Source organism: Petromyzon marinus, chromosome 15 (assembly GCF_048934315.1).
Source record: "Petromyzon marinus isolate PM22_M1 ecotype Great Lakes invasive population chromosome 15, UKy_Petmar_22M1.pri1.0, whole genome shotgun sequence".
Lineage (NCBI taxonomy): Eukaryota > Metazoa > Chordata > Hyperoartia > Petromyzontiformes > Petromyzontidae > Petromyzon > Petromyzon marinus.
This window is the reverse complement of record NC_133681.1, coordinates 3,282,579-3,354,667: the sequence shown is the minus strand read 5'-3', so window position 1 is coordinate 3,354,667 and position 72,089 is coordinate 3,282,579. Positions and strand designations below refer to the sequence as shown.

The 72,089-nt window shown below is 42.7% G+C and overlaps 1 protein-coding gene across 1 annotated transcript; it reads right to left on the bottom strand.

Moving 5' to 3' along the window:
- Positions 1-27,344: 27,344 nt before the first annotated feature.
- On the bottom strand, positions 27,345-59,573 carry LOC116942587 (tyrosine-protein kinase Src42A-like). Its single transcript, XM_032954668.2, has 8 exons — positions 58,620-59,573; positions 47,707-47,828; positions 44,389-44,555; positions 42,857-43,025; positions 41,931-42,089; positions 38,045-38,226; positions 36,017-36,173; positions 27,345-32,535 (listed from the first exon to the last, which is right to left on the bottom strand). The coding sequence occupies exons 1-8, from the start codon at positions 58,988-58,990 to the stop codon at positions 32,324-32,326; spliced, it is 1,539 nt and encodes a 512-aa protein (XP_032810559.2). The 5' UTR covers positions 58,991-59,573; the 3' UTR covers positions 27,345-32,323.
- Positions 59,574-72,089: the final 12,516 nt, after the last annotated feature.

The following is a 72,089-nucleotide window of genomic DNA, read 5'->3' as shown; positions in this document are numbered from 1 at the left end:
GCTCAACACCGTCACACTGACGTTGGGCTCAAGTCAATTATGAAGCAAACGTTTGTGTTTTCTAGGCTTTAAATTCACAATGTGATTCCCCGTAGTTTCAGAGTGCTGCAACATTAACAATTCACTCCACAAACCCTAACAACTGGCGTTAACCAAGGGATTATCCACGCGCGCAGTTTCTGTGCGCGTGTTCTTGTGGGTGTGAAAAAAGAGTGGGCCAACAACTGGCGTTAACCAAGGGATTATCCACGCGCGCAGTTTCTGTGCGCGTGTTCTTGTGGGTGTGAAAAAAGAGTGAGCCAACTGAGGAATTGTACCTGTACAGTACTTGGATTATACATCACTTGGGGCTACCAAATTGAACTCTCAAAAAGGAACTTCTGAGAGTGCATCGGAAGGTCACAAGAAGCGCTTTCTCGCAAGTTGTAACGAAAATAAAAAAAACGTCGTGAAGACATGTCGAGATTGATCATTGCGCCGCAAAGATCGCAGTTGTACAAACGCAAACAAATGAAAAAAAATGCAGCTGTGCGGAAAGGCACGAATCGTATGGGACGTTTCTCCCTCGACTCTTAGGATCGTCGATAAGTTGCTTTCAGTTCGTCTGTTCGTGACTTTGACATTATCCAGTAAATGTTTTGAATCTTAAAAATAACACACACACACACGGCCTCTTGTGACCTGGGCAATTTATAGCAATGCTTCTTAATGCACGTCTGTATTTCGATTTAAAGCTTTCGTGACTGCAGGGATTCATCTTCTTGGTTCTTTCGGTAAAGTCACGTAGAATGGAAATAAAATAATACGTAACAAAATTCAATTCTCACGACGTTTCGGCCACAACACAAGTAGCCTTCTTCAGGTGAAGAAACAGGACCGTCCAGATGACAGCGCTTGAGTGAACACTGCCAAGCATGGTCCGCGTCTTTTAAGCTGTGTGGGCGGAATTAACATATTAATTAGCATGTTACCCAGCACCACCACCGGAGCGGATGAGGGGACGGCTGGGCACACAGAAAAATAAAAAAGCAGAACAGCCAAGGTGCGCTGCTCTGTCCTGTGTTGCGTTATAACTATGCTATAAACTGGACTACTATACAATACAATATTATACCTTCCTATCTGAACTACATGGTATAATATCATATCCATAGACAAATTCCACCTTTGAATTATACAATGCGTTACTATACACCACCCTATACTTTAGACTATGACATATTGGACTTGTAATATGACACTATGTCTTATTCTATCAACCCTACTGTATACCACACTGCTGTATATTCACTGTGCAATTACGATACTATATATTGCCTTCTGAATTATGTTAAACATTACAATGTTATACCATTTATTATTATACCGGGGTTGCTTCTCGATGACGAGGATCGTTGGGCCCGGGTGGTCCCCTTAACAGAAGCAGCTAGTGCCACCGAGCCCCCCCCCCCTGAGAGAGAGAAAGGGACACCACGGCTCCACATCTCTCTCTCTCTGCCTGCAATGTGTACAATGCCTGTGAAGACACTTCATTGGACCGGTTCGTCGTGGTTATTACGTTACGTGTGTCTATGCACTCTCGTCCGCCGGCTCTGCGCATGGCAAAGCTCTTCACCTTTTCTTTCGTTATTGCGTGAAATGGGAGCTTCTGAAGTTTTACACGAAGGCTTTCGCGAACAATATTATTCATAACAAAGCTTTTGGGTTAGAATGCCTAAGAACAGTGATGACGTCGTCCGGCTGCTCTGTATAAGACCGTAAGCAGTGGATTGCTTCACTATTCCGGCAAATCGCCAGATTACGCTGGATGTAATTACCGGCGAAACGTCGTACTACTCAACTTGTACATGTTGTGAATTTACTCTCCGACACACCGGTAGGCTGAAGCAGTAATAATTGGCGTTTTGTTTACGTGACAAATCCCTAACTAATTGGCTGTCGGGTGGTGGAGGGTTACGACGCATTTATGCATACGCGATCTAACCCAAAAACCTTTATTATGGGAGCTTAAAACAATTGTGATTTTTTCGCAACAACAAAAAATATATTTGCTCGTGATTTGAATCTCCAGTTTCACCACAATTACTGCTATGCTGACAATAGCTAGCCATGCCGTTCAGAGTAAGTATCTCATAGAATTAAAGATTTAAAAAAATGTTCCACGCTCGTAAGCATAACAGAACTGAACATTGCAAGCCTCAGAATGTAATTGTTCCACATACAGTGAGGGAAAAAAGTTTTTGATCCCCTGCTGATTTTGTACGTTTGCCCACTGACAAAGAAATGATCAGTCTATAATTTTAATGGTAGGTTTATTTGAACAGTGAGAAACAGAATAACAACAAAAAAATCCAGATAAACGCATGTCAAAAATGTTATAAATTGATTTGCATTTTAATGGGGGAAATAGGTTTTTGACCCCCTCTCAATCAGAAAGATTTCTGGCTCCCAGGTGTCTTTTATACAGGTAACGAGCTGAGATAAGGAGCACATTCTTAAAGGGAGTGCTCCTAAGCTCAGCTTGTTACCTATATAAAAGACACCTGTCCACAGAAGCAATCAATCAATCAGATTCCAAACTCTCCACCATGGCCAAGACCAAAGAGCTCTCCAAGGATGTCAGGGACAAGATTGTAGACCTACACAAGGCTGGAATGGGCTACAAGACCATTGCCAAGCAGCTTGGTGAGAAGGTGACAACAGTTGGTGCGATTATTCGCAAATGGAAGAAACACAAAATAACTGTGAACTCCACCTCGTGGAGTTGCAATGATCATGAGAACGGTGAGGAATCAGCCCAGAACTACACGGGAGGATCTTGTCAATGATCTCAAGGCAGCTGGGACCATAGTCACCAAGAAAACAATTGGTAACACACTACGCCGTGAAGGACTGAAATCCTGCAGCACCCGCAAGGTCCTCCTGCTCAAGAAAGCACATATACATGCCCGTCTGAAGTTTGCCAATGAACATCTGAATAATTCAGAGGACAACTGGGTGAAAGTGTTGTGGTCAGATGAGACCAACATGTAGCTCTTTGGCATCAACTCAACTCGCCGTGTTTGGAGGAGGAGGAATGCTGCCTATGACCCCAAGAACACCATCCCCACCGTCAAACATGGAGATGGAAACATTATGCTTTGGGGGTGTTTTTCTGCTAAAGGGAGAGGACAACTTCACCGCATCAAAGGGACGATGGACGGGGCCATGTACCGTCAAATCTTGGGTGAGAACCTCCTTCCCTCAGCCAGGGCATTGGAAATGGGTCGTGGATGGGTATTCCAGCATGATAATGACCCAAAACACACGGCCAAGGCAACAAAGGAGTGGCTCAGGAAGAAGCACATTAAGGTCCTGGAGTGGCCTAGCCCATAGAAAATCTGTGGAGGGAGCTGAAGGTTCGAGTTGCCAAACGTCAGCCTCGAAACCTTAATGACTTGGAGAAGATCTGCAAAGAGGAGTGGGACAAAATCCCTCTTGAGATGTGTGCAAACCTGGTGGCCAACTACAAGAAACGTCTGACCTCTGTGATTGCCAACAAGGGTTTTGCCACCAAGTATTAAGTCATGTTTTGCAGAGGGGTCAAATACTTATTTCCCTCATTAAAATGCAAATGAATTTATAACATTTTTGACATGCGTTTTTATTTTTGTTGTTATTCTGTCTCTCACTGTTCAAATAAACCCACCATTAAAATTATAGTCTGATCATTTCTTTGTCAGTGGGCAAACGTACAAAATCAGCAGGGGATCAAATACTGTTTTCCCTCACTGTAGCAGCAATGCGGCTTTCTTCAGGAAACGATGTTCTATGGTCCCCACACTATGGCACAAATACTGAGCCTATAAAAAGGTAAATCAGCCGCCAATCACATTTATCTGTCAGGAATCGCTCCACCCTGATACCAATTTGATATACATTTGAGGGAAGGCTAACAGCCCATTGGTTGGTACCACCTGGAGTGGCATAGCCTACCAGTACGGCATTCACCGCGTGCAGCAAGCTTGGAAATATGTTGTCCGTTCCATATACACACTGAATATTTATAGCCATATACAGGAGAGGCTTAAAAAAATAAAATCAGCATTTTTTCTTCTCCACAAAATTACATTTTTTAAAAATCTAAAATACAATGGTATCAAGTCGTTTAAAAAATATCTAGTAAAAAAAAATCTCCCACGGTGACCTTATATGTCTTTGTGATCTAGAGATGAAATGGTTAAAGAAAATAATTGAGAGCATTTGCCACCCTTGCTGGTATTGACAATTCATTTTTGAGCCGATGTCTGAAGAACGACCACACGGGACTGGAAAAGAAGTCATCATCAGAGATCGTTCTCTTGGGTTTATCTTCACTGTATGTCAAACTGATACGAGGGCAGAGGCATTTATGCGAGATCTATGCGATTGGCTACCGATGCCTTTATCGGCAGGAGCAGTATGTGCGTGTGTTGTATAAACCCAGAATTCGTCCCCCGATGATGGCTGCAAATTGCTGCTGCTGTGTGAAGCAGCAACGACTGGAGGGTGTCAGGCGGAGACAGCTTGAAGTCAGATGGATTGGAAATTTACACGCACTTTGTAGTTAAGCAAAGCTAAAGATTACTTAGTTTAACACGGAGTCTTTCGCGACCAATATTATTCGTAATAAATGTTTTGGGTTAGATCGCAGGAGTATGCGTCGTAACCCTCACCACCCGACACAGCCAATTAGTTAGGGATTTGTCACGTAAACAAAACGCCATTTAGTTACTACTTCAGCCCACCGATGTGTTGGAGAGTAAATCCACAACATTTACAATTTGAATACGACGTTTCGCCGGTAATTACATCCAGCATCATTGGGCGATTTGCCAGAATAGTGAAGTAATCCACCTGCTTCCGGTCTTAAATAGAGCAGCAGGGAGACGTCATCACTAGAGATTACTAAAATAATAATAGTGAATTCCAGCCCTTTGTAAATCGCCTCCTTGATAGCGGCCTCGCCACACCGTGTTAGTCGTCGGGGTTGTTTGACCATACTTCACCATGCCGGTTCGTGCAGATTGAAGGGGACAAGGCCCAGGACGGGTTCCCGACATCACTCACCGCTGATGTTACCTGTGAATCAGCTCACCGGGTTTAGAGAACACGTCAGGCTCTAGTACCGGTAGAGTGCATTGCGCTTTGATGCCTCGGATGTTAAACGCTACTACACTGTAACACGAGGCATTCGAGTCTATCAAACCCAACGTGGGTAAACACTCGGCTGCAACATAATTCGCAAGTAATAACCTACTCAGGCGCAAGTCAGATGCACTTTCTCTAATAATTGACACGGCTCTCAGTGCTATTTTAAGTGCATTCTTTTATTTTTTGTGTCCCCCAGAAGAAAAAAAAAATAACACCGCTGTATGTGATGCATGCGATGCTTTCCCTACTTTCCTGCAATGTCATAACTTCACCCGACCCACCGGCACTCGCGGCAACCGACCAGCACATCATCGTCTTCCGGCTCTTGAACATACATATGCTGCCTTCGCTGCGAGGTCGATTAAGAGAAGTGCAATCTGATGTTTTACGGCACTTGTCAATTCGCTGATGGATGAAGGCCGCCCCTTATCTTTCATTGCATAGCGGCTGTTTGGCTCTACTTCACCATACTGGTAAGCACTGGTTAGTGAAGGTTGGGGCGGGGGGGGGCGAGCAGGAGGAGTCTGCAACGGTTCGGATATCACTCGCCACTGATGTAAGCCGTGGCCTGGAATAGAACCCGGGTCACCAGGTTCTTAATGCAGTGCGCAATCCACGATGCCACTGCTCCACCCCGTTGCTTGATGACAAGCAACTCAATGTGAGTTATTCTATCAAGGAGTAGAGCAGTGAATCAGCACTGGGCTTCAGATGTCACTCGCCACTGATGTTAGCCACGGCGAGGAATCGAGGTCAGGAGCATTAGATTTATACTTACAATGAGCTAAGCACCGCGCCTCAACTTTAACCCCACCATCTGGTTTTGTACATACTAAGAAACTAAATTTAATACACGTAGATTTTCTTTTTGAACCAGACGTACAGTAATCACCCTGCAGTTTCCCCACCTCCCAAAAGAGCACTCTCAACAGATGTAATTCAGCCAATTTAACACATGACCAACGCATATGGAAGTACCATTTTTTTACGTATTTCTTAAAATATATATCATTGTAATACTATTTCAGATTTGTTTTTCTTTCCTGGCAGTGACACGCATACCATTTATATTGCTGTGCGCATCAGGGAGGGAATCGGGTTATTGGAGTGAGACTGAATGTGGTAATAACTTTGCTTTCATGAGCAATGCTGCCCAGCTCGGCGAAAAATTATTTGTCTTTTTAATATTACCACCTTCTCGAAAAGAAGACTCGACTGAAGTTAAAACCAATTAAGTACGGTGGCGATTGAGAACGGAAAGTGGGAAGGCATGGAGGCGTTTTAAAAGTGTTGGATAAGAAGACGCTTTTATATTCTTAGTTTTTTCGGTAAAGTCACGTTGAAGGGAAACAACAAAATAATAAAATATATATTTTATACAAATATATATTTTATTATATTTTTTATTATTTTATTATTTTATTATTTTGTTGTTTCCCTTCAACGTGACTTTACCGAAAAAACTAAGAATATGAATTACTGCAGTCACGAAAGCTTTAAATCAAAATTTAAGACGCTTTTACTTAATGCAGTACACACCTACCGAATGCATTTTAAGTGCAGGCCATGTCTGCATTGTGCTGTGCATCACGCAGCGTTTTTTCTTTTCTTCATCGGTTACAAAAGCAATGTGCGGTGTGCTTATTAGATAAAGGATTTTGTGCCAAATAAAAACAGCACCTACAATGAGCAAATGAGTGGAGCGGCAGCACCGAGGTTTAGTAAGGGGCCGTCCGTAAATGACGTCACGCGATTTTGAACGATCTTTGACCCCCCCCCTCGTCACACGGCGTCACAAAAAGTCAGACCCCCCCCCCCTAAAATATGACGTCACAAAGCTCTGCCCCCCCCCCCAAAAAAAAAACATATTTCCATTTTGAAAATAAAACATGCTTCAAATCGCTTTAAACTATTGCCATTGTAGTGCGTATTTAATGTGGCGCTGCACTCTGATGTTGTAGGAGTGTTGTTATAAAAAATTATATTCATTAAAAGTTACGCATTTTGATGTGACGTCACATTTCTCAAACCCCCCCCCCCCCTCATCGTCACACATCGTCACAAATGTCTGACACCCCCCCCCCCCTAGGCGCGTGACGTCATTTATGGACGGCCCCTAACGATGCGCTACGAACCTGGCCACCCGAGTAAAATTCCCCCTGCCACGGCTAACATCATTGGCGCACAATACCTGGAACTCTCCCTGGGAAACCAACCGACCTGAATCACAAAGCGGCAATGACCAGCGTGGTTGAAGAATGATTAAGCAACCACCGTGAACCACCAGGGCATGGAGAGGAATTTGAATCGCATGTGATGATGTGATTGATATGATTGACGTTTTTTAAATCATTATTTTGGATGGAATTTGTCTGTTACTGTGTTACATTAATAAATATCTATTTTTTTTTTAATCATGCCAATGTAGCACGTCACTCACGATTTGCCTACACCCATCTGGACACTTCCCATCACATTCCCCTCATTCCCTGCCCACCTACGGAAAAATCCACCCCCGTCCACGTGTCCACACATGTCAGCACATTAACATTTCCCTAAACAAAGACAAAGACTCTGTAAAGGCTGAACAAACTGTTGGGCCAAGTGCTGTTAGCGAGCACCTATGAAGGCCGGCACGGCACACGAGGGGGTGGGTGGCCCACACCACGCCGGGCCGCCTTTGTCTCCCCAGTGGCGATGTTTACAAACCACACCAGGTACTCATTTGAGGCCGAGTCGACCTAGGGGAGGCCCATGATCGTCACTGGTGTTGTCCTTGAGTGGGTATCGAACTCGGGCCGCGGGTTCGTAGCGCAGAGCGCAAACCGTTGCACCTCCGCTCCCCACGAACATTTCCCTATCCACACACACAAACACTCTCTCTCTCTCTTTGATACACGTTTTCACACGTCTCCATTGTTGGAAACACTCTCGTTCACCTATTGATCCTGCATCATTAATGGTCGTCACCAGCTTGCCGATAATGCGTTTTGTCCCTTCACAAGGGCTGCCCGCCAGTTTGCCCCAGAAATCACATCTTGAACAAAAACAAGAAGGGAAAAAAAGACCGCTTCATTAGATTGACACCTAAAGGATATTCTTCGTCTTTGGTTCTTTCGGTAAAGTCACGTAGAGAGAAATAAAATAATAATAGAATACGACGTTTCGAATGCAACACAAGCAACCATCATCAGGTACAAATGAATGTAAAAAACAAACCTAGTGAACTTAGAAATATAATGCAATACAACACAGAGAGTCGGCCAACACAACAGTCAACACCCTACCTGGTTGATTACATTCTTCCAAAGATTGCTAAATTTGAGAGAGAGAGACAAAACATAGACACGGAGACACAGAGAGACACACAAGCAGAGAGAGACTCACACAGAGATAAACAGAGAGAGACACACACATAGGCACACAGAAAGATAACGTCTCTGTGTCGAGGCCTTAAATATAATGTAATCAACCAGGTGGAGTGTTGACTGTTGTGTTGGCCGACTCTCTGTGTTGCATTGCATTATATTTCCAAGCAAAATAAGGGGCAGACCAGTGGCATGGCGATTCACATATTGTGTTATAAACATGGCGACCTGAGATAATTATAAATTAAAAGTTCCACCAACATGTTTGTATTTTATATTGACCATTTAGCATTATACATATTTAAAAATCAAAAGCATGCACCACACCATTTTTTTTGTAAACATGTTGTGGTATGTGCGGTCTATAAATCATCTGCTAATGCTACCCACCCCAACTATCGTTATATCCGTGCAATGAATCATTGTTAAGTCAGGAAGTTTTCATTAATAAGCCTCATATATAGGCATATTGAAATATCTATTATGTAAGGGTCAGTGCACTTAAAATATGTAACCTTTATTATTGAGGTTATGATGTCACATAAATCAATTCAATTAAATAAAAGGTCCTCTTCTGGCTGATCATAGGCCATTGCAAAATTGGACATTGTCTTGATTAAGCGCCTATTAAAACTGAATACACACGTAACATACAGTTGAATGAATTTCATCTAATTTCGGCCAAAATACAGGATTACGTAGATGCGATAAAAACAAAATTGCACACATCTTTGCAATTTAGCTGCATTCATTACATTCAGCAGACATGTCATGGTCAGATACGCACTTTGCGCACAAAGCTATAATATGACCATGTCACAGACGGTGGTTGATTAAATGTCTGACCAGGACCGTGAGCAATTCACTTCCATCGTATGATGCATTAGGACCTTTATCAAGAGCTGCATGCACCGTGAATATGATCCAGCCATAAGAGGTGTCACATCAGCCAGTTTGTGTCTACCTCTCTGGGTCGAGTTTTTTTTTTTGGAACTGAAGATTTGTGGAGCTGTCTGTCACTTTACGAAGATTAAGTGTTAGATCAAGCAAACGCTTCCCAATTGGCATTGATATGGCCCGTGTGCTGGATTTTTCTCCACCTTTTATCACTTTTAGCTGCCACGCAAGATGTGTTAAACAATCACATGCAGTTGTCTATGTGCAAACATGTATGTCAAGTCATCAGTGTGCATTTTTTACGCAATGGAAATTAACAAACCCACCGTGAATGCCGCTCTGCTGCACCTTGCTGGAAATACAATAACATTCTTATTATCCAAACTCAAATTATTCCCATTATCCACAAATATCCTCAGTTTTTCCAGCCATGCATTGCAGAATGGCTTCCTCGTCTACATGTGTTTTTCACGGATAAGTGGCTTTCATGGGCAAATGTCATCTCAAAATTCACAAATGTCCACAAATTATTGTACACGTTCGGGCATCGCGGATAATAGGATGTGCAATGTTGGTCTCCCAGATCACCGCGCATAAGAGGAGTTCCGGTGTTGATTGTTTTCGCCCATTTCAAGATTGCAAGGTGAAGTGGAGTCGCTCTGAATGAATGGGGGGGATAAGAAGCGATGGAAACTTATCAACGTCATACAAACCAAAGTACCTTACAAACATACGCTTGCATTTTTTTTTACATTTTTAGAGTCAGCCAGCTTCATACATTTATTTCACTCGCGCGGAACGTCCATATCCTGAAAAGGCATGCCGACAACACGACTACGCAAATGTACCGCACGGTATATGTAACAGTACACTGTGTAGATATTTTATTTAAAAAAAAACACCAGTGTGAGAAGAGAAAGAGGAGAATATGGAATCACACAAAAACAGTGCAGCAGCATTTGATGTCCGTGAATCGAGCACGCACACGGTGTGAGCCATGGCAAGCAATTCCACTTCTCTTCACGGAATACTGCGTCTGACATTTTTTGTGGGAGACGTTCCTTTTTTGTCCGCGTGCATTTGTAACCAAACACGTGGCGACTCTGTATCGTTTTGAAGCTGGCCGACGACACACTCGGTTGTTATAATCCGCAATGTTAAAACTAAGGCGGCGAGAGGATGGGGTGATGGCAAAAGGATGAGAGCGATTGCTTTTCACGAGCGCCGTGGAGGGTGACATTTTTGTGCAAAAAACTAAAACAGAACTTTGAGCAATATTGCCGTAACAGTGCAGTATGTATAAAGATACAGTACATTTTTATATTACACACTAGCTTATGGAATAAAATAAAATACTTAAAGACAGGTTTTGAAAACCAATGTATAGAATTTACAAACAACAAAAAATAACTCCATAATAAAGGTATTATGAATAATATTGGTCGCAAAAGCATACGTGTAAAAAAAACTGGATTAAATTGCAGCCCTTCTGCCAATTCAATGCTGCATCAAGGCCTTACCCTCCCACCACACCGTTTTGGCCATGGGGGTCGAGCATACTTCACCCATTTTGGTCAGCGTGGGGTTATGTTGTTGGAAGGGGGAGGGGGGGTCCCATTAACCCGTTAAGACATCACTTACTGATATCCATTGCTCGAAATCAACACTGAACTTACCAGACACATGAAGTATAATAAAGCGTGTATATAAAATCACGGGATGCTGCTACAGTGTAATAATCGTTTGCCCATTAAGTGCAAAGAACCCAGGGTCGTATTCGTATGACATAAGCTTGTTTGTTGCCGGCCTCTGCAGTTCACCCAGTAAAAAAAAAAAGTTTACAAAAAAAATCGTGTTTGCAATTTAAAACACCGAAATGTATTATTCACCATCAAAGCACAGTGATCTTCAACAGGTCCCAGAGTACCAAAACGTTATTTCACAGGACTGGTGACACGTAATAAGACGGTGAACGCAAAATAAAGTAATGGAGTTCAAACAAAGACATTCACAAAGCGTTGCGTGACATCTAATTTAACCAACACGAATGTACCGAGTGACATGTTAAATAAAACCAGTCAAAACGAGGAATTTAAACAGAAACACGTGCGCAAGTGCTGTCATAGTTGTCTTTACCTTCACGTCATATTTATTGAAACATTTTTTGTTAATCTTCTCAATGTATTCATCAGTGCGGGTTTAAAAGACATGCAATTGTTCCAGCACCCTTGAATATCTACTGTACGGTACTGTGTTGCTCCATCATTCTAGGGATGATGATGATGATGATGAAACTGTGGTCGAGTGGTTCACACACTGTGCTACAGTGAGGGAAAAAAGTATTTGATCCCCTGCTGATTTTGTACGTTTGCCCACTGACAAAGAAATGATCAGTCTATAATTTAATGGTAGGTTTATTTGAACAGTGAGAGACAGAATAACAACAACAAAATCCAGAAAAACGCATGTCAAAAATGTTATAAATTGATTTGCATTTTAATGAGGGAAATAAGTATTTGACCCCTCTGCAAAACATGACTTAGTACTTGGTGGCAAAACCCTTGTTGGCAATTACAGAGGTCAGACGTTTCTTGTAGTTGGCCACCAGGTTTGCACACATCTCAGGAGGGATTATGTCCCACTCCTCTTTGCAGATATTCTCCAAGTCATTAAGGTTTCAAGGCTGACGTTTGGCAACTCGAACCTTCAGCTCCCTCCACAGATGTTCTATGGGCTTAAGGTCTGGAGACTGGCTAGGCCACTCCAGGACCTTAATGTGCTTCTTCTTGAGCCACTCCTTTGTTGCCTTGGCCGTGTGTTTTGGGTCATTGTCATGCTGGAAAACCCATCCACGACCCATTTTCAATGCCCTGGCTGAGCGAAGGAGGTTCTCACCCAAGATTTGACGGTACATGGCCCCGTCCATCGTCCCTTTGATGCGTGAAGTTGTCCTGTCCCCTTAGCAGAAAAACACCCCAAAGCATAATGTTTCCACCTCCATGTTTGACGGTGGGGATGGTGTTCTTGGGGTCATAGGCAGCATTCCTCCTCCTCCAAACACGGCGAGTTGAGTTGATGCCAAAGAACTCCATTTTGGTCTCATCTGACCACAACACTTTCACCCAGTTGTCCTCTGAATCATTCAGATGTTAATTGGCAAACTTCAGACGGGCGTGTATATGTGCTTTCTTGAGCAGGGGGACCTTGCGGGCGCTGCAGGATTTCAGTCCTTCACGGCGTAGTGTGTTACCAATTGTTTACTTGGTGATTATGGTCCCAGCTGCCTTGAGATCATTGACAAGATCCTCCCGTGTAGTTCTGGGCTGATTCCTCACCGTTCTCATCATTGCAACTCCACGAGGTGAGATCTTGCATGGAGCCCCAGGCCAAGGGAGATTGACAGTTCTTTTGTGTTTCTTCCATTTGCGAATAATTGCACCAACTGTTGTCACCTTCTCACCAAGCTGCTTGGCAATGGTCTTGTAGCCCATTCCAGCCTTGTGTAGGTCTACAATCTTGTCCCTGACATCCTTGGAGAGCTCTTTGGTCTTGGCCATGGTGAGAGTTTGGAATCTGATTGATTGCTTCTGTGGACAGGTGTCTTTTATACAGGTAACAAGCTGAGATTACGAGCACTCCTTTTAAGAGTGTGCTCCTAATCTCAGCTCGTTACCTGTATAAAAGACACCTGGGAGCCAGAAATCTTTCTGATTGAGAGGGGGTCAAATACTTATTTCCCTCATTAAAATGCAAATCAATTTATAACATTTTTGATATGCGTTTTTTTCTGGATTTTGTTGTTTTTATTGTCTCTCACTGTTCAAATAAACCTAGCATTAAAATTATAGACTGATAATTTCTTTGTCGGTGGGCAAACGTACAAAATCAGCAGGGGCTCAAATACTGTTTTCCCTCACTGTATTAACTCAGCTACCACAGTTAGATTCTCGTCCATGGCTAACATACATGACAAGTGAAATTGCAATTGGTTTTGCAATTCCCCCCCCCATTCTTCACCAACCCACACACATACCCATGACCGATGTCACTAAAGAAGGCCATCATCCATTGATGAAATGAGAATGGCTGGAATTGACGTATTATTCATTAACACATTCCATAACATTGTGATCGTGGACTAACCTGCAATGTTTTTTTTCCCGTACAAAAAACATTTTTCACAATATACAGTCAGAATTATATAAAAGAGAATGAGATTTTCCTTTCACACATTTAAATGAAATGATGTGCTTTCTAAAACACTATACAGGTTTAACTTCTGTATGCATCATAAGGTGTCAGTGGGCATAATTAGATCATATGCGAAGTGTCCTTAATGTAGTCCCTGTTCATTCCAATCTGAAAATATATAATTACATTATGTATATAGTGTACATGCAGGTCATTTGCCATATACATGCTAAATGACATCTATATAAATTCATGACTTTGCCATTTGAAGTTATATTTTTTGATTTGGGCCAGTGATGTTCTTGATTACGTTCCGTATGGTAATAAGCAACACAAGACACAGGACTGTATACTTCAACGCTATAGAATTACGACATTCTGCAGAGTGCAAAGCATGATTGCCTCGGAACCAGTTTTTATGGGGTCAAGAGTTCAATTTCAGTAATGCTGTGGGGAGTCGCTAAACTTCGACGTCTGATGTAGACATTAAGAAACCCTTTATCATCACTCTCAACAGGAGGCCATTATGTGCCAGCTTATTTTCCCACGTCTCACCTACAAATAGCGCATCTTGATGGTAATTACTGCTAGTACATGTGGTATATGCGCAATTGTCATAGACCAATGCTCTCGCAAAAGCGCTTTGGTTTTGACGGCAGAATCTGGTCTGCCAGTGTGGGGCGATGTTGTTAGACGGTTTCAATCGATTAACCGGAGCTCCGGGGATCGGCGACCTGCGGCTCGGCTCTTTAAGGGGCTGCCACGTGACGCTGTTTATTAAGGATCGCCGTCTCGCAGTCACGTGCATTGTGGCCCTTGAAATATTGAGGGGGCGGGGGGGGGGGTTTGTTTACCGAATTCGAAATATATAAAAATACTGCTCGTCATTTTTGGCTGCAGACCCTTGCTGTGGCCAATCGAGTCGTCCGCGGCGAAATTTCAAATTTTGCCAAACGTGATGGGCTCACCCGTGAACTAACATGGCGAAATGAACGGGCAGATGCAATAGGCGAAATATGGATGTCGGTATCAGATTGAGAAGCACGCTGCATCAGATGCCAGAGTATGAAACTGTGAGAATAGTTATCTCGCGTTGAGGTAGCATGTGTTCTGCATTTGACTGCCGATGGGAGGTACATCAGCAGTGCAACGACCTGGGCTGTTTTTCATTACAGGGCTAACTTAATCAGACTCGGCAAACTCGTCTAAGTCAACAAAGGGATGTTTATACTATTGCAAAAAAACGTTTTTGAGGCTGTGTCGTGCAGCTCCGATGTGTTCTCGGGGTTGAACCGCTTGTTGTCCTGAATGATATCTGACGCGTCGTTCCAGTTCCTGCAGAAGCTCCCAGCACGTGGAACGAAATGTCAAACGGTACAACACGAAAACACAACGGTAGCGTCAAATTGAGGACTGGCTAAATATTCCGTTGGAAACGTCACGATTGCAATTAGCTACGTTCAAATGTGTACGGCAACACGGAAGCAGCAGAACCGTTCTTTCTGCGCAAACCCTATAAACAATAATAGTGAACACCGCAACAAATCGCCCACACGTGTGGTTTCATAATGGATGATGAAACGAACGCAGGAATGAGTGATTTACTAGTTTTACTGCCGTGCTGTTTTTGTTGTTGTTGGAGTGACTGTATTCATGTAATGGAATGTTCTTTTCATTAAATAAATGGTCGGCTCGTAACATATTGCGTTTTCTTTTTTTCTTAGCAGGTATATATCCTCAATAAGGGGCATCGTGGAGATTACATTTCAGAATAAAATATGATCGTAACAAACCACTGAATAAAACGTCAAATTGCGTCTTGTCCATGGATGGACAATTGACTGCAATACAGGGTGTTTTAAAAAGATGGGCCCAATTTCAAAGCAGTATATTTCACGATGGCAACACGTTACAATTACACAAAAAGTTACAAACGGTTCAATGAGTTATCAAGTTTTTACGAACCATTTTATAAATGCTCTATGTGCCCTCCACCTGCTGTACGCACAACATCGAGACGATAGTTGAATTCGTCCCAAACGCCTCTCAAAGTGTCTTCTTCCACTGAAGTCACCGCTGCCGTGATTCTGTCTTTGAGGTCATCCAGATTAGTCGCTAATGGTGGCACAAAAACACCATGGTCTTTTGTGCCACCATGCTCTTTGACATTGGCGGATCAATGCCAAAATGCCGTTGAAACGCATGCTGCACCGCAATTACGGATTCAGTCTTGCTGAACTGCAGAACGCAAAACGCCCCTTGTGTTGCGGGGTCACCGTCTTGCCAATGACTGAGGCTAGGGGCTGTTTGTGCGCTGGGAGAGGCGTCTCGCGGTAATCATTTGAAACTCTATGCCCCGCCCACTCTATGCCCCGCCTTCTCTATGCTCCGCCCTCTCTATGCCCCACCCTTTCAAGTGGTAAGAGTTTAATTCATGGGCGGTTCGTGGTTGCAGAGATATAGCGATTTCAAATCGGGTCCATCTTTTGAAACACCCTGTACATTAATACACATATTTGTGCAATTACAATTTCTGAACGTGCCATGATTCATTTTCACTATACCATGGATGCGGTGCATGATGAATTTATGTTTGTTTGGCATTGTTCAGAAATAGGCTTATTCCACAAGAAAGTGAGCGAACACCCTATTTTAGTATACGTTCACGTGTCAGAAGAAAACTCCATGACACATTCCCCGATTTCCCACAACAAAACCTGAATTGGACTCCCACATAATAAGTTGCAGTGTGCTGCTAAATTAAATGCAGCAGTCACCGCCATACAAAGTGTCATTCAAAAGTTATGGCAATACACTAGTTATTTCTCCTTCTCCAATGCTGCCAAATGTTTGAATACAGACATATTTTCTGTGACCAACCATGCAAATTGATTGCCACCTATATTACAGGAAACAATATCATACTATTCAATTAGCCAATTTGTCAGAACAAGACCCAAATTTATAATAATACTAATACATAATTCAGAGTTTCCTTACTTTAACAAATGCTGCTTGGTAATACTGGTCTGTGAAGTCGATAGCTAATATGTTTTTTATTCGTATTTGAAGACTGGAGTTCTGCCTATATATACACACACAAGCACCTTTCACAACATTTCCATAAGGCACTTTAAAAAGCTACAATGCGCTCACAACAACTACCGTAATACCTGAAACTGTCAATTAAAAATAATCTTCAAAAAGGTGCGGAATGTATACCTCAAACTAAAAACCGATGACCAATGGAGCAAACCAACTCCATTAAGGAAGTTCAAGATTAAAACAATATGTCTTCGGACACGATTTAGAGCATTAACAGCCCCTGAATCACCGACTTCAACGGTGAGTTGAGCAATAAGACTAGGAAGCCCCTTGCGTCTAGACTATTTATGTATGGGAGATAAACAACAGGAAGCGTGCCACACAGGAGGCCTACTAAAGGAACAGGCTACAACTTTTTTCCAGGAAATATTTGCACACAAAAAACATGAAGCTAGCAGCAAAATGTTGAAGGTTGAGCTCAATGGAAACGAGGTTTCTGCACTGATGTCGTTTACATTGATTTTGTTTACTTTTTGATGGGTCTCTCTCTGACACGTGCAAGCTTTGTTGTTGCGAGCGTGTTCTCTGGCCACAGTGTTTGCGAAGATCATATTTCCTTTCCCACACCTGCATTGCGTTACGGCTTATTTAAATGATTTAAAAGCTGGAAGGTCACTAAACCAAACCGGTAGAAACTGCCCTTTGAAGTTACTGAGAGTTTATTTAAACTCTTTCCAGCACCCCATTGATTGTTTGAAAACTTGTTGGAAATAAAATTGAAATTTTGTGACAAATCTTTTAGAAGCTCCCTGTCTCATCGCAGCGACATATTTATGCTGGCCTCGAGCTAACCTGGGCTTTCAAAATAATGAGACAATTTTTTGATAACATCCTTACTCTCTGGTGTGGCTCAAACACAATGAAAAGAAAACTATTTTATTTTATGGCCACATTTAGAGAACATCTCAATGGAGCATTTAATAAGCAAATGTAAAAAAGTATCTATTCATTTAGAGATAAATACATATTTTTATATCACCTTAATCAGACCTTTCACTTTATAACACCATAGAAGATTTCACGCACTCTTTCCACGTAAAATGTAACTCTTATTCAAATACCAACAAACTAGAAATTATTTGATTTGTTAAGCAGGCCAGACGTTTCTGCCAAAACATAAAAAAATGTCAGTTTAGCTTGATTTTACATTAGTATGATGTAAGCTTAAGAAATATTCATGACATTAAACAAACAAAAAAACCCAATGTACTCGGTAGTGAACACCAGTAATTAAGATGATGTTTGTTTTGCGAGACGTCATATCGCGCAAACCCCGAAATCCACAGCCATCATCTGTCAGTCGGGGAGGGTGGACCACGAACTGCAAACCAATCACACAACGCTTTCATTAGCCGAGGTGATGATCCATGCCAAAACTCATCCAGTCAGTCCACGCGTGTCTGCTTGGGCATTCTTTCATAATTAATAACCGGCGTATCCCGTCAACACCGCTCCGCCACATTGGAAGCGATGGACGCCCGGCTCCCATCTTTGTTTAAAATCTTTTGACAATGCAGGGTGTGCTTGTTTGTCGTTTGTGTACAGCAAGGCCATAGCCGTGGAGTCAACATTAGGGGGGGGACCAAATCTTCCAAGGTGTTTGGGGGTCCCAACCCAGAAAAATACCTACATTTGAAAGCTCATTTCTTGCCTAAAATATAAAAAAAATTCACTAACACATGGGATGGACTTTTTATTTATTTTTTACAATAATGTCTAATAGTGTATTGTATTACATTGCTCTGTTTTTACTTTTTTTTTACCATATCATGTTTCATTGTATGTAATGGCATAGATTAAGGATTAGTCAAGAACAACCATAACCACAATCATATCAACAAAAATCTATGCAGACAAGTCCAGATATTGTGGCCAAGGTTTATAAAAAAATATATATTTACATAGCAAAGCAAATATATTTTTTTATAGCAATATATTGGGGGGGTAAATTTTTAGCATATTTTAATATTGGGGAGGATATGGGGGATATGTCCCCCCCAATATATATTATAATTACGGCCTTGGTGTTACAGTACGTGCCGTGTGTGCACACGTGCTGGATTGCGTGTGGAAAAATATGTTGGAATCGTGTTTTTGTGTGTGTGTGTACATATGCACTGTCGTGTGTGTGTACATGCATGCCCGTTGGCAATAGGTTGTATGTGTGCATGTATGCATTCAGTGTGCACATGTACACGTGTTTAGCACGGTTGGCTACGCACGGTACGAAAAAAGTTCAACATCCAATACATACATGTTGACAATACTGCATGGATGTTGACAATACTGCATGGGGTATATACTGCAGCCTATGTACAACGTTGATTATAATCGGCAATAAAACATGCAGCGTTTTATTTCGGGCAAAACACATTTACAAGTAACACGTCAGTAAACATGGGACGTTGAGCCAACGTTGGCGCAACGTTGGGCCAAAGGTTCCAAGGGCTTGCCAACGTTGCATGTTTACTGGGACCCAACTTCAAACTGCGAGCGAGTTTCTTACTACGACTATTGAGAAAAAAGGACTCCAACAAGCATTTCGAAGCAATTCTCATTTCATTGGAAGTGCCAAACGATACGCAAAAAGGTTACGCTCTCTCTCTCCATGCTTTTGGAACATGTTTTAATTCATGTGCGCACGATATTTAGAGCAACTCTGCTATTGGGCGAGATTAAATGTGTTCATTTTGTTATTTTGCATCGTGACAAGCTTTGATCCTGCGCATAATGTTATTTCAGTGTTGTCCGATATGAAGTGTTTATTTAGATTTTTAAAAAGTTCAAAGCTGTCAGAACAAGAAGAAAAGGTAGATATGGCCTATTATTTGACGCATTTATGTTACATTAATTACTGGATATTATTCAACCTTGTTCCACATAGGTTAACTCTATATTAAATTCATCATGTGCTGTGTTTAACTTTATAGCTCACATAGATGACTAGACTAACCAATTAACTTGCAAATTGCTAACTTAGTGCATACTTCATAAGTCCAAAATTATAATCGTTAAGGTGACCAAAACAGTTTCTCAGTCTTGTGTAATGAAACATTTTTCTGCCTTTTTAACCCCTCTAATTAACATTTCCCGAGATATACATGCCATTTCCTCACCTCCCAATAAGCTATCTTTCCCCTTTCAAAGTAGTCGTGCTCCCCCCCCTTAAGTAACTTAACCATCGGAAACACGAGTATGTCAGGCTGCTGTTAGATAACAGTGTTCAATTATAGCTGCAAACCCACCACGCGTCTCCCATAGGACAGCTTAAGTAAAACTAAACAAAAAGTGGAGCACTTTTCATGAAATCATATTGTCTAAAAGCAACGGTGGAGATGCAGTCACGAGGTCAGCTCATGCGCAGGTGGGGAGGCACGGTGGACGATTAACATCTCGGGATTGTAATGCAGCGATAGCTCGCGTGCTGCGTGAGCCCCGAATTCACTGGTTTGATCACGGCTGACGATTATGGTAATGATGTGGTGGTGGCAGCGCTATTATTTAACACGTTGCAGGCTTTCGCGACCAATATTATTAATGATAAAGGTGTTTTGGGTTAGATCGCGTAAGTGTAAATGTGTCGTAACCCTCCACCACCCGACACATCCAATCAGTAAGGGATTTGTCACGTAAACAAGACGCCAATTAGTTTACTACTTCAGCCCACCGGTGTGTTGGAGAGTAAATCTACAATATTTACAATTTGAGTACGACGTTTCGCTGGTAATTGTTGTTTTGTTTACGTGGCAAATCCCTTACTAATTGGCTGTGTCGGGTGGTGGAGGGTTACGACACATTTATACTGACGCGATCTAACCCAAAAACCTTTTATTATGAGTGCTATTATGATTGTATAGAAATTATGGAGTGATTGGTACGAGAGATAAAAAAAACAATCTCTCAACAATTGAGGGGTATTTCCAGAAACGTCGCTTGTTACATATATTGTTTTGCCCTTTGAGGGCAGCGTTATAGATGACATTAGTTCAGTTTGTTATTTGCCCTCGTCCACACCACCAACGTACTAACAGCACCACAATGAATGAACTTCTCTCGACAAAGACAAAGAGTTAATTCGTTCTCCGAGCTGCACGATAATTCAACGCCACGTGGGGAATGTCCGCCCGATTTGTACAAGGGCGCCACCTGGTGTCATTTTTAACCGCCGAAATCGCCCGTAGCGTGCATTCGTTTAGTCCCAGTCGTTCTCAGAGTGTGGGTTCCCACACCACCGAGTGTTCCGCGACGCTCCTCCAGGTGATCCGCGGTCGAATGCACATTCGGGGGCTGCCGCGGTGGCTAGGAGATGTTAACTACCTCGCCCGGTGTACAGGAAGTCGTGGGTTCCATCCCGATCCTACAAGTCCTTACTTTTGTGAGACCTCCTTTGCCAGTAACAAGATATAGTAATAGGTTTTACCCTTTTAACTGGCACAAAAAACTGACACCTTTATTCAAGGCATCATGTCTGCAATAACCACAACACAAGCAGTCAAAATGCAAACAAAAAGACAACTCTGATAATAATATGCACTGTCCTTGAATTTGATTGGTCCACACCCGAGAGTTGTCTTTTTGTTTGCATTTTGACTGCTTGTGTTGTGGTTATTGCAGACATGATGCCTTGAATAAAGGTATCAGTTTTTTGTGCCAGTTAAAAGGGTAAAACCTATTACTAAGTCCTTACTTACTAACAACTCCTATTATTTTTAATTGCTGGAGGGGTTGCCCCCTCTACCTGAAAATCCTGGCTCCGCTATTGCTTCGTTGAGCTGTCATTTGTGGCCAGGTCGCTTCTGAAAACGAGCTTAATACCGCAGCTCGGTGCGGCCTTACCTGGTAAAGTAAAATAAACGTGTCTAAGTGTAAATTTTGATTTAAAGCTTTCGTGACTGCAGGGATTCATATTCTTGGTTCTTTCGGTAAAGTCACGTAGAAGGGAAACAATAAAATAATAAAAATATAACGTTAAGAAAAAACCGCCACTTTTTTCAAATGTTCTTGCTGTGGTTTTCACACCTGATGATGATTGCTTGTGTTGCAGTCGAAACGTCGTGAGAATTGTATTGTTTTATATTTTTTTGTTTCCCTTCTACGTGACTTTACCGAAAGAACCAAGAATGTGTCTAAGTGTTTTAGGTTGATCTGCAAATCATGAAGTTAAGTAAACTACGTTGATAAAAAAAACACCCTAACCCTAAGATCTAAATGCCTCCCACGAAAAAAGCCATTATAGCTGCGTTTAAATAAAAAGTTTTAATGTTCTGCTAATATGAATAATTTGGTGTAACTGGTGTTGAGCGATAAGCGATTGAGCTTTGTCAACAGCGCCGAGGGGGGTTGGTCTAGGTTGTCCGCCGACCTAAAAAGTTTGACAAACACTGCACTTGGTACCGCATTTGTTGAACGAGCTTAGGGGCCGTCCATAAATGACGTCATGCACCTGGGGGGGGGGGGGTCAGACATTTGTGACGATGTGTGACGGGGGGGGGGGGGGTGAGAAATGTGACGTCACATCAAAATGCGCCACTTTAAATAAATATAGACAACACGTTCTACTGAATGAAATAGACTTTTAAATAGATGTTTTCGCCAACAACATCAGAGTGCAGCGCCACATTAAATACGCACTACAATGACAATAGTTTAAAGCGATTTGAAGCATGTTTTATATATATTTTGGGGGGGGGGGGGGCAGAGCTTTGTGACGTCATATTTGAGGGGGGGGGGTCTGACTTTTTGTGACGCCGTGTGACGAAGGGGGGGTGGGGGTCAAAAATCCTCCAAAATCGCGTGACGTCATTTATGGACGGCCCCTTTGGAATTACGGCGCTTTTGGAAAGCAGATTTTGTTCGAGTATTAGTACGGCGCTTGTGTTCCAGTCGTCTGGCATACACTGCTGGACCATGCGATCCATTTATCGATACCACACGAACATGGCAGAATTGTTTCAAAACCTCTCTGCATGTCTCCGGCCATTCTTAATGCACTTATTACACATTTGAAGGACCGCTGTTACACTGTGTCGAACATAGCCCGTCTGATTTTCTTTCACATCATGCAATCCTCCCGCTGAGAATATGGTGATTAGAAGTCAGTGGAGTATCTGTAAATGGATCGTCATTTCCTTCGTGGAATTGAATTGTCAAGTATGCGGTATCAATAACGTCCACCAAGGGGTGGTTAAAATAGAAAACTTTTCTCAAATATTGAAGCAAATTTAATGCAATACATACTCGTCGTAGGCTCGTGCGTTTCTCACCACTTGCCAGCAGAAGGCAGTGTGCACTTTCACGAACATGTCCAGTATCAATGTTTGTCGGCAACTCCTAAAGGAGGAAACTCACCAAACGAACGACATCTAGACATCTAGATGTCGTTCGCTGGATAGACCCAAAGTCAAAATGTTACTTGACCAAAAAATTACAAAAAGTAAAAAAAATATATCCCGAGCCAATTTACCCAGGTGTTAAGATGTCCAAAAACCAAATAGATACTTTTTGCAACGCACCAAAGCCTGCATTAATCACACGTACTTGTGTGAAAAAAAAACATGATCTGATCATATATGCGTTGTCTTTTAAACTGATTGGCCTACACCAGAGACAGCCTTCTTCGTGGTGGTGTCTCACCACTGTTCCACCAGAGAACGCCAAAAGGCCATCAGTACAAAGACAACGCAAGTATTGGAGCATTCATAATTATCCGAGAATGCGCGTTTGCATGTTTTGCAGACTTGATGCAAGACTTTACGCCTCGCAAATGCTACCCACTTGGTGTTAGAAGACCAAATAGAGACCCGAACATCGCACCTCCTTCGCTTTGACACTCCTCCTGGACCGGACTTGAGTAAACCGTCAACCGCATCAGATCATCATCCATCGACAAGGCGGACGACGAGCAACAACTTTAGCAGCGCGATCGTGGTCTTGCAACCCAAATCATGGGCCGCATTTCCAAACCGCGGTAGGTCTACGCTCTTTCAATAGAGGAGGAATAGATGCATCTGCGCGAATTCTCTCCTTAAGCCCTCTCGCGGTTCGAAGATCTCCTCGACGTTGGCAGTTAGCTACTGAACATTTTGTCGTAGGCAAGAGAGTAGTAGTAGAAGAGGGAAGACGAATAATCATGCCACGGAACAATTTACCGAGTCACAAAAAAGCTCTTCTAAACTGTCGCAGAATCCTAAAAAAAAAACCGACCTGGAGTCTACTCATCCCGGCAGGTCGCAAGGCACTAACTAATGTGTGCGTGGCTACTTTGCCATTGACAAACAAAAAAAAGTCGATAGATCTAGCGACAAAATCACGACGTTTGCACAACAGCGGAGCAGATTAGTAGCGGGGAGGGATACCGAGTGACAGCCGACAGGCAACATTTTTGTTGCTGTAAATTCCTCCCCCCACTATTCAGCTTCAAGTATTGAAAAGTTGTATATGTTTTATATTTGTATCATGTTATCGTTTCCCTTCTACGTGACTTTACCGAAAGAACCAAGAATATGAATCCCTGCGGTCACGAAAGCTTTAAATCAAAATTTATTGAAAAGCGTTTCATTTTACACAGGGGAAAGAAAAAAATCGCAAAACCGTCACGAAAAAAAAACGACTGCTGAAACAAATTAAGACGTCAACATTTTCAAACTAACAACGACGACAACAAAAATGCTCTCTCATCGCGAACAGAGCGAAATCTTTTGGTACCTTCACTGTCCTCTCAAAGGGACATTTGCTGTCGAGTTAACGTCAAGAATTGCTGCCCGCTTTGAACATAAACCGGTTCGGGCTGGCTTCACGCGAGACGCGTCGCGACACCAGCAGCGACGTTGTTATCTCAAAGAGAGATGCGCTCGCCTCTTGCCCACACCAAGAACACCAAAAAAAAGAGAGAAACGTTTAAAATAGTTCGACTCATCGCAAGAGCAGATAAGCGCATTTCTTGGGGGGGGAAAACGACACGGAAAAAAAAGGAAGCGGTTAAATGTGGAACTTACTTGTCGCACACGTGTTGAATGTTTCCACTTCTTTGACACCTTGGGGTGAAACCATCAAGAGTTCTGTGTCGTGGTTGGTGCGGTGAGGTGACAAGCATTGTGTGCCGTTTCCACCATCCTCTCCCCACTGATGATGGGTGCTTACTGGGACCAGTTAACGAAACTTGCTTCAACAGCCTCACCCGCCATGAGCCGTGGTATATCCACCGCTGGATGACACATCTCCACAATCCGTAGCCACGTCTCCGAATGTTGTCACAAGCCCATCTATCCCCCTGCACGCGAGCATAATTCAACGGGGTAATGAGGCATACGTGGCAATGTTACCTGTTAATATCCTGCCAAATACATGTGTAATTTCGTACAGTGATCTTCTCTATTCGTTCGTGCAAGACTAAATGTACGTCGAAAATGTGTCAAACAGGTTTGAAGAAACTTTAGTTAACGAAGAGAACGAAAATTGACTACAATACAGGAGAAGCCCTCTCAACGATGGTGATTGGTTCCACCGGTCGTCGCTAATTGATTTAGAGGAAACAACTGTGGTCCGCGCTCGTTTAGCGAGTACAGGAAGTACATGTTAAAAACTGATCTCGTTCCGATAGCATCGAAATTACCCTTTTTCACCCAAAAATTTTCTACTCATAATATTTACACAATGGATATTGGTACGTAAAAATACCGACAGCATGAGAAACACTAAACATTAGAAGTAAACGTGGTTAATTAATTCATTCATTATTTCCTGTAGCTACAATGTCCCGTTTTTAACGGGGGAATGGTCGTTAAGCGAACACATTGGGCTCTATGGAGGCACTAAAGTACTATACACTACACTATACACTACACATTGGGCTCTATGGACACCCGTTGTTAAGCGATTCGTCGTTAACAGGGGTGGTCGTTAATAGGGTTTTTTACAGTAATATATTTTTTGCTCACATTTTACATGACACTTTGTAAATGTGTGTATTACTTTCAGTTCGTGCTGCTGACATTCCCCGAAGATACTGGTGTAACAACCATCAACCACATCAGAACAACAGGCCGATGCGCAAACCATCATGACGAGTGGACAATGAAAAGACAAGCCACAGTACGATTGTAACCATGCAACCCCCAAACTTTTGACGGTGGCTAGATGTTAACTACCTCGCCTGGTATACAGGAACGCGTGGGTTCGATCTCGACACTGACGCCTGCTGTATATTTGGAGTTTGCACGTTCTCCACCGTGGTGGCGTGGATTTTTCTCCGGGTCCTCCGGTATTTCCCCTCCACATTTAGAAACATGCGTTTTAGAGTGTTTGGTTGCTACTATACATTTCCACGTGATAAGCCACTTCGTTGGGCTACCATTTGTGGCCAGGTCGCTTCTGAAAAAGAGCTATACAGCTCAGTGGGCCTTATCTGGTAAAAGAAGAAACATTTTTAGAGGAAACAAACTGTGTTCTGCGCTCCTTCAGCGGAGGAAGAATCGCAATAACTTTACAAACTGTCTCCTGACGCCCTCTTGTGGCGGGTATACTTCGACTTTGGCATTTAGATCTTGACAATAACGCCAGACGCAAGAATAGAACAGTGCTGTGGGCATGCCGTGTGTGATTTTGATCACCCAGGAGAATTAAAGTATTATCATCTCTCGAGTTCTTACCTGGTTAAACAAAATAAACTTACTTTATAAAGGCAAGAAACGTCAAACAACATTGTAAGGTTTCATTTCGCTGTGGAGAGCCATTCACGCTTATTAGGCACAATCAAAATACATATGACGAAGTTATACTGCTGCAAAACTGGAAGAGGATGTGAGCACACTTATAATTCTGTTCAAGTCTTCATGAGAAGCAACGAGCCTCGTCTGCTAAATAATCATGGGCCCAGAACAAATATTTTACTTGTTGGTTCCACCTTATATGTAAAAACATGGAGTTGTATCAACATCATTTAATTGCCAATAAAAGTTAATTGCAGAATGTAATAACCTTATTCAATAAGCATGTTATCACATTATCTACTTTTATTAGCCATATACAGAAATAGGTATGTCTAAATATTTGTCACTTCGCAGGATTGAAACCACATTATTCTCCGTGCCATGGAAATACCCTCCCCCTTCGACTGAATTCTCATGGTCAGATCGTCAAATGATCACACAACTAGATGACATTACTTATTAAGGTTAATGACAGGCTGATGGCATGTATCGTAGAGACAATTGAGAAGCAAGTACTGGGTATACCACTAAAAACGTCTGGCTTGTTACAAAACATGTGGGTCACTGTTCATACATTACATAAACCTGTTATAATTGTGTGCCTCCGCTATCATGTTGGATATTTATTACAGAACTCTTAATGACAACCTCGTAACTACCTGGAAACCATTTTTATGTTTTAAAACGTCAAAAAGCACCAATACGTGGTTTGTGAGTAAAATGTTAAAATAATTAAGTGCAACCATTTAAAATAACTTCCCTAAAATAAGTGGTTTGAGGACTTCAGTCTAAACCAAACCTGGGGTGAATTATAACACCACAACATTCATAATGACATCACACATCGCATGCTTACAATTGTACTTGGCCCCCAGATTTGCCATATAGTGTACAGTAATCAGAGTCATCATTAAAATGTTTATTTGCTTGAATCACACGACAGTAAATATTGCATCGATTTCCCGTTAAATAACAGTAAAACCTTTAAAGATTTCGGTAACCAGCTAATTCAGAAGTGATAAACATATTGAATACATGGGAAATATCTGAATAGTTACAATGTTATTGTACTGCATTACAGTATTCCAACTCACCTAACCATTAAAAGTACATTTATATGGGAGGCACATTCAATGCCATGTGGATGACTTGATTTATGCATCTTTATATTAATTCTGGCGAGACAAAGGGCTCCAACAGGTTTAAATGACCCGTAACCAACATGAGCTTCTCTCCATATCATTACACCTTTGAGAATTATTTAGTACGACTGTACCGTCGACATATTTCAGTTTTAGAAGTTACAATGGACTAAACTTAATATCTACTTCAATTTACTGTTCCATTTAACAACCATTCGGTCACCTGCTTCATTGCAGTGTGATAGCCACTGCAGCCATTAGTGCTTCTGCTTTTGCAAAAAATAATAATCCAAAAACGGATGTACAATCTTTTTTTCGGGACGTTTCCAAAATTCGGTTTCAATTTACTGCAGAGAATTAAGACAAGCATCCTCTGCTGTCATGGTTAGTGTTAACATCTACCAATCATTGGCATAGCACGCAATAGCCTAAACCAGCTATTTTTATATTTTACTCAAAAATAAAAAAATACTACTTTATACCAATTTTTTTCAAACACCTGACCTACACGAGTTAAATTATCTATAAAACACGTAAAACGTTTAATTGCAAACGGTCTTCCATATACACATATATAAACCGGATTGATAACGAAACACATTATTGAATCTCGGAATGTGTTTGACCCAAGTCATGATTCTGTAGAACTGTGGTTTTGGTAACTGATCTCAACAAGTATACTTTTGGTTTCACACCCTGAAGCAGAATGACAGAATGCACTCTTACTCACAAGATGTGAACTACACAGTTACTGGCGAATATTTACTGAGTTTCCAATAAAACAAAATAACCAGGTTAACATGTACAGTATAGTGCACAACATAGCTGGCAGCAAATATTTTTTCTTGAATAACATGGCAAAAATGTAAAAATCACAGTACTTTGCTAAAATTAAGCAAACATTATTTTAAGGGCATTGTGTTAAATTAACTTTTTGGTAAAGCTTTGACATAGAGGCAGCCCAGGAATACAATTTGCTACAGAACTGGGTTGTGTCTTTGAATGCAAGTAACCTTAATTTAGTATTTTATATAATAAGATAACAACACTTATGCTAATCCACCAGTGCATAAGGGCCTCTCCATGTCATGTCGGTCAAGAGGGGAAGTCAGCTGACGATGCCGGTCAGGACGGTTTGGTGAAGGTGGCAGGCGCCGGAGACGATCAGATATAACACCTGCCAGACCATAGCCATGGCTGGGAATCCAACTCAGGTCACCTGCTTCATTGCAGCGTGATAGCCACTGCAGCACCACTTACCTACCCCCCCCCCCCCCCCATATTTTCTCGATACAGTATGCTAAAATGAGTACGATATGAAAACACATTTTTGATAGGGTATTTACGAAAGTATAAAGTACAGTGTTTTGAAGTTGGGATTAATTTGTAACTGCTAAATCCCTCAAATGTTCATACCACTTTCTGGAGTGGTTTTACGAGGCATACTTCAACCCTGTGGAAAACAACATGACGAGTTTACATATGCCGCGGTACACATGGTTTGATTTTTTTTCTTTCAGTCTATGGACTACACTTTTAAACAAATTATATGCATGTAGCCCAGTAGATTGTTACACCGACACTAAATCACGGGGTAAAGGTAAAATATACAAGTGCAGCCCTGCAATTTCTTGCCTACATGACAGAAGGAGGCTCCACTAGGAGGAGCTCCAGGTAATATTCTGGGGCCCACTCTTCAACGGTGGCCAGCCGTCTCGGGAACAGGAGGTTGGAAGTACAAAACACAAAGATCCCCCGTATAGCCTTAACAGACTGTAGGCGCAGGTGCTGTCAGCGAGCACCTACGAAGGCCGGCACGACGCGCAGAGGCGGTAGGTGGCCAGCACCATGCTTGGCCGCCTTGTTTTTCTCCCGAGTGGCGAAGTTTACACACCACACACTTTACCTCGCCGCACTCAATCTTCCAATCAACTCTGGTGTACCGATTTATACTCGACTGCTGGGGTGGACAAGAATTGTGAAGGATTTAAGAAAAGTTCTCAATTGTTTATTTCAACTTGCCACGCCCGGACGAGTGCGCTAACCGTTACACTACAGTAGTAGTATATCGTGTCATACAATGTCATATAAATTGGCTCAGTTAAACAAAAGCGAGTGATCGACTAAACATTGTTGAAAGGTTTTGATTTAAAGCTTTCGTGACTGCAGGGATTTATATTCTTTCGGCAAAGTCACGCAGAAGGGAAACAACAAAACAAAAAAAACACAAAACAACAAAATTCTCACGACGTTTCGACTGCAACACAAGCAATTATCATCAGGTGTGAAAACCACAGCAAGAAAATTTTTCAAACCACATGAAGAAAATTTGAAACAAAATTTCTTGCTGTGGTTTTCACACCTGATGATGATTGCTTGTGTTGCAGTCGAAACGTCGTGAGAATTTTGTTGTTGTGTTTTTGTTGTTTCCCTTCTGTTTGGCTTTGCCGAAAGAACCAGTAATATTGTTGAAAGGTGTTGTGCACTTGGGTATTATATGAAGAAGAAAAAATACTTTAAAACACTGAAAATTATGGAGCATGCAACTCTTTGTCTGGCATAAAACCAGAGTTGTATTTTTTTGCTGGAAACATTTTTTTGCTCACGAACCAGGAAGAGGTTCCATCAAAATGTACAAAAACCGATGCTCATACTAACATTGATTACAATTTATATTTTAATAAAATCAGGATCAAGATAGGCTGCTACACATTTGCATCCGGCTTCTCTCTAACCACTAGTTATTAAACACACTCCAAATTGGCAACATTACTACGTACGTTTAATATGTATAACAGTCTAACATTTGGCATACACTGAATTGCAAAGAGCGTAATTTAACTTTTCATATTGTTTACTAGCCCATGCAAGAAAATCAAAGTACAACAACAAGTAATTTTGTAAGATCCGTGGCTTTTTCATAAACGTGTTATGGCAACCTGTTTATGTGTGTGCATAAAACGTTGCCAATATTTGGCAAAACATTTACTATTCCTCAGTTTGATGTCAAGTCAAGTTTCAGCAAATTCGTCGGGAACATGGGTTGTTTCATGCCCCACACCTCCTTTCCCTATCACCAAAATGAATGTACACCAAGAACCTTCTCCAAGTTGTCAACTATGATTCAAGTTATAATACAGGTTTGGATATATGTGTGTGTGTGTTAAATAATTGTGTGTTAAGGTTGGGCGAAGACACGGTCTTGTAAATTATCCTACCCTTTTGCTCATTTGCGATGAAAGGGGGGGGGGAACTTTAATATGTTAACATTCGTTTAGGTTCACAACATTTTTTCATAACGCTCGTGCCGATATGGCGTTTCTTTTGTTCTGTTCAAATGTCTGTTATCGTTGCTGCGCTGTTTTGCTTTCGTCAATTTGGTAACCAAGGTCCTTCCTTGAGGTCTCACCCGGTTAAACAACAAACCCAACTGGAACCTTTGAACCTTGCTTACACTCCCCACGTATAAATAATAAGCCCTACGAGTGAAACCAAGGTTGGGGAAACGTGACCACGTCTGAGTACGCTGTGCACATTTCGTGGGTATTTATTTCAACGAGATGTATTTATTGCACAGGCAGAAAGAGCTTGGGGAATGGATATGCAGCTCGTGCTGCAAATGCCGCAGGAAAACTGAGAAATGTGGCCAGGATTCATCCGAGGCCACCCACATCTGACCATTTTAATGTCCCCATGGACATGTGCCTACCTATATACCGCGTGAAAAAAAGGGCTGCTCTTGACTCGAGTGTCTGTCATAGACTAACAGCGTGACCTTGATATGAACACCCGACTCTCTCCTTCCTGCAACTGTATTGTAATTGCAATGGCAATGTACACACTTGATTCGTATTGCACAAGAGGTTTTTTTGGTTAGATCACGTAAATGTGAACGCGTCGTTTTGCAACATTTACAATTCGAGTACTGTGGGTTTACTCTCCAACACACCAGTGTACTGTACTCGTAACGAATTGACATATTTTGTTTACATGACAAACCTTATTAATTGGCTGTGTCAGGTGGCGGTGGGTTTAACGACGCATTTATGTTTAAACAATCTCACTGCAAAACCTCTATTTTATGTATAATATTGGTCGTGAAACCCTACGTGTTAAGCACTTGATTCAGTTATTACATTGTTTATGACTATATACTTAATTTGCATCATTTAAGGTTAGCATTGGTTGACGTTTTTAGTAAGAATGTGATTTACAATTGTACGGAAATATTTGCAATCTGGCCAAGCAGTTAAGTTGCAACACGCTCACGTGTTCCACGTGGAAAACAGGTGTTCGCGAATTGTACAATGCCACCGCATACCGAGTGACAATGTTTATGCTTAAGCGTTGGTTTATTATAACGCGACAGAAAAGTGTAGAAATAGGTGTGTCTGTGTGTGGAATTACACTTGAATAGAGAGATACAAAATATAGGTTTTTGTTTATGAAGACACCTCAGATTCACTATTATATCCAATGACTGTAGTAGTGTGCGATTCCTAAAATCTGTACATTAATATTATACCGCTATATTCTTGTGTTTATATTAGAGGTCACATATCACCACAACACGATTACCGTATTTTATATACAAATGATTGCATGTACTGCTTATTCAACGATATGGCAATAACATTTTCCCGTTATTACGACATCCTTCACATCCGCAATGCGAGTGGCCAACCCCACTCTTCCATACATCAGACATACCTCGGTCACCCATATCGCCCTCCCCAACCTCCTAACGGACAAAGGCTTGCGCATCTGTGTAGTTGTTAGGGTCCGAGTCAAAGTAATCAAGCCTCCACTGCAAGGTCTCGAACGTTGGTCGCTCTTCTTCCTTCTTGTTCCAGCACTCCAGCATGATGGAGTAAAATAGCGGAGGGCAATTATCTGGCTGTGGCATCCGGTATCCCCTGTCCAGCTGCTTCAGCACCTCCATGTTGCCCATTTCTAAAAAAAATAAATCACATGATGAGAACATTATTATTATTATTATTACTACTGCCTATGACAATTCCCTGGGGAGTCGGATATGCAACATAATACTAGTGGGCGCCACGGTGGCGAGATGTTTACTACCTCGCCTGGTATACAGGAGGGCGTGGGTTCGAACCCGTCCTCGACACTTGCTGTATATTTCGAGTTTGCATCTCCTCCACATGTTTGCGTGGATTTTCCTCCGGGTCCTCCCGGTTTTTCCCTCGACATTTGGAAACACGCCTTTAGAGAGTTCAGCTATAATTTTTTGAGCTATCATTTGTGGTCAGGTCGCTTCTGCGAAACAACTCATGTTTCTCCGTGGGCCTTAGCTGCGCAAATAAAAAGAGTGTATAATGTTTTTATTATCATCATTATGCACACACTCTCCACTCTCCCTCAAGACTCCCCACCGTGTGGAAAGTCAACAGAGGTCATCCCTATTGTGACATGCCCCTGACACGTAAATCTGGAATTTTCACCACTACCTTGCAGCCAGGCATTGTACCACTCTTAAGTTGAAGGTGGGAGAACACACATTTTCCTTTTTAATAATAGATGAAAGTAATTGCGTTACAGACATTATCAGCGGATGAAGCCTTTCGCGAACCCATGTCAATCATGGGGGGGGGGGGGGGGGGGTGGGTACCATCCTTCACGATGCTAGTCAGTGCAGCCTGGTTAAGGTGGTGGGGGGGGGGGGGCATGGAGGGCAGGACTGGTTGTGATACGACTTGCCACTTACAGTAGCCGTGGCGGGAAATCGAACTCTGATTTGCGGGTTCATAACGCGGTGGCAAACCAAACTAATTACCACCCACGGAGGTTCATTCCTCGCCGTCTGTACCAATTCCCCGGGGAGTCAAACATACAATGTATGTAGTAAATATAAATATAATGCTCAAATCATTAATGAGGCCATAGAGGGTGAGTTTAAAGCCCAAATATAAATAAACAGCTACATTCATCGTTGTGGCTATGATACAGCCCCAAGGAATTGAACATTCTAAGAAGAAGCCTCATGAAAGACTGTTACGGCTCAATGAGCTGAACTGGATACATTAGAGTTGCCACATGTCTAGGTTTTAACCAGACAGTCCACAGATTGACATCTGTGCTCCAGTGGTAAGAATCGATTCATACCGAGATCTGATCCCGGTATTCTATCCGAATGCATTTCAGTCTACTGCCCGGTTTTGAGAGAGAAACGAATCAAAATTTGTTTCATGGAAACAGCGGCAACCCTCGGTTGCAGAGAGAACGCACAACGTCGCAAACCAACTCGCTGAGAGACTGAGGTATGTGCGAAAAGGTCAGATATGTGAACACCTTTGGGAAATGACAGCTAAACTGTGCACGCATACACTGCACTGAGTGTGGGCGGTTAATTGGTCATGGTGAATGAGCCAACGCTTTACAACGCATAAGCATAACATTCAGCGTCACGTTTGCACGTCGCGACATTTACACCGACAACAAGAAAAGGCATCGGCACATGTGAGTGATGTGATTGATACTAATGCTTGCAAGTGTGTGATGGACATATGGGCAGCCTTTCCATAACACCGAGGTAGCCTAGACGACTGGCCAGGTTAGACTTTAGCCCCAAAAGATCATGCATATCGGTTAGGGCTCTTGCAGGTCGTGGGAAAATTCCAAAAGGAATCTAATCAGTACTAACCAAATAAAACAACTGTATCTAAATCACACACCCTAATGTGGTTTAACTGGTTAAAACATGCTTTCGGACACTGATATAATCTCTAAATAAATGTACTGCATATATCCTGCACCTCATTTCCATGGATTATTAACTGGATCAAATAAAGGATTTTCATTTTAAAATACATAATTTTAATTATTAACCTGTAGTTTAAGAGGCCACACCAACATCACATACTAATGGTATGAGATCATGTTGGCCCAAGTACTGTATACATATTTATTTAGGCTGGAAATGTTTCCAAAACCATCAATAATTATACTGTTTCATTAATACTTTTTTTTATATAATGGTAAACTCTTAAAACATATTGCCATTTCCTCCCAATTCATTTTTTTCACCCTGGTTGTGCCACTAAGATTAATTATACTGTCTGATCAACCTCAAAGCAATGCAACCCTTTAATGGAAGTGGATATCACAGAGCCACGTCTGAGATCCCTCAAAGCGACCTCTGTTGCGACACAGTAGAGGACAGCACCTCACACTCGCTCTTCATTTGGGACTTAAGGTTCGTGGCATGAGAATCAAACAATGTGTTCAAATTGTATTTTGATTATATTTATTTTTTTACTTTGTGGAAAACCAAAGTTAATGCTAAGGTTTTTTTTGTGTGTGCAGTCATTGGTGGCCAGGCTGAGACCATCAACTCACTACACTTGAGGACCCAGTTTAATCACAGGCCTGAAGTTAAACCTGTGACCTCGGTGGTGCCAACTCAGTACTCTGAACCGACAATGGGAAACTGAGAAATATTTTGATATTAATTTTCCATGACATCGCATGCCATTATCGTGCACACATGCCATGCATTTATTTTGTTACATATTACACACGTGATCATTTGAATTGAATTAAAATGGTATTATTATGCTCAGCAGAAAAAAAGAAATGCAATCATTGCCAAATGTAAAACAAAAATCTGGGGCAACAGTAACTAACACTGCTAAATTAACTTGGCAGGTATAATTTTTAAGTACCGAGAAAATTAAATGTGATTGAAACGTAAAAAATAAATGAATACCTGTTGTGACCGGAGATTTAGGTCTCTTGGCCGTGGTACATTTTCATTGGTGTGTGTCAGTAAACACGTGTTTGGGCACATTGAAACTAAACAAACTAAATTCAACTATAAACTATTTTTATTTTACAACGTAAGGCCTACCGAGCTATATGGCCCTTATTCAGAAGTGACCTGGCCACAAATGGTAGCTCAACTAAGCGGCTTATCACGTGGAAATTAATAGCAGCCAAATACTCTAAACATACGTTGGATATGAGTGGAGAGAAAAACTAGAGGACCCGGATAAAAATCCACAAGACCATGGAGAGAACATGCAAAACTCAAAATATACAGCAGGCGTCAAGGTCGGGATCGAACCCACGACCTGCTGCATACCAAGGCGAGGTAGCTAACATCTCACCACCGAGGTGTGAACAATGCACTCCATTGTAAAATAATCAAACAAAAAAAACATGTTCTGGTAGTAAATGCATATTCATGCTGTTTCATACTACCAGAGAATGTTTTCTTGTTTGAATGTTCACCACAATTAGACGTGTGGTTAATGCTGACATGATTCTTTGCAAAAGTTCTCTATTTGGTGTTTTAACATCTTAACGCAACTGTTTTATTGCTAGAAAGGGTCAAACCTATTCTTGTATTTTGATACCGGCAAGGGAAGTCCCAGAACGCACTCCATTGTAGCAAACGAAGTGGCCAGCTACTAACCGGGGTAAGGCATCCTGCCGTACGTGATGAGCTCATACAGGAGGATGCCGAAGGACCAGACGTCGGACTTGACGGAGAAACGGTGAAAATTCACAGCTTCTGGGGCAGTCCACTTGATTGGCACCTTGGCCCCAGCCTTCCCCTCGTATTCGTCTTCCTGGAAAACAAAAGAGCATTCCGAGGAACGCGCCATGTGTTCAGGCATACACAACCTGCGGCGACTTGCATCGTGACACAAACACGGTGCAATCAAATCCGCATCTGTTAATTTATACAGCATGGATTTTGTTTTTTTTTTGGGGGGGGGGGGGGACTTTCCAGAGTAGTTTTATGACTGCGAGTTTTAAAAAGAAAAAGCCCTACTAAATATTATGAAGTTTTTTCGTTTGTTCATAATTACATCGGTCCAAGTTACTATTTATATAACGTACCTATATGACAGTAATCATATAAAAAGCATAATTTTTTTTTTCCAACAAGCTTATGCTAAATTTTTATTTAAAGCTTTCGTGACTGCAGAAATTCATATTCTTAGTTCTTTCGGTAAAGTCACGTTGAAGGGAAACAACAAAATAATAAAATATATTTTATTGTTTTATATATATTTTATTATTTTGCTGTTTCCCTTCAACGTGACTTTACCGAAAGAACTAAGAATATAAACTTATGCTATATGAATATATTTCATAGACTACTGTACATTACTAAACAATGTTTGAAATTAGGTTTACAATGATGACACCTCTTGACCATTGACAATAACGACTTTCATTTAGAGGATGCTTAGATGCCTCAGAATAGCAAAGCTCCTAACCGCCACTTTTTTTCAAAATTTCTGGCTGTGGTTTTCACACCTGATGATAATTGCTTGTGTTGCAATCGAAACGTCGTGATAATTTTATTGTTTTATTCTTACTATGTTATTGTTTCCCTTCTACGTGACTTTACCGAAAGAACCAAGAATATGAATCCCTGTGGTCACGAAAGCTTTAAATCGAAATCACGCCTTACATCAACTATTTCAATGCCCCGCTGCCGTCTAGCCAAGGGGGCCCCAGTGGCAGCTGTCCCTACGCGGGGCACCAAGTTTAAGCAGCACGGGGCCTGCCAATCAGTCTGCCAGTAGGGGGCAACGTTGCAATGTGGGGGCTTCCCCCCCCCCCCCCCCCAATTAAGTTGCAGTGTACATTTTCAAGTTTGGACCATATTATCGGAGTAATAGTAATAATAACCAGCCGTGTTGATATGCACCACGAGAATAGAAATATAGGGATTGGTTGAATGCCAGAAGGCCATTGACAACGATCGACGGCAGAATACCGAGGGGGCGCTTGTAGTGTAAACAGGAAGACACGAAGGAAGCCGAAGGGTAGACCCCTCCAAAATTAAGGAGAAATAGGACCAATACGAGAAGAGGAATTATTCTTAACGGCAAGAACAAGTGGCAGTGTTGGAGCGTTTGCATCAAAATTGATGCTTCGAGATGAGGGGGAGAGAGAGAAAGTCTACTGCGTAGGCTTTTCACGGTTGTGTTGTACAGCCCTCTCTAATGTGTTTTCGGATTCCGCATGCCGAGAGATTCTACAGTAACTAAAAAACTAAACATTTTTTTTATTTTACCAGGTAAGGCCCACTGAGCTACGTAGCTCTTTTTTAGCAGCAACCTGGCCATAAATGATAACTCAACGAAGTAGCTTGTCATGTGGAAATGTATAGCAGTCAAATACTCGAAACGCACATTTCTAAGTGTGGAGGGAAAAAAACCAGGGGACCCGGAGAAAAATCCACGGGACCACGGGGAGAGAGACCCGCAAACTCCAAAATATACAGGTCTCATGGTCGGGATCAAACCCACGACCTCATGTATACCAGGTGAGGTAGTTAATATCTCGCCACCAATGACGACCCTCCCCCCACATGGAGCAAAATGTCCGACATCATTCTGAACAACGCCCAGTAACGACCCAAAACACCTCAATACTGGCGAGCTGGAGAGAGAGAGAGAGATTGCTTGCTTGCTACGCATACCTTGATAATCCGGGCGAGCCCAAAATCGGCCACCTTGCACACTTTGCCTTCCCCAACAAGGATGTTTCGTGCAGCCAGGTCTCTGTGGATGTAGTTCTGGCTCTCGAGATAGGCCATGCCAGCGGCGATCTGGCGAGCCATGTCCACCAGTTCCGGTGCCTTGAGCTGTTTCCCCAGGGGTCCTGGACACAGGAGTAGGAGCAGCATTCACACGGTTGACCGTCGCGGCGAAGAGCGCCCTTGCTTTGAGTTTTAAAATGAGAGAAAAGAGAATATTTGCATTCGTTGAATGCTTGAGAGAACTTAAAACAACTTGATGGGACCGATAATGAATGACACAGTCAAGACGTTCCTAAAATATGGTTTAACGTGCGGCCCTGCAATTATTTGCTCACACCAATGCGTTCAGGAAGGCCACCACTAGACGGAGCCCTAATGTCTTGGGAAAAGTTGGGCAGTACCCATAATTGATCACATCCCACGTGACCTGCTAATTGACTATTGTCTACCCAGTGAGTGGTCAGAGGACAATAGCCTTGGGTATGCTTTAGAAACGATATTGGTACTGTAAAAAATATGAATGCAATTGTTTTTTTACAGAATCGGAACCTTTATTTATCCTGGAGACAATTTCGATGAGCCATGAAGCTCTTTTTCTTCATGAAAATTCCATGCAACACGTGCAATTGTTTAGTTTGTAAATGGACGAAAAATCATCATCAGCAGCAGCAGCTGCTATGATCTATCCACTGCTGAATGAATGTCAATTTGATACATCTAGCTTTTATACGTGTTCTGCTTTCTGTCTTCCAGAATTTCACGCGTGTATCTCTCATTGCTTCTTCATACACTTTTCAAAGTTTGTTCCATTTTCTTTGTCAGTTTCCATGTTGGTGGTGCATGTCATAGCAGGCGATATACAAGGATTTAAATCTCTCTCCTTTAGGCACATTTCAACGTTACTTTTCATTATCAAAAAGTGCTTAAACCCCTAATCACTCGTGTGTTCATCGCACTTTCATTATTCGACTTAGGTAAATACTCCGATGCGTTTTCCAGTTCTGTTCGTCCAACAAAGATTGTAATTTGTGAAATGAACTTGTTGTGAATGACTTTTGTTTTTGCCTACATATATACTTAGCTGCAAAGTTGGGCTCAAGATTCGTTTTATTACGTTCTTACATTTCCGTGTATTTCCTTCCCATTGTTCTCTGCTAATCAAAGAGGGTGGCAATACTAACTTGAAGACTAACAGACCCATGTATATCTTACTGCACGTATACCTACCAAACACTGAACAGGCCAGACTTGAGGAATGTTCTATTATTCCACTACGAACAACATCCTATCCAGTCACATTCAGGGGACACACACTAATGAATATCAAATGCCACTGTACTTGGCCATGATAGGCTATGAGAAGCCACGTGACTCAGTGGAAATTGATGCGGTCATCCAAGATTCCACAAACAACGGCCCACAAAAAGGGACAATTTAAATTATTTACAAGAATGGAACGGTTAAACTGAGATTGCATGAAGGTAACTGTGATGAGGGTCCAAGCCATGGAGGTTATATTTTCGCGATGTTATTCACAGCCACAATGATGTTTTCCTAAAATCTGTAATGGGAAAAAAATGGATATAAACATAAAATGCAGGAATATCAACCATCTCGGATTTACGATGGCAGAGCTATTCTAACAACCAGATGACAGTTGTCTTTTTTTATAAAAGCCAGCATCACGAAAACTGTAAATGTAAATATTTGTTTTTAGGTTCAAGAAAGGCATAACACAGTATGCCAAACTTGTATATCCTGTTAAACATGATATACTGAAGCCCAATTTAGTAAATGCTAAACGTGCCTTGTCTTGCGAGTTTTTGTGATGACGAAAATCATTAAACTTTTGCAATTTGTTGTTCAATCTATAATTTCTGTGGCTTTGTAACTAGTGTATTTTTTCTACGAATCAGTGTTTTACCTACGTAAGCTGTAGCCTAGGTGTAATTAATGACATTCGGGCCGAACCTTGAAACGTGACACTCGTTCCTTTTCACATCATGCGTTTCGCAAGATGTTCAGGAGCTAAATGCCAATGTCGATGTCTGCCAACCACGAGAGGCCTCCAGGAGAGAGTTGGTGAAGTTTTGCTACTCCTACATTGAAGGAGCGCAGACGACAGTAGCTTTTACAGTAACCCCCCACTCCGCCACTAATATTTACAATTACAACTAATTACAAACTAAACGTCTTGTTTTTTTACAATCTACATATATCTCGATCTCTTTCACCCAAGCAATTGTCAACAAATATAAGGTTTCGATCAAGACAAAGACCTTCGCCCCCCTTGTGTGACATATGGAAATTCGAATCACTAGCACGTATAATTTAACGATGTAAACATTTACGTCTTGACGCAAATTTGTCCGAGGGTAAGGTGACGCATGGTCGGTGCCGCATACTCTCGCCCTAGCATAAACCATCATCAAGCGAACTCCGGTCATCCTCACAGTGGCTTTCGGCTATGCTATCGAACAAAGACAGTCACCGCATCGCGCGCTTTCAGAAGCGCTTCTGCGGCCGTCTGGAACGCTCTTCCTTCCGATATTAGGAAGCCACCGGAGTTGCGCTCTTTTAAATCTAGGTAAAAAAAAAACTCATTTATTTAGAATTGTTTTTTTATGCATTTTGTTTGTTGTCCTTCCCCGTACCTTCAATTAGCACGGTTGGCTACATACTCGTGGAGCGCAGGAATCAATCAGCGTGAGCCGCATCATGCAGGAAACCAGCGCATGTATGGCACTAAGACACGGACACATTATTCATATTTCTAACAATAAGCAGGGTATTTGAGAACTTTGGGTGGTCGCGAGTTACCCAAGTCACGCCGGACCATGTTAAGGATTATTAAGAGTCGGTGTGTAACAGCCAAACAAAGGCAGCTCCGAACAGCAGGGAGAATTAGGTCCCATGCATTCCAGAACGACTGCCTTGTGTCTTACCGAGAAATGTGACGTTACATTAGCCCAGTACCTCACTCCCCACTAGTCCCCTCATACATCCCCCTATGCTATCTCCCCAACATAAAGTTAGCGCTTAACTTACAAAAGAAAACAAGATGCCACTCATATGTCAATCCATTCAGTTAGAATTATGAAACAGATGTAAAATAGCAAAGAAATTGTGACCTTGAATATAAATGAAGAATACAGCATTTAAAATGTCTGCAGCCTACCCTTGAAACGTACAAATAGGTAATGTATTGACAAATAACTTCACAAATGAGTGTGTTCAGGCATACAGATGCATGGATTTTACACGAGATTGAGGAAGTGGCTGGGTGGCCAAGAGGCTGGAACACTAAGCTGCCACTGCAAAAATGCCTGGGTTCAAATCTCTGGGCAGCTGTGCACGACTGATGCGGATTCACGAGTGCAGCGAATCTATGGTCTCTTCATAACAATTCATAATGTTAAACTCTATGGTCTCTGTTTGTTTGTTTGGTCATCAACGATTGCGTATAACAAATAAATCACATTCAATTGTGATGAACATTACTCCTGGTGGCTGGGCGGATGGGAAAGCGCTGCCCCCGCCCCCCCCCCCCGATTGTGTGAACCGGAGGTCACGGGAAGGGGTCACATAAATATGTTTTTGTAAAATCCAATTCCGTGTGGCCGTTCTCTAACGGGGAGAGATGCACCGCTTTTTCCAGCGTTCCGGACGGATCTTTTCATCTCATGACACGATGGAATAAAATTGGCCAAAAAACAAGACGGACTCATGAAAAAAAATTCTGAAAAAAATCGATGAGTTCAGGTTGAACGTTGTACGTGTGAATCTGCCGAAACCAAACTAAAATCAGCAACGTCGATGTTTGTACCTCTCAGGTAATCCAGCAAGCTGCCGTGCCTCATGAGCTCGGTGATGATGTAGATGGGCTCCTCTTGACTGCACACAGCGTAGAGTTGGATGAGGTTCGCGTGGCGGAGTTGCTTCATGATCTGCGCCTCCCCGATGAACTCCTCTTTTTTCATAGCTCCTGAGCAGCGTGGCGGGTGCAAGAAGAAGCAGGGCATAGCCAAAGTCAACATCGCATTATTGGATACATGCTATTGCAACAAGTGCGCATCTCTTCTGTTACGTTCCACCTGCCTTCAATAAAACCTCCTGTGTTCGAAGCCAGTTCAAACACGTTCATTGATATTCGAGCCATGAGCCGCACAATGAACATCACTCGATTTTGTTGCGAAATCACTAGCAGTCCTCTAACGGCGTCATCGCCATGAAAATGTCATTTCTTTCAAGCGTACCAAGTCAGTGGCATTGTCGATCTCATGTAATAAAAACTAGAGAAAGGATGCGTGTGCGGTAATCACAGTGAAGGTGCCATTGTTGTAAAATCGTTCATTTATGTTCACGGAGGTAGAAGGGGCATTATATTCATGTACAGCATACAAGTCAACACCGTTCAACATATTTCGCACTTAAAAGTGAAACGTGCGACCCTCCCGTGTCCACAAATTATTCTTGCTTGTGCGATCTGGTAGCGCCATTTCATTCTACATGGTACATTAGCATTTCCCGAACCGACGGTTTGCATGGTTGACTACGTGCGGTGTGAAATAAGTTCAACACACACACACATGCACGAGCATTGGTTGCACATCATTTGCAGACGCACGCAATTCGACACAAGTACCACGAGCCAATGAATGAATTATCGATCGACAAATTATTTTTCCCCCTTCCGGGGCGTAGTGGTTGCTGTATCCTGGTGATTTGGTGCACAAACGACGACCGTCAGACCTGGCTTGAGGGTTTTCACCGCCACCAAGGTGCTGTTGTTCCAGAGGCCTTGCCACACCTCGCCGAACATGCCAGCCCCCAGCCGTTTCTGCAGTTGGATCGAGGCCCGCGGGATCTCCCACTTATCCACCGTGTTGTAGGACAGTCCTATCGTGGTGGGAGCTTCAATCTGCCATCACAAAAGGGCGCAGGAATGCGTGCTGTTACGCGACTAAATGGTCGTGCGACGTTTAACGCAACTCGACGATGTACTTTGTAAATACCGTAAAACATTTTCTTCCCGAATAATTTTCCTAAAGTTCAAGGTAATTTCAACATGTTAGATTTTGACCAGGTCATTGGCACACATTGCCTTCATCACCATTCGCCATGAAGAACTCACTGCTGGATGAAGACCTCCCACCAAGCCACCACCAGATCTCACAATCCTGCGATGCACCAAATCCATACAGCACCGTTGCACGAAGCCATTTGATCGTTGTTTCCTCTACGAAGTGTTATATATATATTCCTTCACCTTATCCATCACCCATTCTCACCAAGTGTCCTACCCACTTTGTCTTCATAGCTTTGAAGATTTGATTAACTTATGTACGTTCTCAAATCGAGAACATACACAAATGAGATGTTAACTGCCTCGCCTGGTATACAGGAGGTTGTGGGTCCGATCCCAACCCTGGTGACCGTATATTTGGAGTTTGCATGTTCTCCGCGTGGTCTCGTTAATTTTTCTGAAAATCCTCCGGTTTTTCCCTCCACATTTAGAAACATGCATTTAGAAGATTTGGCTGCGACTATAAATTTCCACAAAAGCTACTTTGTTCGGCTATGACTTGTGGCTAGTTCGCTTCTGAAAAAGAACTATATAGCTCAGTGGGCCTTACGTGGTAAAAATAAAAAGTTTAGTTAAGTTTAGTAGTTTAAATCCATGCGTTCCTCTGTCCGTCTCTCAGTGTAATTCCAAGCATGTATCTCTCCATGCTTATCGTAAACTTTTCAGTTGTTAGATATTTTTTGGTAATTTTTATTCATAACCATCTTTCTGAACCACGTCATAGCAGATTGTTGCACATTACTTTGCATTATCAAGTTCAGCTTTCCAAAAAAAACATGGGTCTGCTCATGTGAATGTCACTTTCGTCTCATTTATTGCAGGCAGCAAATGTCAACAATGCCTCACAAAAGCAGTCAAATTCATCAATAATACTGCGCTAAAAACTAAAAATATATGCAAAATAAGCGAGCTTTCAGGCAGAGAGACCGAGTGGATAAAATTTGGAGGCTGCATTTCAAACCACGGGGCTTGAGAATAATTTTAATTAAAAAAAAAGTTTCCAAATGAACACTTTCACCAAATTGTTTGTTTAATGATGCCTCACAGAATCACGTGGTTTTCTGTGGGGAATCCGAGCTCCGTGCAACACCTGTCTCACGGCCAAGTTTTTGTTTGTTTCTCACGACGCGTTAATCCCTTGTCGGGGAACCTGAGAACAGAGCACAGAAGAGGGAGGAACCAAAAAAAAAAAGCTCACCACCACGCAGGGTTTTTGTAAGGCCATGCAGAGCCCATCAGAGTTTGATTTGTAGTACTGCACCAGTTCAATCAGATTTTGGAACGTGACCCGTCTCGATATGAAGAAGCCACCATTCTCATCCAGTTGCCGGATCCGGTAATGCTTCACGGTACTGCCGTCGCGCACTGAAAATAGACAATCACAGAATAGGCCGGATTAAATATGACACCGAGGTGGTATGGTCAGAGATCGGCCAAATAGCTCGGCTGTGGTGTGTGTGCGTGTTCATACCCTTGTGTGTGCAAGTGGGGAGTGCAACCCGAGTTCGATTCCCGCTCACGGTCGACTCAACCTCAAATGAGTTCCTGGTGCGGTGTGTAAACATCACCACTGGATAGAAAAAGGCGGCCGGGCCTTGTATTGGCCACCCACCCCCTCGTGTGCCGTGCCGGCCTTCATAGGTGTTCGCTAACAGCACTTGCCCCAACAGTCTGTGAGGCGAAAAGGGGGGATCTTTATCTTTATCTTTTTTGAGTCGGCAAGCGATTTTTTTCACGAAGATATTGTGAACTATACCTTGGCCCACTCCTAGAGGTCTTCATTTCCATTATGCAATAGCCATAATGAGAAACACAAATCAAAGGACGTCTTTCTTTCACGAGTGTAACATTTGCCATTAAACTGCGCGTATGTTTGGTTTGTGGCCATGATATTCTACGGTATGCACATCACCGTATTTCACGCTGGTGGAGCGGAAGGGTATCACGGTTAGCGCATGTGCCGTGAACCCAATCACGCGAATTCGATTCCTGGCCACGCTAAACATTGGTGGGCAAGGTGATGCATGAGTTAGTACTGGCCTGCCTAAACCCCCTCGCCAATCCGCACTGACCGACCTGCTAAAGCGTGGTCTCACAACTCCCACCACTGACACAGAGCAAGGAGGCCGTCCAACAGTAGAGACACGTAATTTTCATTCACGGGTACGCTGAATATGCTGTGCTTTTATATATATGTGTGTGTGTATGCACACAACTTTTTTTGGAATGCGGCCTAAAAGTACAATTCACGATCAATCGGTTTGCACATATATATTTGGCCACTTAAATGCCCCAGCAGCAACTCAAAGCGCCTTACGGAATCACAACCCCCCAGTAAAAGCAAAAGCGCATAGAGCTAAAACACTCTTTGTCAAGGGGGGGGGGGGGGAGGGGGATTCAGCCAGCAGATTACATCAAAGTCCACGTCCACGTGGCACCAAGACGCACGACTGAAGCTTGGGTATGCCTTCCTGAACATATTACTACTATAATGAGCCAAGTATGTCTGTTTGTGTGTAACGCGCGTGACGTCACGCAACATTCCACCCCACCCGTCATTAATATTCATGAGCGCGTGACGTCACTCCACATGCCCCCCCCCGTCATTAATATTCATGAGTGGGTGGATTTTTACACTCACGCAGAAGAAGGTCGAGCGGAAATACATTTTTTTTTCGCAAATTCGCTTTAACTTTGACGTTTCTTTATTGAAAGTGAATCTAATAAGTAATTATACGCAGCAACAAAGTGGATTTGGTGTTTTTATTCATGCCTTCAGCACTTGAGACAAAAGGCAAGTCTAATTTATGCTTCTACATTATGGTAAAATAGCCACTTCTCAGTGATTTTCCAGATATTGTATCGATTTCCAATTCATTTCAATCCCAGCGACCGAAAGCAGAAGAGAATTAAGTATCAGAGCAGTGAATTTGAACAAATTGAAGATCAGTTATATACAGTGCTAGTGACATCAAGTGAGGTGTTTTATGATGTAGTTTTGTGCAAGAATCACTGCCATTAAATTTACACAAGATTCAATTATACTCTGCTCAATTTTTTCAGAAATATTACAGCTTCCATCCTAGGACGGGCAAACAAGTGGTTAATAAGGGATCAAGATCTTAATAATAATACTACAGGTTTGTTTTTTTGCGCTTGGTCACCGTGATACAACAAATCGTGAACGTACGACTCTGAATCCGCGACTGGTGCCTGCACTCAAAACCTGTTCTCATTGCTGCTATAATGTATATTAAATGAATGTAGTGTGTGTGTGTGTTATAACACGCCGCACGCAGTTGGTTTCACGGTTGCTACGTAACCAAATACAAACATCAATGCCACCTGAGACCTTCACCGTGGAACTCCCTACGAGGGTGTGGACGCAAACAAAAGGTTGGGACCGCGGGGAAGGCGCAGAAGGAGCAACAGCGGCAGAGATCACAGCATCTCATCCATTCCCGTTGGTCGTTGGGCGGAGGATTAGCCACTGGCGCTTGTGAGGTGGCCAGGCGACTCGAACATCACAGTGAGGTTGGCACCGATGTTCGAATTGGATTTCAGCCGCTTGCGTTTATAGAAAAAAAAATGTTTGGTTTTCGAGTCTCGCGAGTTGATGGTCCATAAAGCCAATCACCAATGAATACACCAGAAAAAAAATCCAATTAAAAAAAATTCAATTAAAAATCGTAAGTGTGGTTTGCTCACTTATGGTTTAGCTCATTTCCAGCTTGAAAAAAGTATTCCTACGACTGTGACTCAGCAGACAATACTCGCTTGTAGCAGGGCAGCTGAAAAAGTTCTGCCCCCTACTATGTGGGCCAAAGAGCACTTTCAAGGGAACTTTATGAGTATTTCCACGATATCCACTTCCATAGGCCGTTCTGTAGCACGAAGAGTTGCGCTGCCGCTCTTCGAGAGACCGAAATGCAATGGCGGAACCAGCAATGAAAAATGAAAGAGGAGTTGTTAGTAAGTAAGGACTTGTCCCTTGTTTTTTATTTGACGCGTGTGCGGCCATTCATCGAGGGTCGAATTCGAACCGCGTGTGATCGGCATCGCGCTCGCTGAAGGTGTTGATGCCTTCAGAGAAGTCGTGGACTCTGTATACGCAACTGCGCACAATTCTGAGTCACTTATAACCGCTTTGCCGTTGCTTGTTGCCAATTATGGACTCAGACTATTGTCCTATCATCTCATAGAGTCCCTGGCACATAATAATAATATGCTATACAGTGGCAGTGGGGGTCTCAATGCCGATTTATTATTAATAAACCCCAATGATTCGATCGATATTATGGATTTCGATCGGATCATTGGGGGGGCACGTGCCACCCCCCCCCCCCCCCCCCCACTGGCTCTGCCAGTGCCCAAATGGATCCTTCGCCCCGTGACGTAACCGTCAATAGCACAATAGGGTAAACACGTGGGAGAAAAAACGCTCATAACTAATTTCAATTAAAACGTGGCACTTTGCACCTGGCACGTGCAGGCCTTTGAAAACAGGAAGGGATACCTGAGAGTGAGTAGTCGGTCTTTCTGCTCTCACTCTGCCGTATGAGGAAGGCGCCAGTTGTATTGACGTCTGCCAACAGATACTTTTCGGCATCTGCTCTCTTGATATCGCCAAAGAACCATCTGCAGGAAAAGACGAAAAACACGTTTTAAACACGGGCCAATCACGAGTTAGTGGCTGCATAACGGTTACAATGCGTTTAGACTTGTATCGGATAAATATCCGCTCGTGTTTCAAGCGACATTGACGAACGCATCAAATCATGTATTCTCCATGTGCATTCGTGTTAAGTCTTTGTATATATGCGAGTGATAGTCGTTTGCGTTGATTTTAATACCGGATAATAATAGCAATTGAGGTTTGTGTTATATATTTTTTTCTCTTCAAAGCAAAGGCAGCAAAAATCTGCCAATTAAAAATCACATTTCAGAAAATACATATTCACTGACTGCAACCACATTGTTGTTGTATATTACTTGGCTGTATACGGCATGTTTGCATTGAGGCACCTTCACACCATCTTGTGGGGAGTTATGAATGTGTGAGCTTATCACTTTTGACCAACATCATCATGACACAAGCACAGAATCGCATTTATACATTATGCAAGAGTTTGTTCTTAGCCTCATGACACCTGATACTTAGTAGATGTGACAGGAGAATGTACCAATGGCGTGTATTAATAAGTCTCAACAATAATGAACACCCAAAAGATCACTGGTCGATTTATGGGCGAAATTCTCAGCATATTTAAGTACAGGTTTTCGAGATTGTGCTCGCATAGCCCTCGGATGGACTTTCGGGCTGTATCGCGTGTTGGACAGGCACGATGTCCGATGTTTCGCGCAGCATGCTGGAAGCTTCTTCAGGAACTTCGAGCTCCCAGCATGTGGAGCGAAATGTCGAACGTCATGTTAACTACCACGCCTCGTATACAGGAGGTTCTAGGCTTGATCCAGACCCTAACACCTGTATATTTTGGTGTTTGCGTGTTCTCCCCGTGGTCGTGTGTATTTTTCTCCGAGTTCTCCGGTTTTTCCCCCCAAATTTAGAAGCATGTGTTTAAAGTATTCAGCTGTTAGAAATGTCCAAATGATAATCCACGTCATTGGGCTATCACTTGTCACCAGGTTGCTTCTGAAAGAGCTATATAGCTCAGTAGGCCTTATCTGGTAAAATAAAAATAAAATGTTTAGTTAAAATTGTTCATAGTTTACACAAATGAGCAACTGTAAAAATAGCTAGAGCATTCAGGGCGGCCGAGTCACCAACTTACTGGATTTACATTTAAACATGAGAAATAACTCGGCTTAATTTAATACAAGTGCATGTGTAATTTTAATAGTATTAGGTTTCAAAAATAGACAGCCAGAGACAATGACAGTGTTTGTTTTGTTATATACTGTGCTGTATGTGAAAGGTTTTTATTACAGGAGCATCTCTATTAGAATTGTCATTGGATGGAATTTGTCACACACAACTTACATCAACTTACACATGATTCACTGCATAATTGAATGCATTTATTCCACAAAGTCCATACATTCATATCCTGGTCATGAGTAAGATACATTGTTGAATATGGGGGGGGGGGGGGGGGAATTAATTTGAAATCCATTCATTGCTGATGAAGGTTAGCGCATTAAAACTCAAAGAGCACCACAGTATTGTATGCAATTTCTGCAAAAAGTTAACATTTAAAATAACGTTGGGTTAAAATAAGCATGCGAATTTTCGGTTCGTTCGATCCCATTATTTATATAGCAAGGTTTATAAAGCACACGGACTCTTTCAGGAGGGTCCTGTCTTAGAAAATTTGGCAAATTTCATAAAATATCACTCATTGGTTTTTTCGGTAAAGTCACGTATGTAGAAATACAATAAAATATATTACCGAAAAATCAATGAGTAATTTTATGCAGTCACGAAAGCTTTAATACTTCATAAAATATGTTCATGAACAGATTAAGGTATTGAAGCAAATGAGCCTCATTGCTCAACACAAAAAACTATACTACGTAATATGAATCACTTACTATGCTCAAATCACTGTACATGTAAATCTTTTTAATGACTTTTTTTTACTATGCTGGCCCAAAATTTGTCTTAAAATACTGGACCCCAGTATTAAGACATTTTACTAATTCTTATAGTTTTTTTTACCACAAAGTATGAGAATGAAAAACATGTTTATACATTCACAATTGAAATACTAATTACAGAGTCGTGCAAGTTGAATGTACATTAGAAATTAAGGCAGCTCGCAAAACTACCATCTTTGCCAAGTGGTGAAAAGTAATTTGCTAATACATTGGATACTCTGTATGGCTGTTGTGGAATTTTGGTTAAAATATTTACAAATGTCATGTCATATTCTTATAACATGAACAAAATAAATATATATTTCCCTTGGCGAAAATCACTTACATTTTTATTATTATTTTTTTTTTACCAGAAGCACCAAAGCTTACACAAATAAATACCCATCATAATTGACCATATTGTTTTAAAAACATCACGTCAATGTTCTGTGCTGGTACAAATTTGTACCCAATTAGCGAAACATAAATATTTGTGTGCCAGACTGTGTGACGCAGCCCTCTCTCACGTGCCAATGCTTCAACCGCCACGTCGCTTCAACAGTCATCACGATTGCAACACTGAAGCCAAACATTTACCCTCACTCAGAAAGCATTGGGAAGTGGCTTGCACAACAGTTAAGACGCTGCGCACTGAACCTGGCAACCTACATTCGATTCACGGCTACAGCGAGCATCAGTGGCGAGTGATGTACTGGGTTCCCCTTCATCACTAACCAACACTGACTAACGTGGTGAAGTATGGTCTACAATTTGCCATGACTGACATGGTATGGGGAGGCCTTCATCCAGCAGTGGACTGACAAAAAGCTGTAAATTATATAGGCATACAAAATAATGCGTGCCCAAATTACACACCTTTAAGTTTATACAAAAAAAGGTTTATGATCATTTGCATTGTTAAATGTACCCATATATCCATGTCTGTGTATATATAGAGATGAAGAAAAAGTCTTTATATTCGTCTCTGGCAAAATTAAGGTGACGCTATTGATCAAAAACACATTTTTTTACTCAAATGCACGCTGCAGAGATGTTTTTCCATCACCATAATCAGACGTCGTCTATCCCACTGCTGGATTCATTCCTCCCAAGTGCCATCGCCATCCCTCAAGGTGAGAAGGCTGCCGTGAGCAATCTCTCTCCGGAGCATGAACCGGCCTCGTGGCTCCATCTCCGTCGCTCTGGTCGTCCTCTCCCCTTCCTCCGGCTGCCATCCCATCGCCGGTCTCATCCATTGGCTATCATCTCCTTCTAGCGACGTATCCCGGTCAAGCAACTTTATTTTTCTTCACTGAGTCGTCAATATTGATGCTCCTGTTGTTTGTGGAGTGACTCATGCAGCCAGCTGTGGCTCTAGGGTTTGGTGTCACATGTTATTTATGTAGTTTATTGTAACAAAAAATTCGGTCACAGTTCCTGTGATCACTGTTACATTGCATTTATGGCTTTATTTTGGTGATTTCTAAAAGTTGTTTTGGTTTGGCCATGTTTTTGTTTATTGTAGTACGGAGTTAGACTGATGGCCTTAATCTAAGTTTTCTTGTTGTTGTTGTTGTTTGACTTGCATCCCACTGGGATTTTTGCACACAGCGTTGGTGTACGGTGCTATTTCAGGAATATTTTGATGTTTTTTCCTGGATTTTCTGTTTGCACAGTCACATAGTCACTTTAAGATGTTTTCTTGTTCATGTTTTTGTTTTTTTGTTTGTTGTGGTTGCACCCGATTCAAGAGCCGAATGGCTCACAGGGCTATACCAAATAAATTAAACTATGAAACTATATTACGTCTCTTGTTTTGAGAGACATGTTGACAGTGGGATAGGCTGTTTTATGGCGAAATAAATTTCTCGAACGATAACTATTATTGACACAACACTTGCTTTATTTATGAACATATCAAATATGTGTGAGCCGTAACTTAGGCCAAGTATGGTTTACAACATGTGCTAAGATAGAGGAAAGGACAACCCCCTCCTTGTTTTACATCTATTTCAAATTTTAACTTCAAACGGTGTTAATTGTAGTACCCTGCATTGCAGCAGGAAGTGCAGCAAAATTAATTGTTGCACAATACTATGCTGTCCAATGTCTACGCTGCACACGTTCATCAACACGTACTGACCAATAGTATTGAAGTATGGGTCAAATAACCCCGAAAGCTTGCATGGTATGGTGAGGCCCTCCTCCACTGGCGTATTGACAAGCGGGCTGCACATGTACATGTCACGAGGAGCAACCATCAGCGTTTGCTGTTGGTACTGAAAAACGGTGCAGCACGGCGTAGCCAGCGTTGATAATTACGTAACATTCCGGCAGTTATGAATCTCAAGTATAGAAAAAAAATATACCTCTCAAGTAAGGTTAAACTTCACTGTCGCCCTGAATGAAATGCCATTGTGTGTCTATGTACCTGCCTGATAACATAACATCGACACCTGGGTTGATTTTATGATTTGTGGACCTTGCTCCCTGGGGCGAGTGCATTGGTCTTCTCCCGGCCCCAAAGATAAACCAGAACAGAAGGTTCCAAAGAGGTACCGTGTATAGCAACTGCTGTTTAAATACGCCTAGTGATAACTGCATTCTATTACAAGCCGTATTTAACAATACAGTACAGTAAGATGCATATAATTAAGCATCTTGGTGTGTTTTTCTAAGATTATTTTTTGTTTGAATCTATGTTTATTGATTATCACGATTCAAGGCTGCCATTCGATTCAATATTGTTATTTTCGTGATGAATGTGGCAGCTACAAATGGTTGGAGGGTCTCATGTGAATATACTGTATACAATATATAAAGAAAAAAAGTGGTTCTCATGCACTCATATTCTGCAATGAATTCATAAATACCCATCAATTGATCAGTTTCAGGAGTAAGATCAATCATGAAATTTCAAGACGATGAGTGATGGCATTGGCCGGGAAAGGTCCTCAAAAAATAGAATTTCATGGCTGATGATGATGATACATTTTCAAGTGTAACCATGACGTTGGTGAAGGATTATTTGAACCAAATTCTCAAAATATTGTGAGCGTAGTTGGGATGTACAGGTATGTACCCTATTTTACGTATATTTTAGGCATGTGTTTGGTAAAATGGTGCATACTAAAGACATTTGACAAAAGCGTTCAAGGTTTTCATTGGCTGGTCAGGTGCATTCATTGCAGGACAAAGAAATCCGGGCAGGACAAGGAAATCCGGGCAGACCGAGATAACTCCGGATTCCAGTAAGAAGCATTTCTCAACAAAAAAAATGCCATTCCAATCTAGTCACAGCCGAGAAGGTTTTCGGTGGATCTAAGTGATGCTCGCACTCAAGATTCCAAGGGATCGCGAGCCCAATGACGACTGTGGGCCGATGGTACTTTGAATAGTAACCATGAGGCCTTACACGATCATTTTAGAGAGCCTGAGGTCGGGGTGGGGATGGAAGGTTCCGTGCCTTCCCGGATCTCGCTGGCAATCTAGCCGAGGATCGCTTGCTCACCCCCCAGTCTTCGGGATCTCAAACCTATGCTAAAATCTCATAATTTATTACATACCTATGTGTACAGGTCTATCTGTCAATCTACTACTTTGACGAGGGCATCCCAAGCCATGCCTTACATTAACATCGAGTACAGTAGTTAAGAATAAAATCTTTGTTAAACCTGAAAGGTCATTTAACTATTCTGCAGAGAGATCCTATATAAAAAACAGGTATCAATTACAAAGGGTTGAGAGGCTTTCAGAGATGGATTGATCATTGCTGGTGATGATGATTAAAGTACATGTACTTGTAGTGTCTTTTCTTGTTTTAAAAAGCGTTAAGTTTTAAGATTTGCTGGTTTTTTCATGTTTTAAAAGCTTCTCATAGATACAGCATAGCATGAGAAGGTAAAACTTGAACTCCATCCTGCAATTTTTGGATGCCAAAAACCAGCTGAACAGGTAATGAACCGTCATACAGACCATGCACAGGAATGTGCTTGTACAGGCGAGATTATTTTGTTGGACCTTACACAAAGTTTTACCCGCGACACACCGTGGAAAGGGGAGTAGAGTCGTCGTTAAAAAGGGCAGAGATGGCAAAGATAACCGGGACAAGGTACGGATGATGGGGAGGAATTCGCCAAAAAGAGGGACACAGCTCAAGATGAGCAGCTGGAAGAAAGCAGCACCAGGCAGGAAGGGGAGGAGGATGGGAAGAAGGAATGACCAGGCGAATATGTCAGGGATGCATGTATGCCTGTATACTTGTTGAAATTATTTTACACCGTACGTAGCTAACTGTACTAATCGGAGGTGCAGACAAGTACAACAAACAACACAAAAAGCAGTTCTAAAGAAAGTCGTTTTCAATATAAAATTTAACTTGCCTAGCTCTAGTGGCTTCCTAATATCGGAAGGAAGAGCGTTTACAGACGGCCGCAGAAGCGCATCTGAAAGCACGCGATGCCATGACCGTCTTTGTTCGATGGCAAGCCAAAAGCCACTGCTGCGAGGATGACCGGAGTTGTGATGGTTTATGGTCATCTCTCATCACCCTATTATCCCTTCAGAGGGTGATGAAAGACGGGAAGTAGGGAGAGAGAAGGAACAAGCAAGAAGTAAGCTGCGTGGAGCAGAATCTGTTTCCATAGTGGGTGGGGAGAGGGGAGGAGATTCAGAGTGGTGGTGGCCACGCAGGTCAGGTGATTTACGGGAGGCTTGAGCCGATTTAGATATATAGATTAAAAATATGGGGGCATACAGCATCAAGTTACCTGCATCCAACTATTCTACAGTATTAAATAACGTTATCAGGAATCTCACCGAATTCTCGCATACAGTATATATTTCCATTAAATGTATCTAAAATAATAAATGCCAAAAAGGTTAAGAAAACTGGTTTAAAACAAATCAACAGGATGCATCACCGATCATTAAAATAATACAAGTGCATCAAATCAAAAATTTTAACCACATTGCGTTGCATTGTTAGATTTGTGGGAGGGAGGCGGATATACAGGGGGAAGAGGGGATGGTGGGGGGGAGTAAACATTCCTAGAATGTGAGTATAGCGATAATCAGCAAGCGCAAAGCCATTCCTACGGCTGATGTTTGTGTGGCTTACCAAGTCGCGTTTTGGGTGGCTTGGAGGGGGTTTGAATAGATGGGGGCCCAGTTTGCTGGTAGTCTACGTCATTCATTCTACATTTGTAGCTTTGGCATTTCAGTGTAGAAAGGCAGCGGATGCTATAAAAGGTATTTACCCCAGTAAAGGGGGGGGGGGGGAGTCGAGTTAAAGATTTTTATGAGGACATTTAGAGATGCCCCCATGGGTTTTGATGCCACGGAAGGAGACATTTCCAGGACGCATTCATTATATTAAAGTGTTCAATTATTATGAAATGCAAGTTTCGGATGTTGGAGCATGGTCGGTATCTCATGTGTATTTGTTTAATCGGATATCCCTAAAGTATTTGATTATTTGTTACCTGCCAGCCATGGTGGCCACTTCAGAGTTGCAGGCCTCTCTGACCTCCCCTAAGTGTCGTGAAGTAGTAGCATTGCTGGTCAAAACATCACCGACTATATAGTCATCAATATCGGCAGGGAAATAGCAGAAAATTGGTGACTAAAAGAGGAATATTGTATAATGCTGTGCCACAAAGCCTTACAAATGTTTAGCCGAATGAGTGGGATGTTTATGCTTCCTCATTGCTGATGTGGACTTGGCAAAATATTTTCATTGGGAACTCTGGACATAGTTCACATTCATAAGAGGTTTTGTTGGGTTAGATCACGTAAATATATAAATGTGTCGTTAAAACCCGCCACCACCCGACACAGCCAACTAGTAAGGGTTGTCACGTAAACAGAACGTGGCCAATTCGTCACTAGTACAGCACACCGGTGTGTTGGAGGGCCAACGACACGTTTATATATTTACACGATCTAACCCAAAAACCTCTATTATGTTAGATATTGGTCGCGAAAGCCTACGTGTTAAATAGTTCACATTAGAGACCAGGTTACATTACCGCTCATGCGTGTTAATCATTAAATAGCGCTAACGAGCTCTCGTAAAGAGCCACCGGACGGAAAATAAAGTCCTCGAGATTAACTTATGTACACCGGCATATTCGGTTAGATGCAGCTGGTAAGAATTGCTTTGTCAAGATTGAATCCGGTTTGCCTAAAACAGGGTATGCACCTTGCCTTGTACAAAATGCAAATAACTCAGTGAGCCAAAGTTAAACGCAAACCTTTGCTTGGGATAAGCTGCGTTAAAATTAATGTGCTACATAAACAAGGAAGTAGAATGGCGGCGCGGATAATGTAAACAGGTTACTCATTTCAAGTGATGGAGTAAGGGCGTTTTTGAAGTGTAATCTTTTCTCGAATGTAAAAAAGCTTTGCTTGCAACAGCAAATGCCTCTATCGTGTCAGTACAGTATGTGTATATGGTAAATAACAGTGATTTTTGCCACCATTTACCACCGAGAGCATGTTTTGGTAACTTTTTTAAATGTGTAAATTACATGCGGTTGAAAGAGCACCACATTTTGCATGAAGTGTGATACAACGCAATTTCACTTGACAATATAGTGCAGCACTGAACTGCAGTGAATTATTGTACAATAAAGTGATGTCCTTTGTTAATAGTACAGGCCCAGCAATAGCCATGCACTCATTATTAACCTCCAAACTATATATATGTGTACTATTTGGTTCTTTCGGTAAAGTCACGTAGGTAGAACAAATATATATCACGACGTTTCGATCGCAACACAAGCGGTCCTCAGGCGGAAAAAATAATCCAGCAGTTCCACTGGATTCCTGCAGTCACGAAAGCTTCAAATCAAGATATATATGGTTGACAGGGTTGGCATTAACAAGCAATGCCACCGAGTTTCATTTCGGGCCACGGTTGAGATCAGTTAAGATTGATATTTGGTCTTGAACACTGGCACGGCTAAAAATAATCATAATGAATTATAACGATAATAATGTCTATCGAAGCACTCCACATTGTGTGTGCACTGCAGGGATTATTAAAGGAGAGGCTTCTTTTTTTCGGAGCCACTTGTACAAATATTCGTATTTTTGTTTTGACAACAAAAAATTACAGCCGGGTGTCAATGCTATTAAAAAGTGGCCATTCAGACGAGTGCAAGGGCATATTGCGTTTTTTTTTCCCTACATGCACCAGCAGCTGTCTCTAGAGTTCGCCACCACAACAACAAAAAACTGGGACATATCATCGGGAGGAATGAGAACGTATCGCAGTACTGTACTCAGAAGAAGGGGGAACGGCCCTGAATTAAATCGTCTTTAGTGGTGCGCTGTTAAGCAACTGACAAAAAACCAAGACCTATAACGTCACGCGACTACCAGCAGATCATGTACACACCAGTACCTGACTTTCACCTATTAGTGAAATTCAAGGTCGTGTGTATTTTTCTATAAGGGGCCGTCCATAAATGACGTCACGCGATTTTGGACGATTTTTGACCCCCCCCCCCCGTCACAAAAAGTCAGACCCCCCCCCCTCAAATATGACATCACAAAGCTCTGCTCCCTTCCCCCCCCAAAATATAAAAAAATGCTTCAAATCGCTTTAAACTATTATCATTGTAGTGCGTATTTAATGTGGCGCTGCACTCTGATGTTGTAGGAGTTGTCATAACAATTACATATTTATTTAAAGTTGCGCATTTTGATGCGACGGACACATTTCTCAACCCCACCCCCTCGTCACACATCGTCACACATCGTCTGACACCCCCCCCCCCCTAGGTGCGTGACGTCATTTATGGACGGCCCCATACCCCCTCACCCACCAGCCTTTAGTGGCTAATTGTCTCACGACAAAAATCTGCGTAATTTTGCTGCGTGGAGGGTCTGTGGCCAAGCGGATAGGATGCGAGGTTGTTAATCGATTAAACATTTCGGGTTCTAATAGCGATCACTTTGGCGAGAGCGTCTCTCTGCATAGAGACACAAGTTGCAACTTTCAAAAAAATGATTTCCTACACGGTACAATAATACGACAATAATAATAAACCCGCGTGTGAACAAGGCATAATTTGCACTGCTATTATTGTTTGAATGCAGCCGTATACCCCGCTATCCAGAATGGATTTTTCGTGGAGCGCAAACATCCATTGTCCTCCCGTTTTCCCCCTGTGCTCCCAGCTCCTCCCCCCCAGCATGGGCATCGTTCCCTCTTCCCTATCAGCTGCCCAGGGGCGTGTGGGGCAGGACTTATAAGTCACATATTGATATACCGTATTTATATACCGTACAGGACAAGTACTTTCCGGAACGCTGCTTGGCTGTCTTGAGGAGGAGTACACGCGGACGCCTATCCACAATCCTTCCATGTGTATGGTTCCTGAAGCCCTCTCGCGGGCTAGCAGACCTCAGACATTGGGTATTCAGCTCCTGAACACATTGCTGCTGCTGCTGCCGCTGCATCATGCACGCGTTTAAAAAAAAAAACCAGAACATCGTTGCGTCCCGATATTCCCACCGCCCGCATCGGGGAGGACACGTGAAGGCGGAGAAGATGGATGGATGTGGCGGCATTGACACGCGAGGGCATCATTCTCGCGGAGCAGCTTTGCGCGCGCGGGGTTTGCCCCTCTCCGACACAACAACAAAAGCATTTTGCGTTTCGCCACGCACCGTGGCGGAGCGCAAAAGGAGGAGCAGCAAAAGTTGGCGAGCAACAAAAGTTGGCGAGCGAGACAAGTCACGACCACAGAGTAGGGAAGGGTGTCGATGAGGAGGAGGCGTTGTGATGTGTGTGTGTGGTTGTTGCTTTGTGAAGCGACTCACGGCTCTGCGTCGAGGCTCTGATACTCGGCGACGTAGTTGGCAGGGATGTATCCCCGGGTGTTGTAGCGCTCGTTACTGGTGCTCGCCGTCTTCTTCTGCGCGTACCACCAGTCCGAGTTCGTCTTGTCCGTCACCTCGAGGAGTTCGCCCTCCTTGAAGCTCAGATCCTCGTTTGTTCGTCCGTCGTAGTCGTAGAGGGCCACGTAGAGAGGCAGCGGCTTGAACACCGGAATGGGAAATCTATGCGATTGTGCGGCTGTATGCTGGAGTTGATTTGGAGGAGGGAAGGCAGTCTGATCTCTTCCCGTGGGCCAACACAATTGCCAGAGGCATTCGCAGCAAGGGCAGCACGATCTTAAGCACGTAGCCATGGTGTTCGTTTAGCAGGTCCTTCGCCGTTCTTCTTCGAAGATTGTACGAGGCTATTAAAACAACAACCACAACCTAAAACGACAGCAGCAATCGCCTACCCACACAACTTCACCATTTCGAACGAATCGTCATTATCTCAACTACACACAGCTGGCTCGCTCTCCCTCTCTCAAGACGTGGGCGGGGGGAGCCATGATGCCAAACTTTTAAAGTAGCGAAAATTGCTTTTCTTTTGTAGTCGTTTGCTTGCGGATTTGCGAACGAGCAAGTCGCCGGTCGTGTTGACGACAACGCCGCAGCTTTGCCGAGAAAGCCGGCGACCCCTCCGCTCGTGTCGCGAAACCCGCGGCGTCGATCAGGAAGAAGGAAGTCGCGCGCGTGGAATCCCGCTCGACCGGACGGGCGCGACCTCCTTCATTATTATTAGCAGCTTTCTTTTGCCAGAGTCGCGTGCATGCGAGACAGGTCGCCCAGGTGGGTAGGTAGGGGGGGGGGGGTGCTTTGTTAGGCTTCACCCGTCCTTCACTGTATCACGTAGGCGATAAGCCTTTTTTGCGTACGCAGGGCAGCGGCGCTATGCGTTTCCTCGTTCTCTCATTGCCCAAGCGCCCACGTTACCTGGAATATCCAGGTGAAGCTGGATTCGTATCTACACACCAACTGCGCCCCCCATCACCCCACGTCAAAGATGTCCCGTGTCGCCTTAACAAGTGCTGTTAGCGAGCCGGCACTGCACACGAGGGAGTGGGTTGGAAATTGACCACGCCCGACCGCCTTTGTCTCCCCGGCCGGCAATATTTACACACCGCACCCAGGTACTCATTTGAGGCTGAGTTGACCTAGGGGAGGCCCAGGAACGGTTCCGATAATCATCACTGTGTGCGGGAATCGAACTCGGGTCATCGGGTTCGTAGCGTAGCGAACCGCACGCTATTTCTACAGTGTAAAACTGGTATTGGCCAATCTTCCCGATGCTACGTTGATAAAGAGCTTAGCTTACTGCCCCCACCATCACCAATCCCTTCTCTCCACCCTCGCTCTCTGGGTTTCATTATTTTCTTTGCATGCGTCGGGTGAACGTTTCGTGACCAAAGGCGAAATTTTGGGAGTGATTAAGCCAAACGGGATGGGTGGATACGCGCCACACGAAATATTTGGCAAATTATAAAGAAAAAAAGTGTGTGCAGCCATGAAATTGCTTGCCTCACGTCACTTAGCAAAAAAGCCTCCATAAGAAGGAGCTCTACAGAGACTGTTCAGGAGAAATGTTGGCAAACTCTGAATCAATGATGTGGACTTTGACCACAATTGTTGACACCTAGATGACCAATGTTATTTAATTCGCACAATTGTTACGTTTGTTATATCAAGGAAAGCCCGACTGAGTTTCGAAACTCTTTTTGCCAAGAGTTTTAAAGTAGGGGGCGATGTTGCTTTGTGAAATCCGAATTGAGTAATTTTCAGGTCAGTTTATTTTGGCTAAGGCCCATTGAGCCACGCTCTTTTTCACCGTAGCATCGGGAAGTTTGGCCAATACGAGCTTTACAGTTTTTTAGCCACGTGAGAAAAGTAGAGAACCCGGAGAAAGACCATGCAAGATAGGAAGAAAACATACAGGGAATGGAACCCATCGACTGATGGCTGTGACAACCTGCTGCCCTGTGTAATGATTATGTTTTGCGTAACATGTCTTTTTAAAAGTACGTTAGTCTCTGGTGTTTTTTTTAATTGTTTGACTTCTTGGCTTGACACATCCGTGAGATGACTTGTCGTGTTTAACATTGCGTTAAGTATCATTCTAAACACAAATACTTGTCATTCCTATAATAAATATTTCGCCTCCCGTGGAATGCCAGGGCTAAATTACCAAAATCCAACTGGGTCGGAACACGTATGAACGGACCTGTTAACGCATATGTAAACGGATTGCACCATACATACAAACACACATACTGTACAGAAATGTAAAACACGCACATGGGCATGTAATTAAATTGTTCGAAACGATGTAAAGATCGGGTATTTTCGGGAACGGACTACATTTGATATTTGCATGTTTATTGCAATTGCATCTTTTTTGACGGTGGAATACTTGTATACATTTCGTGACGCGCTTTTAAATAAAGTAGGAAATTACAACTGATGGATAAAAAAAACATTTTTAACGGATGTGTATAAATCTCGGCCATGTGCATGGGTCAATGGATTAGTTCAGCCGCCAAATAATAATTATGAAAACAACTCGTGGGGATCCTGTTCCGCTCCAACGGAAAATCATCGACGGCTTTCATTTCCATAACCGCCTCACAAATCCTGCACTCGGAGCACTGAAAGTAGTAATCTGTAGAATTCCAAAACAATGTATCGTGGGGTTTTTGTTTGCATTATATTCTATAGAGTTTAAATAATCTGGCGAAAATAATTGTAATTATAGAAGCACACATTTGAAAAGTTATTGTTTAAATGAACCGTGTCAGTTTTCTGAATGTATCACTTCCACCGCTTCTTCTGCGTTGCTATCTTGCGAACTTCTTCCACCGATTATGGTGCCAGCGGTCGACAGCGGCCACTAACAACAGCAGAGTTATTGTTGGGTTGGAAAGGAGTCTAACCAGGAGCCAGGCAGGAAACTGGAGGCATAGATTATTTTTTTTAATCGTATTTTCATTAATTTTGTTATGACGAAGCCAACACAAAAGACATCCCACTCCAACGAGCTTAAGAACACAGGCCACGCAATTTGTAAACCTACCTGAGCCTGCACAATAGGCGTTACGTGTAACACAATTCCACCATTTCACGACTGCCAAAACTAGATACATGCAATGCGGCCGTACCGTTTATCCTATCGAAACAAAAATCACCATCAGCCATGGTCAATCAACTGCTGTATGAAGGCCTCCCCCAAGCCACCGTCACCTCTCACCATGTTGCGATGTAGCAATTCACCGATTAATTATCTGCGAAACAAAATGGCAAACAAAAACAATCGATTTGATTGAATCGTAAGGTACACACAAATAAAAGTGTAACCATGTAATGTATTGCTCTCTCCACTGCTGGCGGAAGGACTCGAGAGAGTGAGCTGTAGAGCGCGCCGCTCCAGAGGGCATTTTGGCCTACTCTTCCTACGCTGGCCAAATGTCTTGGAAGAGGAGGGAGTAACCCACACTTTACCCCACCGCAGGTGACCTGCCCATCGACTATGGTGTACCCATTGATATTTGCCGGGTGGACAGCGGGCGACGATCGGTGGGTACGAGTGCGTGGCTACGTATACACATGTTACATAAGTCATCATGTCTTTAATCAACGTAATCTTAAATCGATCTCAAACCTAGCGCACGTACGATTAAAGTTACTTGCTATTAAGAAGGTACATTGCCCGAACATCGAAAATTACGTGTGTGTATATATGTATCCATTTAAGGCAGTGTTATTGACGAACTCGTTGAGTTTGTTGGGAAACCGAAGTGGGGGGTGGGGGGGCATTGGCGCAGTCCATCATGAACTCGGATCCTTAAGTTCCAGCTCTTATAGTCAAACATCCCCCCTACGACGGACAAAAGTCGAGCTGATGCTCTGTGCAGTTGTTAAAGCATCTGAAAAGAATTGTAAAGAGCTGCAAATTATTTACTTGTTGTGTTACTTTAACTGGGTGCCCTATAAAACTGGTTCGGTGAGATAATATTCAAAGTCGCTTAATTCAGGCCTCGACATTCAGGCATGCGGTGGCGCAAAGCGTGAGTATTCCCACCTGTTCTGACTGGCGTGGAAGGTTTGGCCAAATTCCTTCTTCGAGGGGCTTCTCTAGAACCCCCTCTAGAGGAGGCCCCTTCCAGCAGCAGTGGCGTGAGGTGCCGTTTATGATGATTATTTTGTGCACATTGTGGATGTTTAATGTCTTGTTACCAATTATTGTGTGCACATTGTGGATGTGTAATGTCTTGTTACCAATTATTGTGTGTACATTGTGGATGTTTAATGTCTTGTTACCAGTTATTGTGTGCACATTGTGGATGTTTAATGTCTCGTTACCAATTATTGTGTGCACATTGTGGATGTTTAATGTCTCGTTACCAATTATTGTGTGCACATTGTGGATGTTTAATGTCTTGTTACCAATTATTGTGTGCACATTGTGGATGTTTAATGTCTCGTTACCAATTATTGTGTGCACATTGTGGATGTTTAATGTCTTGTTACCAATTATTGTGTGCACATTGTGGATGTTTAATGTCTTGTTACCAATTATTGTGTGTACATTGTGGATGTTTAATGTCTCGTTACCAATTATTGTGTGCACATTGTGGATGTTTAATGTCTTGTTACCAATTATTGTGTGTACATTGTGGATGTTTAATGTCTTGTTACCAATTATTGTGTGCACATTGTGGATGTTTAATGTCTCGTTACCAATTATTGTGTGCACATTGTGGATGTTTAATGTCTTGTTACCAATTATTGTGTGCACATTGTGGATGGTTAATGTCTTGCTACAAATTATTGTGTGCACATTGTGGATGTTTAATGTCTTGTTACCAATTATTGTGTGCACATTGTGGATGTTTAATGTCTCGTTACCAATTATTTTGTGTACATTGTGGATGTTTAATGTCTTGTTACCAATTATTTTGTGTACATTGTGGATGTTTAATGTCTTGTTACCACCTCCAGGGTCTCTGTCGAGCTCTCTCGTATAGTAGAGGCATTTGTTTTCCCCCAGCAGTGGCATGATCAAGTCATTTGCGGGGTGAACACCTTTACCCGTTTTTAAATCGGTGAAATAGACGGGAGTCTATTCAAGACCGCGCCTGATTTTTTTGCCTGCGGGAAGAAACCGAAATAGTCTGGATACAACACGCAAAAAAATGTATCCACGCACGTCTCGTCCCCTGCGATCAGATAGACGCGAATCCAGTCAAGCGACATTTCAAGCCACGCAAATCCCTCGCAGTTCAACATGGGCGACGTGGTTGAGTCACGTCTGCGTTACAGCCGTTCACGGGATATGTTTATAATTGCAATGTGTTCATATACGTGCAGGGTGCTAGGTCTACTCAGCCTCGCGTGATTCCCTAGTGCGGTGTGTAAACATCGCCACTGGTTTGAGACAAAGGCGGCCGGGCGTGGTGTTGCCCCCCCCCCCCGCCCCTAGTGTGTGCCGTGCCGGCCTTCATCGGTGCTCGCTAACATCACTTGCTCTCAACGTCTGTTAAGACTATACGGGGGATCTTTATCTATTTTTTTCCATCGTTGTGTGTGTGTGTATATATAATAGGTTGAAGTGAAACGTTAGAACAAGTGAAATGTGTTTCTTCTTGACATGGCCGAGCGCGTTTCCTGCTCGTTGCCGAGGTTTGCGGTTCTCATATCACCTTAGGGGCCGTCCATAAATGACGTCACGTACCTAGGGGGAGTGGGGGGTCAGACATTTGTGACGATGTGTGACGAGGGGGGGGGGGGTGAGAAATGTGACGTCACATCAAAATGCGCAACTTTAAATATAGACAACACGTTCTACTTAATTAAATAGACTTTTTAATAAATGTATTCTCCTACAACATCAGAGTGCAGCGCCACATTAAATACGCACTACAATGACAATAGTTTAAAGCGATTTGAAGCATGGTTCATTTTCAAAATGGAAATATGGTTTTGGGGGTGGGGGCAGAGCTTTGTGACGTCATATTTGAGGGGGGGTCTGACTTTTTGTGACGCCGTGTGACGAGGGGGGGGGGGGCAAAAATCGTCCAAAATCGCGTGACGTCATTTATGTATGGCCCCTTAATCGAATTTACGTAGCGTTACAACCAGCGGCGCGCCTGCCAACGAATTAACAACGGTGCAACGTCTGAATGTAATGTGCGGAGATGAGATGAATGACATCGATGAGAGAGGAAGCAATGGGAGGCAAATGTGTGTGATGATACGCGAATTCGGTGAAAGCGAAGTTGATGACAGTAAACGATCGAATGAATGAATGGGAGTTAATGAGTGATAGCCATAGCGTGAGAATATGAAGAGGGGACAGTCACGGTGGAGGTTATTTAGGGGGGGGGGGGGTGGGGGTCGTGGAGTGAGCTCGGGGAAACAATTGAGTTTTGAGTGAGGAGCGGAATCGAACTAACGAAGGTGACTGCTCAATGTGGTGGGGAAGTTGATTGCAGTGACGGGAGGCGAGGGAGAGAGAGAGAGAGAGAGCGTGGATTGAGCACAAAGAGGAGAAGGAGGAACATCGAGAGAGAGAGAGAGAGGCAACAACGATTGGGAATGTAGAGGGCGAGTCGGCGACCTAGAAAGAAGGCACAAGATCGCCAAGATATGATGGGGCAAGACCACGAAGGGATTTGTAGACCACGGTGAGGCATTTGAAACAGATCCAGCTCAGTCGGCCTGCCTGCTTCATCCTGCGAGTGTCTCACAACACAAATTAAATACGCGCCGTCTGCTGCTTCACATTTGACGGGAAGCAATATTCCTCGTGACGCGTTTTCTAAAAATAGTATGCCAAATAGCTTGGCGCCATGACCCAAACGTTGCAACATTTGTTAAATCACCATTAGGTAATACCACATTTCTTTAGAATATTTTTTTTTCTGTGTTAGAATTTGCCCTCCCCCCGCCGCAGCAACTCCGGTTGGCTACATAAGTTGTGAAAGAAGTTCAACAGACTATAGGCGCATGTTAAAAATAGCGCCATCATGAATCATCGTGCTATAAGAATTATGCGAATGCCTTGTCATTATTAGCCATAGGAAAGAAACATAATTCTTCGTGTTTTTTTGTATTTACCCAGTAAAGTTGTACTTAGTTCGAATACTTTATTTTAGGAGGGTCCCGCATTGAGACGTTTGGCCAACATTAATTACATTGAATGTTTGTGGATGATAATGAATTCACATTTGCATTGGGGAAATATTTCTTCGAGACAAAATGCATTCATATCAAACCACGTTGGCCACAAGGCTAAGATTGTATATTAGTTTCCACTTGTTACAATAAAAAAAAACTTTGTTACACCATGTTTCGCCAAAGTCTTGCATAAACAATGTGTGCGTGTACTTTTTTTAAGCTCAAAGTGTAAAATAATAGTAAAAAATATAATTGAACAAAACCTTTAACAAAATATGAATGAGTCTCGAATGTTTTTTGTTTTCTTACTTTCTTCCAGAAGCAACGATTGTAGTGCGCGAATTCCTTTCAATGACTGTGTTGAATGTGGGAAGAGATTCCGTGTTCCAACGTGGAATAATTGCTACGGGGATAAGGGCTTTTGCCCGCAACCTCGCGCGTGATATATTTTTTTGGATGGGAAACAAGGCCGCGGGTCTAAATTGAATCCCGTAAAAAAAATAATTCCGAACTGTTCCGGCCGAAAATCAATCGCGGGTGTAACATTCACAGAGCTTCGCGGAGCACGGATTTCAAGGGCTCGCACATTGACAGCGCAGCCCCTATCCCGGCCACCTCGCAGCGCGGCGCGTTCGAGAGTTTCAACGAATCCGCGGGGTCAACCAACAACAGATATCCCTCCTCTCCAAATTGCGTGGGTCGCTGCTGATGCACAACCACGCCCAATAGACCTTTTGTTCTTCTATATTTCTGTTGACATGGGTTTTTCTCGTAATTTGCATGTTTTTTTTTTGGGGGGGGGGTTACACTCGACGTCTAGCATCGAAGTCAAGCAGCACTCGCCGACGATAGCTTACCCCTGTGGATGAGTCGCATTCCGCACTTCAAACAAGCACGCGTGCAGGGAATTCACGCGAGCGATGGAATGTTCAGATATTCAAACGATGTGCCCACAAGTGTGTGGCGGGGAGTATGTGGGCGAGATGGTGAGCATAGTTGAACCTTCGCTGCGATAGGTGAGATACACACAGCCGTGCGATAGCTATAATTATGAAAGTAGTACACTACTCTGTTGAGCATTCATTCAATTATTCGACGAATAAGATAACACGACACAGTTGGGGGGGGGGGAGGGAGACTCAAGCCTTTTCCCACGAGTGCAGCTGACCTAGAGGTGATCTGAAATAAGTGCCCTTTTGCAGGACACGTCGCTTAGAATGGATGTTGGATAAATAATTAACACTTAGTCCACCACGGTGATGGGGCCATGCAATCAACTGGCGTGCAGGTGTCGGCCGGATTGTCACATCGCAGGATCACACTGTGCAGCGTGGTCCAGATGTCTTGTGACCACCCAATTAATTGACCCCTACCATTGTTTTCCCTTTACGAATTCATTTCTGTTTTCACACCCATTAAAAAAAGGTTGAAGAGAATTAAATTGGGGTCACAAGATATAAACGGGTGGTTCGATATGCTTTGTGATCCCAAATTAAATTACCCCTTAAATTGTTTTCCTTTTGCTTATTCATTTCGATGTTCACACCCATTGCTATCCAAATAGATTAAGTTATAGATAATTAAATGGGGGGGAGGGGGGGTCACAAGATATCTAGACCACCCCATACAAGGTACCGCTGCATGGGGGAAGCCTTATTGACCTTGGCTGACGATGATGACGATGAATCAACTTGGCTGGTTTCGGGAAGCCAGATCGAAGCCAGTTTGTTTGCCTTCCAATAATCCGTTCAACATCCAGACAATTGCATTTGACCTCATGTTCGATTCCTGGCAGCACGGTTCTTGACCAACGCATACGCTTATCATCCGAAAATGCGTTCTAAACAATCGCACCCGAGATGTTATTTAATAATATGTATTATATGATTATATAAGTATAGATGTTATGAACGCGCCTGGTACTCGGATGACACTGATGGGTTATAGTTTTTCACATTACCAAGCGTGCGTGTGTGTGTGTGTCGTTGCCTTGACCTATCTCAAACTGCTAATTGTTTGATAATGGGTTCTACCCTTTGGGAATCATTATAATTTATCGTCCACTGTCAAACTACTTCAAGATAATAGCCTCCTCGCGACGCGTCGGTCACACCCTGTCAACTGAGTTTTAAATCTATACACGAGTTGACTCGTACTGAATATGCTTTCATAAGCACGCTATATAACTTCAGCAGTCATGATCAATCCACGGGTGAATGATTGTCTACTAAAAGCCGTTTCCATCTATCACGATCATTCGATGCAATAATAAGACAACACCCCCCCCCCCCGTATAGCCTTCACAAACTGTTGGGGAAAGTGTTGTTAGCGAGCGCCGACGTAGGTCAGCACGACACACCAGGGGAATGGGTGGCCAACACCACGCCCGGCCGCCTTTGTCTCTCGAGCGGCGATGTTTTAGTACATCGCACCGGGTATTCGTTTGAGGCTGAGGCGACTTAGGGGAGGCCCAGGACAGGTCCACATAATCGTGACTGGTGTTGGTGACCGTGAGCGGGAATCGAACTCGGGTCGCCGGGGTTTGTAGCGCCGCGCCGCGGGATCCCTGCACACGTTCAAGAAGCTGCTGGTGTTAAGTTCACTTTTTGTTCCTCCCTTCGTTCGAAGCCCACTTCACATTTGCTACGAGGTGAATTACAAGGAAAGGTCACTTTGTCGTCGGACGGGGGTAAGAACGTCGCCGTATACAAATTGGCGAAGCGAATGTACTTTCCGCATTGATGCCCTGCTTGCAATTCTTGTGTTGTTGAACTTCTTCTTGTAAAAAAAAAGTATGCCAATCGCGGTCAGGATCTGTAAAAAAGGTATGTTGGGGGCCGACGGTAAGATTCCAGATTAGTCCCCCCCCCCCACTCGTCTGATTCCTCCCGCCCCCTTCCTCATCTCTTATTAAATTGTAGTTTAAACCAAAATTGTAAATGTTGTGGATTCACTCTTCAACACACCGGTGGGATAAAGAAACGAACTATTTGTCTTTTGCCAACGTGACACATTTTTTTTACTGATTAGCTGTGTCGGGTGGTGGAGGGTTGCGACACATTTATAAATAAGGGGCCATCCATAAATGACGTCACGCGATTTTTAACGTTTTTTGACCTCCCCCCCCCCCCTCGTCACATGGCGTCACAAAAAGTCAGACCCCCCTCAAATATGACGTCACAAAGCTCTGCCCCCCCAAAAATAATATATGCTTCAAATCGCTTTAAACTATTGTCATTGTAGTGCGTATTTAATGTGGCGCTGCACTCTGATGTTGTAGAAGAAAACATTTGTTAAAAAGTCTATTTATTGAAGTAGAACGTGTTGTCTATATTTATTTAAAGTTGCGCATTTTGAAGTGACGTCACATTTCTCAAACCCCCCCCCCGTCACACATCATCACAAATGTCTGACCCCCCCCCCCCCTAGGTGCGTGACGTCATTTATGGACGGCCCCTAACGCGATCTAACCCAAAAACCTTTATTATAAATAAATTGTAGCTGTTGCTCTGCATCTGCATCAGCCATACCTCCCCCGCACCTCGGATCATCACAGTTGGTTACGTACGGTGCGAAAGAAGTTCAACATACATAGTACATTCGCGAAGCCTCCTCGCGTTTGACTCGCGGGGGAAACTGTCCCCTCCCCCACCGCACACGACAGCCGTGCATATTTGACCCATACCAACATACCTACCTGAACCACACCGACTTCAATATGCGTAGGAGGAAGGGTCTTGCACGGTTATTAAACGTTATTTGTCTTTTCTCGTGGCATGTTTTACGAGTCATGCTTGCACAAACGAATAAAGTCTACACGCGCGCCAAATGGAATGCACCTTAGCGCCGTAAATGATAAACCTATAGATAGCTCAGGTGTCGATCAAAAGTAACCACCACCGATGTATATAGTACGACGATACAGACATTTTATTTCGGTCAGTTTAACACGTAGGCTTTCGCGACCAATATTATTCATAATAAACGTTTTTGGGTTAGATCGCGTTATTTATAAATGTGTCGTAATCCTCCACCATCCGACACGGCCAAACAGTAAAAAATGTGTCACGTTTGCAAAAGACAAATAGTTAACTACTTTAGCCCACCGGTGTGTTGAAGAGTGATTTAACATCAGTTACAATTTTTTAGTACAACATTTTTGAGTACAAAAAAAGTTGTAAATTATGTTAAATCACTCTTCAATACACCGGTGGGTAAAAAGTAGTGAACTATTTGTTTTTTTGTAAACGTGACACATTTTTTGCTGTTTGGCCGTGTCGGGTGGTGGAGGGTTACGACACATTTATAAATAACGCGATTTAACCCAAAAACGTTTATTATGAATTTTAGTTCGGTCTCAGCACACCGTTCTGCAGTAGTTTCTTGAAAACGAAGGCAATCATTCACAGCTCTGAGTCACTCTACTCATGGATGAAAGCCTCCCACGTGATGTCGGTAATGAAGGTTGTTTGACCATACTTTATTAGGCTGGTCGGTGGAAGTTAGTGTAGGAGGTTTTCAGATATCACACACCACCAAACTAAACACTATCGTCTGTAACAATGCATTCAAAGGAAACATATGGTTAATAGGTAGCTCTTTGGGCAATGGCCCTTCTTTTTAGCACGTAAATCACCCGTCACTTTAGTTTTGCGTGGCCGGGAAGCATGAACCAATGCACCACCACTCCAATCTGTTGGAAAATAGCATGCGAATAAGGTGAATACGGGATGGGCAAAAACAAAAAAAACACCTGGATACATAGTTAACATCCATGTGTTGGTTTCTATAATTATAATTACATCAATATTGATCCCTCTGATAACTATACAGTATGGAAAAAATGAGTTTTGCTCTCTAGTTGGCTGCCTGGAGAGAGGTAAGGACAGACGGTCAAGTCCATAGGACGTGTTGCTTTTGATTTAAAGCTGTCGTGACTGCAGGGATTCATATTCTTGGTTCTTTCGGTAAAGTCACGTAGAAGGGAAACAATAAAATAATACAAATATAAAACAATAAAATTATCACGACGTTTCGACTGCAACACAAGCAATCATCATCAGGTGTGAAAACCACAACAGGAAAATTTGAAAAAAGTGGCGGTTTTTTTAACGTTAGTACCACGGATAGCGATTTTACAGTTTGTTCAGATGGACTAGTCCATCTATGTTCGGAATAGAGGAGGGTGGAGACGAAAAATAATGGATGCGGTCTGAAAGCCACCTTAAGCGTGATCAATAAATTAAGACCCGAAATGATTTATCAAATCCTTCCAATGATTGCTAAGCCAGAATCCATCTTCTCGGTTGAAATTGTCTCTGTGTTTGTATATGTGGATGGCCCCAGACGACCTGCTTGTCAGTTTTGATGTAGTTTCCTTATTCACCAAAGTTCCTGTACCTGACACCATTGCGATCATTGAAGACTTGGTTCATCAAGGACTAAACACTGAGGTACCCCCCCTGGTGAAACACTGTTTAACCAATACATACTTCACTTGGAATGGAACTTTCTACAAACAAACTGAGGGCACCCCAATGGGCTCCCCTTTATCTCCGGTTGTAGCCAATATTTTCATGGAGAAATTTGAGACTGACGCCATCCAGACTGTCACTCTGCTCCCAACCTTATGGAAGAGGTACGTGGATTACACTTTTGTCATCTGGCCACATGGCCGGCCTGCTCTAGACCAATTCTTCGACCACATCAATTCCATACACCCAGCCATCAGATTTACCATGCAAGTCGAAAAAGATGGCAAGCTACCTTTTTTGGGTGTCCTAATAAAAAAGAGACCTGATGGTTCAATGTGCCACTCTGTCTACAGGAAAGCTACCCATACGGATGCTTACCTGAAACCGGATTCGCACCACCATCCATCCCAGAAGAATTCCCTCATCAAGACTCTGCACCATAGAGCCCAATGCATATCCGACCAGGAACACATAGCCAGTGAACTCAAGCACGTACACCAAGCTCTTGAGGCTAATGGTTATTCCGACTACACAATCCGCAAAGCTATCACTCCAAACCATGAAGAAAGACCCTCATGAGGAGCCTTTCAAAACCATCACTTTACCCTACATTGCAGGGATCACAAAAAAGATCTCCAAAATCTTGAATAAACACAAGATCCAGTTCCGATTCAACACATTACATAAAATCCGTGATCTGGTTCCGTCTGTAAAAGATGTGATTCCGGACATACAGTACCCTGGCGTCTACAAACTAAGTTGCCTCTGT

Coding starts and splice junctions, on each gene's coding strand:
- LOC116942587 (XM_032954668.2), bottom strand. CDS start 58,990: ATGGCTACGTGCTTAAGATCGTGCTGCCCTTGCTGCGAATGCCTCTGG. Junction 47,829..58,619: donor CAGAGCCTCGACGCAGAGCC/GTGAGTCGCTTC, acceptor CTTTTCCTGCAG/ATGGTTCTTTGGCGATATCA. Junction 38,227..41,930: donor CTTGCTGGATTACCTGAGAG/GTACAAACATCG, acceptor TCCTGTGTCCAG/GACCCCTGGGGAAACAGCTC.